Genomic DNA, 72,089 nt, shown 5'->3' with positions numbered 1-72,089 from the left:
ATTTATTAAGCTGCCAAAATAACTGCAGCGGCCCTAGCTTCTGCAGAATACAAATGCTGGTGAATTAAAATGAAGGAACTGGGAAAATGGATAGTAAATATAATGATTTATTATTATTTTGTATTTACTATATATAGACTCGACATCTTCCGCAGTGCTTTACAGTCTTGTCACTAGATATCCTGACTATGGTCAGTGGAGGGATAGTGCACTGGTTAAGGGCTCTGCCTCTGACACAGGTGACCTAGGTTCAAATCTTGGCTTTTGGCAACCCTTGTTAGGGAGCCTTGCCTAAGGTGACCTTGGGCAAGTGTAATGGTCTGCTCTGCTTTCTGCACAGACAGACAGCTTTTTGACCATTTTGTAGGTCTGAGTTCTGCAGGTCCCTGGAAAGGAGACCTGTCTTCACTCTGCAAGTTTCAGAGTTGCTCTGGTGGTGAGGAATTTGCATCTACTTGTCATGCAAATTGCTTAGCTGCTTCCTTTGATGGCTTGCAGTATAAATACCTTTTTCTCCCAGAATTCCCTGCTGGTCATAGAGGTTTGTTCCTGATAACTTACCTGGAGTCTCAGCCTTTGCTAATTGTTTGCTAAGATTATTTTAGAATAATTCCTTGGGAGTGCACTAGCATTCCTTCTAGCGTAGTCAGGTTGTAATTATCTGTATTGCCTTGTCTGTCTATCTGTTGCGATTGTCTTGTCGCCAGCGGCGGTCGACAGGAAATCGTTCTGTCTTAGGGGTGCAAGCCAGAGCAGCGGTTGCTACTGGTTGCTCCGTCTGTCTGTCTGGATCGCATCCGCCCTAGCGGTAGTGGCGGTGGTTCCTTCTGTACTCTGTCTGGGAGTGTAGGCCAGAGCTGCGGTTGCTACTGGTTACTCCTTCTGTCTGTCTTGTCTGGAACGAACGCTTGCTGTAGGCTCAGTGAGGTAACCGTTTAGCAAGCGTTCGTGTTCTCTATTCATTTTCGTGTTTCATTGGCTAGTTAGGGTTGACTTGCATTTTGTCTCTGTTGCGCTTTTTGTGTGGAGACCGCGCCATTAGCGTGCTTTGTCGCTGTTGCACTTTTTGTGTTTTTCTTGGTGTTCTGATCATTGTTGTTTGCTGTGTCTTTCTCGCTACACTTGTGCTCTGTCTCTACTCGGTCTTGTGTCACTGTTGGCAATCGCCACTCTTGCGATTGCATTCCCACTTGGTTTCCGCTGTTGTGTGTTCACCGTCGCCGGGTGGCGACTAGATTGGTGGACACACATACATTCTGTCTCTGTGCTCACTATCTCTCTACAGGTGCATTGCACCAAAGCTGGGTTCTGTCGTTTTATACGCTTGTGGAGGACTTCCGCAGTGTCAGCGCACATCTTATGCGATGACCACGGAGATAATTCCACAATCGTTACAGCAATGCTCCCTAATACGGCTACTGCCTGCTGAGCGCGTCCTAGTGGCTGCAGCTCTGGCGCTATGAGTCTCCTAGGAGAAAAGCACTATATAAATTCTGCTCTGTGTCTTGTCGTATGTTCATTACAGTCTAGGGCCATTTTAGAGGGAAGCCAATTTACTTATCTGTATGTTTTGGGTAAATGTGAAGTCATCCTGGGTAATAAATAAGATTAGAGCAGTAGACTGGTCAGGTTTGATTGGCTGAATAATTGCACGGACTTAATGATCATTATTAATGTATATAACTTAATGAATACAATTGATTATCTTTACAATATTCATCTACAGTATAAATTATTTATTTAGTATTTTCCTATTGTAAATTTTTACCTCACCCTGATTTACATTCTTAAATTTATCAGAGTTGCCTGCATTTTTACTGCTGGCAAAGTTGATCACTGTGTAATGTTTTTTCCCTTCTCTGTGAAGTGAATAAAAATATCACATGATCTCCCAGAGTGCTCTGGGGGAGAAGGCTGCATGACACCACAGCCTAGGCTAAACATCATTGGGAGGATGAGGTTACATACCAATATACAGAAATATATATATATATATATATATATATATATATATATATATATATATATATATATATATATATATATATATATGAAGGATTTCTGTTGTTGAAGCTAGGATAATTAAGGTAAATGGGTATCTTGCGTAATTTATTATATTTTAGAGTAACTAAGCAGCTCAGGGTGACCCAAACTACTAGGAATGTATAGGGGGATAAAGGGATCAAAAAGCCCTCCTACTAAAAAAAGCAAAGCTTGGTGTATTTGCCTTCTTAAAACAGAAGGAAATCTGCAATAATTCAGCTATAAGTGAACATTTGTGGTTACCCACAATGCACTACTACTGAATATGCAAATTATCCCCTTTCACCCTTGTTAAGCAAAGCAAGCATCCAGAACCGCTGGTGTATAGCAAGCCTATAGCTTTAAATTTTACGCAGCCATATCAAACCCAATAACCCAAAGGGATAATTTGCATATTTAGTAGTAGTGCATTGTGGGTAACCACAAATGTTCACTTATAGCTGAATTATTGCAGATTTCCTTCTGTTTTAAGAAGGCAAATACACCAAGCCTTATTATATTTTACTATATGCCATTACAGTTCCTTTTTATTTTTTACTAGTGTATTACATGCTGCTCTTGTGTAATGTATAATGATGATGCACAGTATTTGCTTTATACATAGTAAGGATTTTCTGTTTTAAGAAAAAAACAAATATTTAATGTAAGCTATCAACGACCCATTTGTTGTGCAACCTGGTGTGAAGTAAAATCCCTCTGGTTATTTGTATTTCCTCACACAGCAATGCATGATGTGAATATGTGATGCATGCTGGAAGAAGTACAGATGTAACCACAGCAATGAGAACTAAGGACTTTAAGGACCAGCGCCTTTTTTTTAACTTTTTGATTGTGATCTCAAGTGATTGGCTCACAGTAATCAAATTGACAGGAGCCATTTTCCTGTCAATGTGACTGGCACATGGAGGTCAGCTGTCGTAAGATAGTCGAGTTTAGCGGCAACAGAGCAGCAATAATGGCAGGAGCTTGTTGCAATTGCCAATGGCAGATTGAGGCTAGGTACCCACTTAGCATAAACGTTAGCGATGCAGAAAATGCCGCATCAAAAAAGGCATATAAAAAACACAAATGCGTTTTGTATGCATTTTCAAACATGTGTTTTTAAAAATGCTGGTTTTGTTGCATAATTTTCAAAAATGCACATAATGAAAATCAATGGTAAAGCATTTTGTCTGTGCTTTTCTATGCGTTTTTTAAATTTATTTTTGATATATTTCTGCTTCCTGTTGTCTTCTTAGTGATTTGCATAAAATGCAATTGAAAAACGCATAGAAAACGCATATGTGTTTTGTATATGTGAACTGTAAACGAGTAAAAATGCAAGCAAACAATAGTAAAACGCATATGTGGCAAAAAACGTAACCGCACAAAAACATGCACTAAACACACACACACACACACAAAAATGCACGTGACAGAAAACTCAACTCACAGCCATGTGTGCACCCAGCTTCAAGTCTACACCCTGGTAGGGATTAGTGATGGTCATGTCTAGGACAACTCATAGAGAAGCATGTGATTTGTTTGATCAGCTGATAGTTTTGCAAAGCTGGCCACATTGCCTGCGCAGTACGCCTTGGACAACGTGGCCATGATTGACAGCGGTGCTTCATACAGGCGCAGTAAGGACGAGCTCGGGGTCCGCTTCTGCACCATGCGCGGAGACTGGGACGGCGGCAGAGAATGGAGCGGTCAGCGTGGGACAGTCAGCTGCAAGGGGCTGGAAAAAGCCCCAGGTGAGTAAAGTTTTTTTTTTTTTGCCTAATAACTCCTTTAACATTAAATTACAAAAACAAGTTGTGTTTTGTAAGTTGTATGTTTGGAAAGTGGAATTTGCCATTCAAATCTGCTGAGAATAACATTCATTAAATGTTTTATCCTGTAAAAGCAAATATTCAATTTTCCAACTCAAACAAACACAAACAAAAAAAAAAGTGAAAAACAATGATTATTCGCCAGAGGCAATCTTTAGTTTCTCATCTTTTATTTCAATAACGTTACGGTCATATGTCTAGCAGGGTGTCTGCAGAGCCCAATGTGATGGAAAGGGTTTTTGAGAGAGATTTGTGTGTTCTAGTGGATCCCAGCCCTAAGGAAAGCTGCAGAAGATCAAATTTTTTCAAGGTTTTTCTACATTCCTTAAGATTTTTCAAGATGTAACCGAATGCCCCATGAGGTGCATGATATGAGGCTTCTCAAGACGAGAGGAAAGTTGCTAAAAGATCAATGTAACCTGCTAGCTATAGCTAATCAATAGTGAATGCCAAAGAATTTTGATTTGCTAAAAGCAGCTTACGTTCCCTAAACTAGTCTAAAACTGTAAATAAATTATAATGGTAGACTTTTACTGTGATTGTTTTCCCACTTATAAAAGAATAGTTCTCAACAGTATCGGTAAATGATGTCTGAGTGGTTAGCACACACTAACTTCCACTGACTTCCAATGAGGGCCATTTCTGAAACAATTGGTGCCCCACAGACACACACCAACACATACTATGTCGTTGATAAAGAACAATTGTTTATTTATTAATTATTATTATTATTTATTTATGAAAACTGAACTTTTATAGTGTAAACTGACTACAATAGAGGTAGTTTTCTCTGTAGAAAGCAGTGCTGGGCGGAAATTACGCATGAGCGTAATAACGCATCGTAATTCAATGCAAATTTACGCGTAAGCGCTACGCATAACTTATGGTCTTACGCGTAATTATTTACGCGTAAGCAGTTAAGTGGTATCGTAATTTCGCTGTCTACCGTAATTGCTAGGTATGCGCAATTTTACGAAGACTTACGCGTAATTACGCGTAATTACTAACGTAAAAACTCCCCTTTTCTATGAGTAGCCAATCAGTCAACATCCTAAGCAACCAATAGTATCTTCTCCCGCCCTTCAGTATATAAGCATACGTTTTGCCGCATACGAATGATGTGTACGCAATAGCTGTCACATTGTCCGTATGCGTCAAAAAGCACGCATTAATAGGTTTTACGGCACTACGCGTAACATCGTAGCGTAAGCGCCTACATTGCGGTATCCTTACGCGTAACTGCGTAAGTTAGCGCGTAATTACAGTGATGAACCGTAGATAGTTTCCTACGCCGTAACCGTAATTGCGTAATGCGTAATAGCGTAAAATTACGCGTAATGATCCATAAGCGTAGATTTTTCCATTACGACCAGCACTGGTAGAAACCTGTGACACAGAAGGCCAATTAGACATTAGACATAATCAAGTTGTGACATAGCTGGGGGGCTGTGTAGCTGGATGGGTGCAGCCCTGGAGACCAGATGGGCACATCTGGAGGTGACTGCTGAGTGCAGCTTGATAGTCCGATGCAAGGTACAGGTACAACAGACCGAAGAGGTCAGAGATAAGTCAGGAGTTCATTATTAGGAAATAAGTCTGACCCAGGTGAGGTACAGGAACTAAGGACAAATGGATAGTCAGACTATTGCTAAGATCAAAGCCAGGATATCAGTTTAGAATGGTTAAGTCTCTCGGGAAACTAGGACACAGGACACCTGTTGTTCAGGCAGTTTGCAACAGGTACAGAAGCACTTTTAAAACCTAATCCAGGAAGTGAGCTCACAGGTGCAAACAGGGATGCTTAGCACACCCCGGACACTAGATGGCTCATGAATGTCTAAAATTTCTAGAAGGGAAAACAGTTCTGTAGGAAGAGTCCTGAGCTGATGGGTTGCCGTGGGCAACCACTTGTTGAGGCATGATACTAGTTAAAAGCAGGAAGGGCACTGTACACACACGTTTATCTCATCATGTCACACGTCAGTTCAGGTACCCTTTAAGGATCCAATCTGCCAAATTCCCTACTACTACCATTGCCTACCTCTAATTTTGCTCCTTCCTTTGGGTCTGCCTAAAAAAGTACAACATTTTCATAAGTATTGCATTGAATGTACTTGAAAAATAGGCCACCAAATATATATTTTTTTAACAACAGAAAGCAAGACATGTGGCAGTGGGTGGAGTTTCCTTTCAACTTTTGGCTGGTGATGATGTCTTATTCTCATGGATGTTGCCATCTTGGATTTTCAGAAATTCTGAAAAAAAATTCTCAGTGCTGATGTTCCTGATTGGGGAGTGAAGGCTGCTCCGGACACTACTTTGTTTACACTTGATGGGAACAATTCCTGTTTAGTCTGTTTGTCCAAAGTCCCATAGAGTTTTGACAGGACAATCTTTGTTCTTCCTGTTCAGTAAGTCAGCACTTATTCAGTAGAGTACTTGGGCAAGACTCGCTAACACTGCTGCCTGCTGAGCATGCCCTAGTGGCTGCAACTCTGGCGCTTTGAGTTCACTAGGAGAAAAGCGCAATATAAATTCTGTTTTGTGTCTTATCTTGTCATATGTTCATTATAGTCTAGGGCCATTTAAGGGGCAGAAAATGTACTTATCTGTATGTTTTAGGTAAATATGAAGTCAGTCTGGATAATTAATAAGATTAGAGGAGTAGATTGGTCAGGTTTGATTCAAAAAGGTAGTGTTGCCTCACACTCACAACTGGACCAAACCTTAAAGAGGAGCTGCCAGCCATACTATCTCAGAAAAAAAAACACATATATAAGTTGATAAATACTTGCTCTACTTTCATAACAGATGTATTGCACTTGCCACGTTATGGTTCCTGTGAATTTTATAAAGGAAAAGCAATGAATCCTATTCTAGACAGTTTCCATATTAACTGTGGATATTTTGAAGCCAATCCTGATGTAATTTCTTCCCTCACTCTGCTCTGCCTGATTTGCCTGCCCTTCACTATAGAAATTGCATTGTCTCAGCATGAGAAATATTGGCCAATCAGAGAGGAACAGAGGTGTGGGAAGGGAAAACAGGAGGGAAAGAGGCTTCAGCCAATCAGGCTGTATTAGTTAACTCTGAGGGGAAGTAGAGCAGCAAAAAAGGACAACCCAGCATGCCCTGCAACTTCCTTTTTGGGTACCAAATTTTGGGCTTGATTCACTAAGACAAATAGCACGCCTTATCAAAGTTAACATTCCTTATCAAAGCTAACACGCCTTAGCAAAGTAACAAAGTGAGCACTATGAACCCGCAGGAGCTCAGGACAGGACGAGCGGAGCTCTAGTAATTGCCATGAGTTTGTAGCGCTTGCTATGCTACTCTGATAAGGCGTGTTGACTTTGAAAAGGCGTGTTAACTTTGAAAGGCGTGCTATTTGTCTTAGTGAATCAAGCCCTTTGTGTGTTCCAAATAAGAGTCAGGTAAACTGGGGAATAATCATTTATCAACAAGAAAAGTAATAGTGATTTTAACTATTGGATTGCCTGGTTAGCATCCTTATTACTTGTTTACCAGATAAAAATAAATAATTTATTTTTTATTTGATACCCGACCGTTACACTTTAAGGGGAAGTGCTACAGCTGAAAAAGAGGGATGGGGCTCTCTGCAAATATTCAAATAAAGTAGGAAGTTGGCACATCCTATATGTATCTTTAATCATTTCGGAGCCACATAGGACCCCTTTATCAAGGCAACACTTCCTCGTAGGCAATCATCTATCTGCCGCGATGTTTAAATCAATCTGATGAATATTGAATTGAAGAGAATGGGAGTCAGAGCTCCTCTCAGCACTCACAGGACACAGTGATTCAGACAGGCAGCAGCAGGTTTGATTGGCTGAATAATTGCAGGGGCTTAATGAGCATTATTAACCACTTCCCCACCACAGGTTTTTTCCACTTCAAGACCAGAGCAATTTTCACATAACACTCCTCCCATTCATTCACCAATACCTTTATGACTACTTACCACACTGAAACAATCTATATATCTTTTGCGGGACAAGCTAGGCTTTCTTTGGGCAGTACATTTTGCTACGAATTATTTTATTATATATGCATTTTACAGGGGAGAAGAAGAAAAAAAATGCAAAAATTCATAATTTCTCAGTTTTAGCCACTGGAGTTTAAAAATAAAATGTGCTATTGTAGGTAAAACAGACACATACTATTTGCCCATTTGTCCCGATTATTATAACGTTTAAATTCGGTCCCTAGTACAATGTATGGCGATAATATTTTATTTGGAGACAAAGGTGTATTTTTTCAGTTTAGTGTTTTTTTTATACTATAAAAATAATTACAAGCTTTTATTTACAAAAGCAACATTAATATACTCACATAACATACATATTTAAAAAGTCCCTAAGGTAACTATTTATGTAGTTTTTCTTTTAATGTTTTAATTTTTTTTCTTTTTACAAGTTTTATTTTGGTAACTATGGGTTAGGGGTGGAAGGGGTTAAATTGATAGTAAATATTTAATAAATGCTAGAATGTAAAAAGGTCTTATGGTATATTGTGGTGTATTTGGTTGTATTTTACTTTTTGGCCACAAGATGACACTACACTTAGTTCACTGTTTGCGGTTTACAGCAGTTAGGAACAAAACTGTTTGTAACTGTTTCCTTGGGGAAATGAATGAGAGATGCTCTCTCTCCCATTCATAACGGCACAGGGATCAGGGCTGAGGGCTGAGAATGGATGATTCTCATTCCCTGATAACTGAAGAACAGGGATGTGATGATGGTGAATGGAAATGGTGTGGGAATCGTGATTGGCGGCGGTAAGTAAACAGTGCGCCCCTGATCTGCTAGTGGTAAACACAGGGGTGTATATATAGGTAGCAGAAATCCGGAACTGGTTAATATAATATAGCATTGTGACAAAGAGTGTCTCTGGTGTTCCCACTCCGGTAGCAAGACACTTTAGAGCGAAACAGGGATGCAGCCATGATCGACTACGCTTCATTGGTTTGGACCATATTCATAAAACAATCAGAGGCAGTAATTTTGATCGCCTCTTACTGCAGAAGGAACAGCGATGGATATTTGATCTACGGGCAACAGACCCACCAGGTCTTAATGAATCCATTAGCTATAGTCCCTTTTTACCCTTATAGGTTGGTGTGTGTCTTGTGGGGCAGGGGGGTGGGAGCGGTCGCTCCCTGCCTGTGTACTTATACCATGGGGGTCCCTGGTGCGGCGTCCCACCACTTGAGATCCCGCTATAGCTAATTATGATTTAACATAGGATGACCATACCTGGTGTATCCAGTTGTTTATGGTGGCACAGTGGTGACATCATGTGATTTTTTTCATTGTCATCACCTATTTTTCTTTCATTTCTCCTGTAATGGAGATTTGTATCTTGAACCTCTTCTATATGATACACATGTTATGTTTGATGTGTGCAGTAGCATTATTATCTGCTGGGCAGTGCTCGCACCTGCCCCTCCCCCTTGCTTTGACGCCTCCTGGATGAGGTCTCTTTGACCTCTCCCCTGGTGGGGCGTTGCGGGGGGGGGGGGGCGGTTCGGGGCGCCGCCTCCGTGGACGTCCGGGCGGCAAACTGTAGTTGTGGATGGTTGCGCCCTCCTGGTTGCGTGGGCTGCTGTGCCCGCCCTCCTCCGCCCCGGGTTGAAGGGATGATGCATTTTCTCTCCTCTGTCCCTCCTTGTGGGGGCCGGGCCGGGGGTGGGCGGATTCCGCGCGCTGTGACTGGTTGGGCGCCTCTACATACTGTGTGTGAGGAAGCTGTAGGAAGTTGTGCGTTTTGAACCACGCCCACCTGAGGAAACCGGAAGTGTCCGGTGAAACATGTTGTGGGCTAGCGTGGTTTGCCCGGCGTGTTTGTGATCGCTGCCCCGCCGCTCCACACCATTCTTTCCAAGCCGGACTACTTATATCATCCTCACTCATCCAAACTGTGATCATCCGCCTGCCATACGGATTGCTGCATGGTGAAAAGCGGACTACTCCACGATGCTATATCACATGGATGCACTCGTAGGATTTCTGGAAGCTGGACACCAATGACCTGGTACTGTATGTCATAGACTTTGATGTTATGCGAATTTATGCAGCTATGATCTTCAATTACATACAGTGTCACTTGCTCTGCTGGATGACTCTGAGGCATCTTTGGTGCATCTGTGGCTTAGCTAACCTGCTATGCTATCTTGCTACTAACATTGCTAGTCTCTAATGCTGTGATGCATGATCTGTCATGATTCAATGCTTCTTCCATCTGCTTGACTTGGAACAAATAGCAGACTCTGATTGAACCAATTGAACTTCCAAAGTGTGATCTGCTTCTACACAGAAGAAAATTGATTCTAAGCGGGAGGATTGATTACCGGTATATGCATTCCGTTGTTGTGCAATAACTTCAGCAGAACTACTATAATCCACTAACAATTGATTTGTTGGAGTAATAGTGTCCAAATCACTGGTACCAGTAACTGTGAGCATAATTACATATATGGGGTGAGAGTCTGGAGTGTGATTGGCGTTTGTATGATGCAATCAATAAAATTATGATATTTTAATAGATAAACTGAGGCTTTTGGTGATGTTTTTGGGATATACTCCCCCCTTATCGCTCCTCTAAAAGTTTTGTGTGGTTAATATAACTTAATGAATAAAATTGTTTATGTTTACAATTTTCATCTTATTTAGTCAGCATTTTCCTATTCTAAAATTTTCCTCACCCTAATTTACCTTTTTTTTAATTTATTAGCGATGCCAGCATTTTTACTGCTGGCGAAGTTGATCACTGTGTAACTGTAACGATCGGTGGGCGCAGAGAGTATCTGATTACCGGTGATCTGCAGTGTCACCGGAAATACAGATATATACCAGATTATAAGTGATCTGCAGTCTCACCGATAATCTGATATACAAACTAACCTCTGTTCACCTGAGTAGAGTGTAGTGTTTGGTGTAACAGTATCACTTTGAGGACTAGGCCTCAGTGCAGCAAGGAGTACTGCACAGATTCCTTCCGCAGACCTGAGCTCTCCAAGACGGGAGGAGTCAGACTGACAGTAGGAAGGATGTCTGAAAGTGACCCTCAGGAGAAGGGTCGCTAACAGAGCGAGGAACCGCCTCCAACGGTAAGGTCGGTTCTCGAGGTCGGATAAGCCAGGTCGTACACACACGGACAGATAAAGTACAAGATCAGGAGGCAAAGGCGGAGTCAAAGTACAGGCAGGGTTCAGCAACGGGGTATCAGATATATCGGGGTACAAAATCAGGAGGCAGAAGCAGAGTCAAGGAACGAGCCGGGGTTCGGCAACAGAGTATCAGAAATATCGAGGTACAAGATCAGAGTTCAGAAGGGTAGTCAAGGCAGGCAAAAGTCATAACAGATAATCACAATCAAACTAGTACTTTAGCTATCAACAGAATCTAGCTAAGTGTAGGATTACAGCTCCAGCTGGTCCCGGCACACTTGCGGATCTGACTACGGATCTGGGTGCTCCCACATGTGTGATCGCACGCCAGACAAAGAGCAAGTGAACAACCAGCAGTATATATACTCTAGGACCTTTCCAGGACCTCCCTAATTGCTGGTCCAATGAGAGCAGTGGAATTTGTCAGCTGACCCAGCTGGTCAGCCGACACCCTTCTAACTGCTATTTAAACTCTGCCTTTCTGCTCGCGCGCGTGTAAGTCTGAATCTTGGTGGACTATCAGTCCCAGCCACACCAGTACTGTCATGCAATGTATCTAGTGCGGGGGCCGCCTCTGATGCGGATTCCGCCGCACTGCCTATGCGGCATGCAGCGTTTTTTCCGCGTTGTGACGCCATGCTGGACGCGGAAACAGCCGCCTCACCTTGAGAGACGGCGGCATTTCCGCGTTTCCTTACAGTACCCCCCCCCCCCGAGGAGTGGACTCCGGACAACTCCTACCAGGTTTCTCGGGATGTAAGGCATGAAACTCCCTTCTTAACTCGTCTGCATGCATGCGTGAACCCGGTACCCATTGTCTCTCCTCAATGCCGTACCCTTTCCAATGTACGAGGTACTGAACCGAGTTTTGAACCGTGCGGGAATCTAAAATCTTTTCCACTTCATATTCAGGTTGGGCATCTACTAACACAGGAGGAGGAGGAGTGGGACCCACCTGGACTGCGGGTTTAAGAAGTGATACGTGGAAGGACCTCACTCCCCGCATGCTGGTGGGAAGATCAACGGTATATGTGACCTCGTTGATCTTCCTAGCAACCGGGAATGGACCCACGAACCTGGGACCAAGTTTGTCAGAAGGTTGTCTCAGGGTCAAGTGACGTGTAGATACCCAGACCAAGTCCCCTGGTCTGAACCTCCACTCCACTGAGCGTTTTTTGTCAGCTTGACCCTTCTGACTCAAAAACGCCTTTTGTAAACTATCTCTCACCGTGCGCCAAATGTCTTTAAAAGACCTCTGCCAGGCCTCCAGAGCTGGAAACGGGGTGGAGGCCACTGGAAATGGTGAGAACTTGGGCAATTTTCCAGACACAACCTGGAACGGAGAGAATCCGGTGGAAGAGCTTTTCAAATTATTTTGTGCGAACTCCGCGAAGGGCAGAAATTTAACCCAGTCGCTCTGCGTCTCCGCAACGTAGCACCTCAGAAATTGCTCCAATGACTGGTTGATTCTCTCCGTTTGCCCATTGGTCTGTGGGTGGTAGCCCGATGAAAATGACAGCTTCATGCCCATCTGTTGGCAGAATGCCCTCCAGAATCTAGAAACGAACTGGACTCCCCGATCCGACACTATGTTCTCCGGAATGCCGTGCAGCCGGAAGACATGTGTAATAAACAAGTCGGCCAATTCCTGGGCTGAGGGGAGTCCTTTCAAGGGCACGAAATGGGCCATTTTACTGAAGCGGTCGACTACCACCCAAATGACCGACATACCTTCTGACTTGGGAAGTTCGCCCACAAAATCCATGGACAAATGAGTCCATGGCTCACTCGGGGTGGGTAAAGGCTGCAAGGTACCCACAGGTGCCAGCCGGGAGGGTTTACTCTTAGCGCAAACTGCACACTCCCTAACGAACTCCTTGCAGTCTGCTGCTAAAGAAGGCCACCAAGCACACCTGGATACTAGATCCTGAGTTCTAGATGCCCCAGGGTGTCCCGCATTCTTGTGAGAATGAAACATCTGCAAAGTGCGGAGACGAAAGGGTAGGGGTACAAACATCACCCCTTCAGGTTTCCCTTCGGGGACATCCTGCTGAAAAGGCCTCAGGGTCTCTGTCCAGTCCTCCCAAGTCTCAGCTGCCGCTAACACTAGCCTCTGTGGGATAATGGACTCTGGGGCAGGAGGCTCGGCTGTCTCTGGCTCAAAGCATCTGGACAGAGCATCTGCCTTAACGTTCTTGCTGCCCGGGGTGTATGTAATCAGGAACCTGAACCTCGAAAAAAATAACGACCATCGAGCCTGACGGGGACTTAACCTCTTAGCCCCCTCGATGTATTCCAGGTTTTTGTGATCGGTGTATACCGTAATCATATGCTCTGCTCCTTCCAGCCAATGACGCCACTCCTCAAAGGCAAGTTTAATGGCAAGGAGCTCTCTGTTGCCTATATCGTAGTTTCTCTCTGCCGGAGAGAACCTACGAGAGAAATAGGCACAGGGATGTAATCTTCCCTGCAACCCTGATCGCTGAGACAGCACAGCCCCTACCCCGACCTCTGAGGCGTCCACCTCAACAATAAAGGGGTAAGAAGTGTCAACGTGCCTCAGAATGGGTGCTGAGCAAAACAAGTCTTTCAGAGTGGAGAATGCTCGTAGAGCTTCTGGAGTCCAGTGGTTAGTATCTGCCCCTTTTTTTGTAAGACTGGTGAGGGGTGAAATGACCGTGGAATACCCCTTTATGAACCTTCTGTAATAGTTCGCAAAGCCTAAGAACCGCTGTAAAGATTTTAACCCCACGGGTTGGGGCCACTCTAACACAGCAGAGACTTTGGCGGGATCCATACACAGGCCCGTGGTGGAAATAATGTAACCCAGAAAGGCGACAGATGTTACTTCGAAAATACATTTCTCAAGTTTAGCGTATAACGAGTTTTGTCTTAGTTTGCTGAGTACAAATTTCACATGCGTTCTGTGCTCAGAGAGGTTGTTGGAGAAAACAAGTATATCGTCTAGATAGACCAGCACGAATCTCCCCAACACCTCTCTGAAGACCTCGTTGATGAGTTCCTGGAAAACGGCCGGGGCATTACATAACCCAAAGGGCATCACTAGGTACTCGTAATGCCCGTCTGGCGTGTTAAAGGCCGTTTTCCACTCATCACCCTTTCTTATGCGTACCAGGTTGTACGCGCCCCGTAAATCCAGTTTTGAGAAGATCTTGGCGTCTGTGACCTGCGTAAATAAATCGTCTATCAGGGGTAACGGATATCGGTTCTTTACCGTGATTTTATTCAGTCCCCGGTAATCGATACAGGGCCGCAGGCCCCCGTCTTTCTTTTTAACGAAAAAGAAACCTGCTCCAGCAGGCGATCGGGACGGACGAATGAAACCCTTGGCTAAATTCTCACGGATATATTCTTGCATGGCCAACTTTTCTGGCCCAGTTAAATTGTACAGATGACCCCGAGGAGGCATACAACCAGAACGGATATCAATGGGGCAATCAAAAGAGCGATGTGGGGGTAATTTGTCTGCTGCCTTGGGACAGAACACATCAGAATATTCTAAATATTGCTCAGGTACCCCTTGTACATGAACCCTGGTTTGGCCCAGTGTCACCTTCCCTAAACATTGCTGAAAGCAGCGTGCTGACCAAGAAACCAGTTGGCCGGTGGCCCAATCGATGTGCGGAGAATGAAGGTGCAACCATGGCATGCCGAGTATAATGGTGGAAGTAGACATATGCAACACAAAGAATTGTAATTTTTCCCAGTGCAGAACCCCTATGGTGACTCCCACCTCTGGTGTCTGAGACAGTGGGTGACTCCCTTGCAGAGGAGAGTCATCCACTGCCGTAACCTGGATGGGTGGTTGTACAGGTGTGAGTGGGATACCCAATTTCTTAGCAAACTCAAAATCCATAAAATTTGCCGCGGAGCCTGAATCGATAAAGGCTTCCGTGACCTCGGTTTTATCTTCCCACGTAATGGTGCAGGGAAGAAGCAACCGTTTTTCTTCTAAGGGTAAAAGTCGGACGCCCAGGGTGTTACCCCCTACCACTCCCAGGCGGTAGCGTTTTCCCGGCTTATTAGGGCAGTTTCGTACTATATGCCCCCCTTCAGCGCAATACAGACACAGCTGTTCGGTCATTCTCCGTCTTCGCTCCACCTGGGTCAATTTTGACCGACCAATCTGTATTGGCTCGGATGGAAGCAAGACCTCAGAAGACGAAACAGTAGGAGGTGGAATCACTGGGGCTGTGGCGTAAGACACCCCTCTGACACGGGAACTACCCCTGGTCTGCCTTTGGTAGCCCAGCCTGCGGTCGATCCGGATGGCCGCTGAGATGGCCTCATCGACTGTTCTGGGTTCGGGCTGACTTAACATCATGTCAGAGACCTCATCGGACAGCCCCGACAAGAAACAATCTAACAGGGCATGAGTGTCCCACCTGGCCGTAACTGACCACCTCCTAAACTCGGCCGCGTAATCTTCGACCGGACCTTCGCCTTGACGCAATAGCTTGAGCTTCCGCTCAGAAGTCGAGGCAAGGTCTGGATCGTCGTAAATTACCGCCATAGCCTTAAAGAATTCCTCTACAGAGGTAAGCGCTTTGTCTCCGGTGGGCAGGCTATATGCCCATGACTGGGAGTCGCCGGACAACAAAGTTTTAATAAACGTGACCCTCTGGGTCTCAGTACCCGAAGATTGGGGTCTCAACTCAAAATAGGAAAATACTCTACTCCTAAAATTCCGGAAGTCAGATCTGTGGCCGGAAAAGCTTTCAGGGACAGGCATACGTATGTCAGAGCTAGGAGAGGATCGCACATGATTCACTGATGTCTGGAGGGTTTGTACAGACCCTGATAGGGCATCAATAAGAGTTATGTGGGTGCCCAGTACTTGATTGATGTTGTCCACCGAAGCGGCAAGTACACCCAGACAATCAGTGTTTGCGTCCATTTTGTATTTGGGTCTGGCGTTCTGTAACGATCGGTGGGCGCAGAGAGTATCTGATTACCGGTGATCTGCAGTGTCACCGGAAATACAGATATATACCAGATTATAAGTGATCTGCAGTCTCACCGATAATCTGATATACAAACTAACCTCTGTTCACCTGAGTAGAGTGTAGTGTTTGGTGTAACAGTATCACTTTGAGGACTAGGCCTCAGTGCAGCAAGGAGTACTGCACAGATTCCTTCCGCAGACCTGAGCTCTCCAAGACGGGAGGAGTCAGACTGACAGTAGGAAGGATGTCTAAAAGTGACCCTCAGGAGAAGGGTCGCTAACAGAGCGAGGAACCGCCTCCAACGGTAAGGTCGGTTCTCGAGGTCGGATAAGCCAGGTCGTACACACACGGACAGATAAAGTACAAGATCAGGAGGCAAAGGCGGAGTCAAAGTACAGGCAGGGTTCAGCAACGGGGTATCAGATATATCGGGGTACAAAATCAGGAGGCAGAAGCAGAGTCAAGGAACGAGCCGGGGTTCGGCAACAGAGTATCAGAAATATCGAGGTACAAGATCAGAGTTCAGAAGGGTAGTCAAGGCAGGCAAAAGTCATAACAGATAATCACAATCAAACTAGTACTTTAGCTATCAACAGAATCTAGCTAAGTGTAGGATTACAGCTCCAGCTGGTCCCGGCACACTTGCGGATCTGACTACGGATCTGGGTGCTCCCACATGTGTGATCGCACGCCAGACAAAGAGCAAGTGAACAACCAGCAGTATATATACTCTAGGACCTTTCCAGGACCTCCCTAATTGCTGGTCCAATGAGAGCAGTGGAATTTGTCAGCTGACCCAGCTGGTCAGCCGACACCCTTCTAACTGCTATTTAAACTCTGCCTTTCTGCTCGCGCGCGTGTAAGTCTGAATCTTGGTGGACTATCAGTCCCAGCCACACCAGTACTGTCATGCAATGTATCTAGTGCGGGGGCCGCCTCTGATGCGGATTCCGCCGCACTGCCTATGCGGCATGCAGCGTTTTTTCCGCGTTGTGACGCCATGCTGGACGCGGAAACAGCCGCCTCACCTTGAGAGACGGCGGCATTTCCGCGTTTCCTTACAGTAACGTTTTTCCCCTTCTCTGTGAAGTGAATGGAAATATCACATGATCTCCCAGAGTGCTCTGGGGAAGAAGGCTGCATGACATAATAGCCTAGGTTAAACTTTATTGGGAGGGTGGGGTTACATACCAATATATAATATAATATATTTATATATAGCAAAATATAAATCTAAGAAACATTCCTGTTGTTGAAACTTGGATAATTAAGGTAAATGGGTATCCTGAGTAATTTACATTTTCTTAGTGTGTTGCATGCCGTACTTATGTAATACATAATGAAGCATAGTAAATTCTTGACCAAATAGAAAGGATTTTCTGTTTTAAGAAAAAAAACAAATGTACTGTAAGCTATCGAAGACCCATTTACCTGTGCAACCTGGTGTGATGTAAAATTCTAGTCTGGCTTCATTTTGCCTTTTGTTTTGTAATGCTATCTGTTCTATTTTAATTGTTTAGCATTTACATATAATTTTTATTTCACAGCTTACATTTAAATTCCTTTTCTCAAAATGTGTTGGATGTAAAAAGCATTCTTGGAAGATCAGTGAAACCAGCACATTTGCAGTCAGCTCACTGTTTTCCTTTCCACCTTCCGATCCCTTTGTCTTTCTTATACACAACCGAGTCCAGAAAGCTTTCAGTGCTCATCTGGTTGCATGCGAGCAACAATTCCTGCTGAACTTCTGCTCCTGCCACAGGCTGCTTACACCATCACTGGAACTTGCTGAGCCTGGTGGAAGACAGGTTTTCATGCTGCACTAATGGAACATGATATTTATTTCAGTCTGCTGTGGATCCAAAGCATAGAGTTCTGCAGAAATCTACATCAGGGCTGACCTTTTGGAGTATATTTGTGATCTCTCCTGCAATGAAGCTCAAGTTAAGTTTCCTGTCTATGTTTGTGGCTTTTGTGGGAATTTTGAGCTTTGTGTTTTTGGTGGTGGCTATCGGAACAGATTTCTGGTATATTATTGATGCCTCTAAACTGGAAATGAAGAAGAATTTTTCAGAGAGCCTAAGCTCACACTCAGGACTTTGGAGGATGTGTAAATGTAAGTAATAGTGCAAGAAGCATCTACTTTGCAATTCAGCAATGTATTTGAATTTGTGGCATGTCACTTATACTTCCATTCTTTTGCCTTCTAGTTAAAGACAAGTGTTCTCCTTTGGTGAATCCATTTTGGTATGGTAACCTAAACTTTACCGATTCAGAAAAGCAACTTCTAAGTGAGTTTGAGTTGTTCTTCTATTTTAACTTACCGTATATTGTACCTTCAACTGGTTATGTATGTTTAAATAATTGCATTATGATATGATTGTATATGGTTTTAACAGGCTATCCAATTTAATTTCCACACCACCACACTATAAACATCACTCTTTGCGTACCATCAACTTTTCATGCGCCTTACATGTAGTTCATCTGCAGGATGTGAATAGTTACATTTAATAAATATTAGTAGTGTAATCTAAGGCATTACAATATATTGTAAAGCAGTGGCTGGATAGAGTACTGGTTAAAGGCTTGGCCTTTGACACAGGAGACCAGGGTTTAAATCCCCTGTTCAGTAAGCCACCAACATCTGTTCAGTGAGGAGACCTTGGGCAAGACTACCTAACACTGCTGCCTACTGAGTGTGTCCTGGTGGCTGCAGCTCTGGCACTTTGAGTCCACCAGGAGAAAAGGGTGATATAAATATTTAATTTGTTTGTGCTGTAAATGAATTGCTTAAATGAAAATAAAGATGTGTAAGATTTGAAGAGAACATTATCATCTAAAATATAAGCTACCAAACTGCAATCTAAAAAAAAAAATACATAAATGTTGGTCACGTGTTTAGAGTATTGCTGCATTTTTAAACATTGTTATGGTTTTTACGTCTTAATTGTAGAAGTTCTTACATTATCTACTGTGATTTATGTAAATCAGTGGTAGATGCTGCTTCTGAAATATATAGTATTGACCTGCTAGTGCAGCACTGCCCCTTGCAGGATCTATTTAGTATCACAACAAAGAAACAAAACTACAAGGTATTTTCACCTCTGAAAGTAATTGGTTTTCTTGATGAGATGTCTGTGTTTTTATTATGACATACTGCAGTATGAGGACAATACTAAAAATGGAATGTGATTTCTTTTTGTTTTCTGCATATAGTACTATATGTTTTGAATGTGCAGCGGACTTACATCAGCTATACATATTGAAGTTGAGAGCATGATTATATACAACCAGCATAAACAAGTTATTTGAAATTAGGGGGGTCTTCAAACCAAACTCATTGATACAGTGAAAAGGAGTTTAAACCAGATAGTATGTGTCACATTGGAGAGACTCACCAGGAAAATAGGGAAAATCTTCCCAAAGGCAAAGAATATCACTCTTGTCACATTTATCAGTAGTTTGGATGTGCCTTTTGGAAAATCATAGCAAAAGCAGCGCTGGGTCCTTGGTTTGAATCACAGCCAGGTCAACATCTGCAAGGAGTTTGTATGTTCTCCCCTTGTCTGTGTGGGTTTCCTCCGGGCACTCTGGTTTCCTCCCACATCCCAAAACATACAGATAAGGTAATTGGCTTCCCCCTAAATTGGCCCCTGATTACGATACATACACTACACGATACATACGTAGACATATGACTACAGGGAGTGCAGAATTATTAGGCAAATGAGTATTTTGACCACATCATCCTCTTTATGCATGTTGTCTTACTCCAAGCTGTATATGCTCGAAAGCCTACTACCAATTAAGCAGATTAGGTGATGTGCATCTCTGTAATGAGAAGGGGTGTGGTCTAATGACATCAACACCCTATATCAGGTGTGCATAATTATTAGGCAACTTCCTTTCCTTTAGCAAAATGGGTCAAAAGAAGGACTTGACAGGCTCAGAAAAGTAAAAAATAGTGAGATATCTTGCAGAGGGATGCAGCACTCTTAAAATTGCAAAGCTTCTGAAGCGTGATCATCGAACAATCAAGCGTTTCATTCAAAATAGTCAACAGGGTTGCAAGAAGCGTGTGGAAAAACCAAGGCGCAAAATAACTGCCTATTAACTGAGAAAAGTCAAGCGTGCAGCTGCCAAGATGCCACTTGCCACCAGTTTGGCCATATTTCAGAACTGCAACATCACTGGAGTGCCCAAAAGCACAAGGTGTGCAATACTCAGAGACATGGCCAAGGTAAGAAAGGCTGAAAGACAACCACCACTGAACAAGACACACAAGCTGAAACGTCAAGACTGGGCCAAGAAATATCTCAAGACTGATTTTTCTAAGGTTTTATGGACTGATGAAATGAGAGTGAGTCTTGATGGGCCAGATGGATGGGCCCGTGGCTGGATTGGTAAAGGGCAGAGAGCTCCAGTCCGACTGAGACGCCAGCAAGGTGGAGGTGGAGTACTGCTTTGGGCTAGTATCATCAAAGATGAGCTTGTGGGGCCTTTTTGGGTTGAGGATGGAGTCAAGCTCAACTCCCATTCCTACTGCCAGTTTCTGGAAGACACCTTCTTCAAGCAGTGGTACAGGAAGAAGTCTGCATCCTTCAAGAAAAACATCATTTTCATGCAGGACAATGCTCCATCACACGCGTCCAAGTACTCCCCAGCGTGGCTTGCAAGAAAGGGTGTAAAAGAAGTAAAACTAATGACATGACCTCCTTGTTCACCAGATCTGAACCCCATTGAGAACCTGTGATCCATCATAAAATGTAAGATTTACAAGGAGGGAAAACAGTACACCTCTCTGAACAGTGTCTGGGAGGCTGTGGTTTCTGCTGCACGCAATGTTGAGGGTGAACAGATCAAAACACTGACAGAATCCATGGATGGCAGGCTTTTGAGTGTCCTGGCAAAGAAAGGTGGCTATATTGGTTACTGATTTGTTTTTGTTTTGTTTTTGAATGTCAGAAATGTATATTTGTGAATGTTAAGATGTTATATTGGTTTCACTGGTAAAAATAAATAATTGAAATGGGTATATATTTGTTTTTTGTTAAGTTGCCAAATAATTATGCACAGTAATAGTCACCTGCACACACAGATATCCTCCTAAAATGGCTAAAACTAAAAACAAACTAAAAACTACTTTCAAAAATATTAAGCTTTGATATTAATGAGTTTTTTGGGTTAATTGAGAACATGGTTGTTGTTCAATAATAAAATCATTCCTCAAAAATACAACTTGCCTAATAATTCTGCACCCCTTGTATAGTAGGAAATAGATTGTAAGTCCCTCTGAGCGACAGCTAGTGACAAGACAATATACTCTGTACAATATTTCGACGCTATATAAATACTTACATTTAAAAAAAAAGGCATTTTGATTCTGCAGTGAATCGCAACACATGGATGGAAACATTAGACAGTGCAGTCTATGTACTGCTGATATCCATGTGGATTGCAGTACTGTGCATTGCTGAAAATGCAATCATTAATGAAATGGGCCTTAGGGATAATCTCCTCAACAGCCCCAATAGTAACATGAAGTACTGTAACTGTGAAAGTCTAAGACATGTTCTAAACTTCCCCTGCATAACAAAACCCTTTGGCTGGAGTTCTTTCTTAATATAGAGGAAAATGCACAGCAGGCACGGAGCTAAAACTCGATATTCACTAAAGATACCAAAGATATTTTTGCTGGGCAAAGCAAAAGAAGATACTACTTATCTTGACATGTAAAGTTAACCTGTGACCAAATCTTATTGAGTAAAGCAGGCTTGTACAAGCATTATACATACTTCTAACTTCTAACTGCTCAATGTCTGCCATTTTTTTTGCCTCTCAAATAGTTTTTTGTTATGTGTATATGAATTGATATTTTAGCCTGAGTTTAAATTGTGTTTGCCCTTTCCTTCTTTAGTACTACTACTCTCAATGGACAACTATCACCACCACTACCAGTAGTCATATTTCTGTTCACATGTATATTTACTGTAGAAGTAATTTATTCTTTGATAAGACATTCAGAAGAAAAAAACAAATGCTTAACCTAGATTTTTCATCTAGTTGCTTGGCCTTTACCTGAATACCAGTTAATTCAAACATCAAGATCCCCTGATGACGGCATAGCGCCAAAACCTGGTAGGGAAGGAGAGACGGGCTATCTCTATTGGAACTACTGCTGTGTGTAATAAGGTGCACTTAGACGCTTGTCAGTGCAGAAACCTTATAAGCTCTTTTATGCAGTGAGGGTCCAGTATGCATGGACCCACAATGTAAGTGATTTGTTTTATATTTTTTATGCAATAAAAAGTGTAACTCCCTGCTGTTAAATATACTGAGCCTGGCCTGTGGTTTGTCCCTTGGTAGTGGCCACTGTGTACCAATGAGCACTGATTGCAGGCTACAGCAGTGGGATTAACAGTTATTACAGCGCAGGGGCGTAACAATAGACCCTGCAAATGATGCAGCAGCAGGGGGGCCCAGAAACAACAGGGGGCCCCGTCCTGGGAGAGTGACAACTAAGGGCAAGGAGAGAGAAAACTTTCTGCTCTGCACAATTGTTCTAATGACTGCATCTGCTCAGCCACTGATAAGGAATCATACAAAGTTTTGCAAAGATTTGTAGACAGTCCCTATTCAGTGCTCAGCAAGCTCTTCTGTACAACGTCTAGCCCCCAACCTCTCTACCCCTAACCGAGTGCTCTGTTCTGGCTGGAGGGGGCCCCATCCAAAGCTTCGCAGGGGGGCCCAGTGATTTCTAGTTACGACCCTGTTACTGCGCTGAGGATTAAAGAAACATCAAAATAGCTTCTACAAAGGAAACCATGGCTAAAACTTTGAGGTTACCAGTGTGTATCAGTTATAGCACTGCAAGTAAAAATGGCTATGAAATAACAGTAATGGAATATTAGTAATTTTACTGATATTCTATTATCCACTATAGTAGAATAATGGTAACTTTACCTACTGTATATTTTACTATGTTCTAACCTAACCCTATTCTCACACAAAACCCACCCTCTTGATGCCTAACGCTAACCAATCCCCCACTAAGGACCCCACCCCAGTGGTGCCTAACAGTAAAACTCCCCTGGTGGGAGCCTAACATTAACCTCCCCTTGCCTTACCCTAGGTGGATGACTAACTTTAACCTCCCCATGGCTAACTCTAGGTGGGCACCTAACCTTAACCCCCCACCTAAACCTAGGTGGGTGCATAACCTTACCCCCCCCACAGCTAACCCTAGGTGGGTGCCTAGCCTAACCTTAACCACTTGCCGACCGCCTACTTCATATTGGCGGTGGCAAAGTGGCAGCCCCAGGACCACGTAAGGCAGAATGGCGTCAGGTCCTGGGGCACTGTTTTGCCGGGGATCGCGCGCTGGGATGCGCGCGCATCCGCCGGCAATAGGCTCCGCCCACCCGCGACGTCAACCCGCCGGCCAATCGGAAGCGCCGGCGGGTTGTTAACCCGACGATCGCCGGATAGGAAGCGTATGATACGCTTTGTAATGTTTACTAAGTGTATTATACAGGCTGCCTCCTGCCCTGGTGGTTCCAGTGTCCGAGGGACCACCAGGGCAGGCTGCAGCCACCCGAGTCTGCACCCAAACACACTGATCTGCCCCCTCCTGCCCCCTGATCGCCCACAGCACCCCTCAGACCCCCCCCCTGCCCACCCCCCAGACCACTGTTTGCACACAATCACCCCCCTAATCACCCATTAATCACTCCCTGACACTATCTATCAACGCTATTTTTTTTTTAGTCCCTAAACTGCCCCCTGGGTACTCCTGATCACCCCCCACCCCTCAGATTCTCCCAGACCCCCCCCCCCCTGTGTACTGTATGCATCTATCCCCCCGATCACCTGTCAATCACCTGTCAATCACCCATCAATCACCCCCTGTCACTGCCACCCATCAATCAGCCCCTAATCTGCCCCTTGCGGGCAATCTGATCACCCACCCACACCAATAGATCGCCCGCAGATCCGACATCAGATCACCTCCCAAGTGCAGTGTTTACATCTGTTCTCTACTCTAAACACCCACTAATTACCCATCAATCACCCATCAATCACTCCCTATCACCACCCATCAGATTAGACCCTAATCTGCCCCTTGCGGGCACCCAATCACCCGCCCACACGCTCAGATTGCCCTCAGACCCCCCCTTATCAATTCGCCAGTGCATTATTTACATCCGTTCTTCCCTGTAATAACCCACTGATCACCTGTCAATCACCCCCTGTCACTGCCACCCATCAATCACCCCCTGTCACTGCCACCCATCAATCAGCTCCTAACCTGCCCCTTGCGGGCAATCTGATCACCCACCCACACCAATAGATCGCCCGCAGATCCGACGTCAGATCACCTCCCAAGTGCAGTGTTTACATCTATTCTCTCCTGTAAACACCCACTAATTACCCATCAATCACCCCCTATCACCACCTGTCACTGTTACCCATCAGAATAGACCCTAATCTGCCCCTTGCGGGCACCAAATCACCCGCCCCACACGCTCAGATTGCCCTCAGACACCCCCCCCCCTTATCAATTCGCCAGTGCAATATTTACATCTGTTCTTCCCTGTAATAACCCACTGATCACCTGTCAATCACCTGTCAATCACCTATCAATCACCCATCAATCAACCCCTGTCACTGCCACCCATCAATCACCCCCTGTCACTGCCACCCATCAATCAGCCCCTAACCTGCCCCTTGCGGGCAATCTGATCACCCACCCACACCATCAGATTGCCCCAAACCTACCCTCAGATCACCTCCAAAGTGCATTGTTTACATCTGTTCTGCCATCTAATCACCCACTGATTACCCATCAATCAGCCCCTGTCACTGCTACCCATCAGATTAGACCCCTATCTGCCCCTAGGGCACCCAATCACCCGCCCACACCCTCAGAACGCCCTCAGACCCCAGCCCTGATCACCTCGCCAGTGCATTGCTTGCATCTATTCCCCCCACTAATCACACCTTGAGACACCCATCAATCACCTCCTGTCACCACCTGTCACCCCCTAACACACCTACCCATCAAATCAGGCCCTAATTTGCCCCGTGTGGGCTCCTGATCACTCGGCCAAACCCTCAGATCCCCCTCAGACCCCCTTCCGATCACCTCCCCAGTGCATTGATTGCATCTATTTTCCCCTCTAACCACCCCCTGAGACACCCATCAATCACCTCCTGTCACCCCCCTAGCACTCCTATCCATCAGATCAGGCCCAATACAACCTGTCATGTAAGAGGCCACCCTGCTTATGACCGGTTCCACAAAATTCGCCCCCTCATAGACCACCTGCCATCAAAATTTGCAGATGCTTATACCCCTGAACAGTCATTTTGAGACATTTGGTTTCCAGACTACTCACGGTTTTGGGCCCGTAAAATGCCAGGGCAGTATAGGAACTCCACAAATGACCCCTTTTTAGAAAAAAGACACCCCAAGGTATTCTGTTAGGTGTATGAAGCGTTCATAGAAGATTTTTATTTTTTGTCAAAAGTTAGCGGAAATTGATTTTTATTGTTTTTTCACAAAGTTTCATTTTTCACTAACTTGTGACAAAAAATAAGATCTTCTATGAACTCACCATACACCTAACGGAATACCATGGGGTGTCTTCTTTCTAAAATGGGGTCACTTGTGGCGTTCCTATACTGCCCTGGCATTTTAGGGTCCCTAAACCGTGAGGAGTAGTCTAGAAAACAAATGCCTCAAAATGACCTGTGAATAGGACGTTGGGCCGCTTAGAGCACCTAGGCTGCAAAAAAAGTGTCACACATGTCATATCGCAGTACTCAGGAGAAATAGTATAATGTGTTTTGGGGTGTATTTTTACACATACCCATGCTGGGTGGGAGAAATCTCTCTGTAAATGGACAATTGTGTGTAAAAAAAATCTAATATATGTCATTTACAGAGATATTTCTCCCACCCAGCATGGGTATATGTAAAAATACACCACAAAACACATTATACTACTTCTTCTGAGCACGGCAGTACCATATGTGTGGCACTTTTTTGCAGCCAAAACTGCGCTAAAGGGCCCAAAGTCCAATGAGTACCTTTAGGATTTCACAGGTCATTTTGCGACATTTGGGTTCAAGACTACTCCTCACGGTTTAGGGCCCCTAAAATGCCAGGGCAGTATAGGAACCCCACAAGTGACCCCATTTTAGAAAGAAGACACCCCAAGGTATTCCGTTAGGAGTATAGTGAGTTCATAGAAGATTTTATTTTTTGTCACAAGTTAGCGGAACTTGATTTATATTGGTTTTTTTTCCACAAAGTGTCAATTTCCGCTAACTTGTGACAAAAAAAAAATCTTCTATGAACTCACCATACTCCTAACAGAATACCTTGGGGTGTCTTCTTTCTAAAATGGGGTCACTTGTGGGGTTCCTATACTGCCCTGGCATTTTAGGGGCCCTAAACCGTGAGGAGTAGTCTAGAATCCAAATGTCTCAAAATGACCTGTGAAATCCTAAAGGTACTCATTGGACTTTGGGCCCCTTAGCGCAGTTAGGGTGCAAAAAAGATTTTATTTACGTGAGCTAAGAACGGACAGAAAGGCTTTCACCTGGGGCTTCTTTCAGCCTGTAGAAGTCTATCTGTTCTGTGCTGAAGTTCTGCTGTGCTTGAGACTGCTGCTGTCCTCTCTGTAAGATGTCTGCTGTCCCCTCTGTGACCCTTGGCTGAATCGTGGTCTTGGACAGGCCTCTCGTGATTGTAGCTCCCATGGCCATGAGCACTCTGCGATTGTGCTTGTTTTTTTTTTCCGCTTGTTTACAAAGACTAGCTTTATTGGCTAACTTTAAGAAAGAGTAAGCTTTCAGCTAATAAACCTGTCAACAGGAATAGAGCCTGAAGGAGGCTTATTAGCCAAAAGCTTACTTTTTCTGTAAATTAGCCAATAAATGGTATCATCCTAATTCAAAACTTCCTGTCATTATCTCTGTGAGACAGACTCTATTTTGTCAGAGATTGCTTCAAATGGATGAAAGTTTAGCTCGGATTTGTCTTGGTATACTTTACCAGTATGGTTACATGGTACCAAATATGTTACCAGTTTTACCAGGTTGATGATCTGTAAAAGGCTATAGCTAAACCTATTTTAATTACATTAAAGAATGTTTTCTGTTAAAGCTTTTAGACATGAGCAGATCCCTAGTAATCAATAATTCTTATTGGTTATCAGTAGGACTGGAGTACGTAGTCAAAGGACATATGTGTATGACGGCACATACATTTGATCTAGTGTTTCTCAAAAGAGGTATTGAGTGAGACTCTCTGTTTGCAGGGCTGGTTCTATATGCCCCCCCCCCCTTCCCAATCTGGAACAAATGCACAACACCCAGCAATTTGCACCACACGTTATAGCTACGAGGCAACCCCCCAAAAAAACACCCCCAGTATAGGTAGGTAAGTGACCAGGTATAGGTGCTACCTGAATAGGTCGCCAGCATAGTTGGCCCTAGTATAGGTAGCCAGTATAGTTCCCCCAGTATAGGTAGCCAGTATACTTGCCACCACTATAGGTTAGCCAGGTAGGTGCCACCGATAAGTAGCCAGCTCATTTACCTTCTGAGCGGAGATCACTATCTCCAGGACAGTCCCAGTATCCCACACTACTAATAGACCTCAGATCAGCAGTGACCCGCAGCACCACAGTGAAGGGAGGAGAGCAGTTCTCCTGGCAGTAAATATTCCCTGTATATGCGCCGCTATGGGAGCTGCTCTCCTCCCTTCACTGCGGCGCTGTTTGTCGCTGCTGAACTGAGGTCTATTTGTAGCAACTGGGGCAGGGACTTTCCTGGAGAAGGAGGCCACCGCTCAGAAGGCAAATGAGTGGAGGCTGGTGAGGGGGGCAGGACCGCCCCTGTCTGTTTGAGAACATTTTGAAAGAGAAAGAGGTGGCCATAGACATCTGGGGACACTTGTACAGACTTTAGATTTCCAGACAAAATGATCAGGTACAATCACATGGGCCAAGGAAAAATTAAAGTGTGAATTTAACTTATACCAAATCTGGGACATAGACATACTGTATATTTGCTCTCTGCACCGAAGTGCATAATGAAGCAAGACCGCGCAACATGGTTCTCGTTATAATAGTAGCCCCGGCGCCCTTTTCAAAAGGATGTTGAGGGTTAAGATTAGTTGTCCACCAGGGGAGATTTAAGGTTAGGGCCCCCGGGGGGGGGGGGGGGGGAGGGAGGTTAAGGTTAGGAACCACTGGGGAGGGGCGTGTCTTTGTGAAAGAAAGGAGAAGTTAGGTCAAACATTGGGCAGGATTTAATCTTGTTTATTAACAGTGCCTACCTAAACTACTCCTTACACATGCTGTTTTTCATATAGAACGGCCATCCAGAAAGTAACAGCCATTTACTTTTTATGTATCACTCAAGGTATTTTTTTTAGTATAATTTAACTTGCATCTATCAGGCTAATCTTTTCTCTCCCTACATCTCCAATCCCTCTAACTCAATGGTGAGGAGTGTGATGATACCAAAAAAGAAGAAATTTAAAATCTTACAAAATGGTATGATAAATGTGTAAATAAAAGAGGTACCGTCATTATGTGATGAAATAGAAGATGCACTGGCCCATATTTCATTAACATTTTCTCCTAAGTTTTCTCCTAAGAGATAATTTTTCATCTTTTGTCTAAAATTACTTTTCAGCACCCTGCAAATAAAAAAGTAACAAAAAGTGGGTAAGAAAGGATTTTCAAAATTATTATAGTATTTTCTTGTTGTTGACTCAAAAGGGCTTTTGTTGATAATGTGTGAAAATAATCATCTAGCAGAAAATGTAGGAGAAAAGTTGAATTGAATAAGGCCACTGTGTCTAAAATTAAATCTTTCCATAATTGATTAAATGAAAAGAGCTGTGACTTTCCACCTGACCCTTGCATTTATTCGTTTTACTTATCCTTTTTTATCCCCCTGCTCCATAGAGTGTAAAATAACCACATTTATGATTTTATTCAGACTCAGTACCTTCTTTCAGTAATAGGTTTCATTTGTCAGCTCTGTGTTTTCTCTATTAAAAAATATTTTAATGTTGGCAGCCCTATTAGCATGGATAAACACTTTAAAAAAATGAATTCTCAGAGATGTCATGTTGCCAATTAGCACATCTTTCTTGATGTTTAATTAATGCTGGTAGCAAAGCAATCTGCACAACACTGTTATCAAGTCAGTTTTGCCTCCTTAGGAAGTGACAATTATTTATAAACTGCTGGTCCATGGTATGCGTGAAAACAGAAAACAAGCAGGAAGATGGTAGGGGCATAGGGGATCCAGCCATGGCAAGGCAGATGTGATGTATTTGATGGTGATACAGCTCGTACCGTCTTGCCCAGAATATAAGACACTGTCTTATATTCTTTTGGGGGGGTGGGGTGGGGAATACGTGCTAGGGCTTATTATCGGGGGGGGGGGGGGAGGGGGAAGGAGGGACTTACTCTCAGGAGCGGGGTAGACGCTTTTATTGTATGGGGAGGAGTGTGGACTCTTATTGCACCTCCCTTGTGGCTGCGTCCCCTTCCGTTCCTTGTAACTGCTTCAGTGACCGGCATAGTATTGAAGCTGTACAGGGCCCCTTTCACCCTCATGCTGACGCTCTACGCAAGGTTGCCTCTGTGCCCGCGCTCCCCTCTCATCATAATCAATGTGCGCCTGGGGCACAGAGGGGAGCGCGGGCGCAGAGGCAACCTTGCGTACAGCGTCAGCGTGAGGGTGAAAGGGGCCTCGTACAGCTTCAATACTATGCCGGTCATCGGAGCAGTTATAAAGTACGGAGGGGACCGCAGCCACAAGGGAGGTGCAGTAAGGGACCACACACCTCCCCATACACTAAAAGCATCCCATTTATGTGAGGTCTTATTTATTGGGGATGGCTTATATTACAAACATGCTTTTCTGGGTAGGTCTTATTTTAGGGGAAACACTGTATTCCTTACCAGCAGCACACACTGATTTAATGAATGTAATTTATGGCTAGTGTTATATGAATTTATCCAGCAGTGTATTTGTCCTTTTTGTGTTTTTGTGTGTTTCTGTATGGTTACTTAATGTTGCTTTAGCTACAGTCATGGCCGAATTTGTTGTCCAGAAAATCAAGTATTTCTCACAGAAAAGTATTGCAGTAACACATGGTTTGCTGTACACGTGCTTATTCCCTTTGTGTGTAATGGAACAAATTAAAAAAGGGAGGAAAAAAAGAAAATTGGACATAATGTCACACAAAACTCCAAAAATAGGCTGGAGAAAATTATTGGCACCTTTAACTTAATATTTGGTTGCACACCAATATTATTTGGAAAAAATAAACGGAAACTAGTCACTTCCTATAACCATCACTAAGCTTCTTTCACCTCTCACCAGGAATTTTGGACCACTCTTCCTTTGCAAACTGTTCCAGGTCTCTCTTATTGGAAGGGCGCCTTTTCCCAACAGCAATTTTAAGACCTTTCCACAGGTATTCAATGGCATTGACAGTGGGTTGCAAAAGTATTCGGCCCCCTTGAAGTTTTCCACATTTTGTCATATTACTGCCACAAACATAAATCAATTTTATTGGAATTCCACCTGAAAGACCAACACAAAGTGGTGTACACATGAGAAGTGGAACGAAAATCATACATGATTCCAAACATTTTTTTCAAAGTAATAACTGCAAAGTGGTGTGTGCATAATTATTCGGCCCCCTTTGATCTGAGTGCAGTCAGTTGCCTATAGACATTGCCTGATGAGCGTTAATGACTAAATAGAGTGCACCTGTGTGTAATCTAATGTCAGTACTAATACAGCTGCTCTGTGAGGGCCTCAGAGGTTGTCTAAGAGAATATTGGGAGCAACACACAAGACAGGTCAGGGATCAAGTTATTGAGAAATTTAAAGCAGGCTTAGGCTACAAAAAGATTTCCAAAGCCTTGACCATCCCACGGAGCACTGTGCAAGCAATCATTCAGAAATGGAAGGAGTATGGCACAACTGTAAACCTACCAAGACAAGGCCATCCACCTAAACTCACAGGCCAAACAAGGAGAGCACTGATCAGAAATGCAGTCAAGAGGCCCATGGTGACTCTGGACAAGCTGCAGAGATCTACAGCTCAGGTGGGAAACTCTGTCCATAGGACAACTATTAGTCATGCACTGTACAAAGTTGGCCTTTATGAAAGAGTGGCAATAAGAAAGACATTGTTAACAGAAAGCATAAGAAGTCCCATTTGCAGTTTGCCACAAGCCATTTCGGGGACACAGCAACCATGTGGAAAAAGGTGCTCTGGTCAGATGAGACCAAAATGGAACTTTTTGGCCAAAATGCAAAACGCTATGTGTGGCAGAAAACTAACACTGCACATCACTCTGAACACACCATCCCCACTGTCAAATATGGTGGTGGTGGCAGCATCATGCTCGGGGGTTGCATTTCTTCAGCAGGGACAGGGAAGCTGGTCAGAGTTGATGGGAAGATGGATGGAGCCAAATACAGGGCAAACTTGGAAGAAAACGTCTTGGAGACTGCAAAAGACTTGAGACTGGGGCGGAGGTTCACGTTCCAGCAAGACAATGACCCTAAACATAAAGCCAGGGCAACAATGGAATGGTTTAAAACAAAACATATCTATGTGTTAAAATGGCCCAGTCAAAGTCCAGATCTAAATCCAATCGAGAATCTGTGGCAAGATCTGAAAACTGCTGTTCACAAACGCTGTCCATCTATTCTGACTGAGCTGGAGCTGTTTTGCAAAGAAGAATGGGCAAGGATTTCAGTCTCTAGATGTGCAAAGCTGGTAGAGACATACCCTAAAAGACTGGCAGCTGTAATTGCAGCAAAAGGTGGTTCTACAAAGTATTGACTTAGGGGGTCTAATAATTACGCACACCCCACTTTGCAGTTATTTATTTGTAAAAAATGTTGTGGAATGATGTAGGATTTTCGATCCACTTCTCAAATGTACACCACTTTGTATTGGTCTTTCATGTTGAATTCCAATAAAATTGATGCATGTTTGTGGCAGTAATGTGACAAAATGTGGAAAACTTCAAGGGGGCCGAATACTTTTGCAATCCACTGTAGATCTGGATTAATTGCTGGCCACTTCAGAACTCTCCAGTGCTTTGTTGCCATCCATTTCTGGGTGATTTTTGACATATTTTTGGGTAGGGGCTTTGCTAGGTTCCTGGGAGATCCAGGGGACCCCTGGGAACCAAGAGGGAATGATTGGAAAACATGGGTGTGGTCAAGTCACGGGAAAGTGACACTACTGCTATGTTCATATAGGTAGTATTATATTCAATAGTCAGTATTTCACATAAATAAGGCCCTCACCTGGCTTCTGTCTCATCTTCGGCTGGTTGACCTGTGTGCTGTACTCGGCTGGCATTTATACTGGGCCTGCTGGTGGTGATGCTATACTATGCTATGCTGTGCTGGCTTGGCTGGGGGTGATGCTGTGGCCTGGCTGGTGGTGATGCTGTGCTGGCATTGCTAACGGTGATGCTGGGGCACGGATGATGCTGTGCTGGCCTGGCTGGTGATGATGCTGAGCCCGTCTGGATTTGCTGAGTGCTGGACCTGTGGCTTTACTGGGTTGGGCAATTTGCTGGGGTGAGGGTTTTGCTGGGCTTGGGGCATTTTTGGGTGCTTTGCTTGGCTGTACGCTTTGCTGGGCTGGGGCCCAGAGGCTTTGCTTTGCTGGGGGCTTTGCTAGGCTGGGGGCTCTGCTTTGCTGGGGGCTGTACTTTGCTGGTCTGGGGGCTTTGCTTTGCTGGGCTAGGGCACGGGGGCTTTGCTTTGTTGGGGAAATTGCTTTTCTGAGCTGGGGCTTTGCTGAGCTGAGGCCCTTTGCTTTGCTGGGCCCGGGGGCTTTGCTGGGCTGGTGCTTTGCTTTGCTGGGGCCCGGGGGCTTTGCTTTTCTGGGGCTTTGCTTTGCTGGGACATGGGGGCTTTGCTTTGCTGGGGGCTTTGCTAGGCTGGGGTCCGGGGTCTTCTTTGCTGGGCTGGGGTCTGCTTTGCTGGGGCTTCACTGGGCTGGGGACCGGGGTCTTCTTTTCTGGGGGCTTTGCTAGGCTGGGGCCCAGGGGGCTTGCTGGGGGCTTTGCTAGGCTGGGGCCCGGGTCTGCTTTCTAGGCTGGGGTCTGCTTTGCTAGGGGTCTTTGCTGGGCTGGGGACCGGGGTCTGCTTTGCTGGAGGCTTCGCTAGGCTGGGGTCCAGGGTCTGCTTTGCTTGGGGCTTTGCTAGACTGTGGCCCGAGGCCTGCTTTGCTGGGGGCTTCGCTAGGCTGGTGCCTGGGGTCTGCTTTGCTCGGGGCTTTGCTAGGCTGGGGCGGGGATCGCTAGGCTGGGGTCCGGGGTTTTCTTTGCTGGGGGCTTTGCTCTGCTTTGATGGGTGGGAGTACTAAGGCAGTGCTACAGACCTCAGAACAGGGAAGGCAGAGCAGGACACACATTACCCGGGTACACATGCAGGAAGTGACATCACTTCCGCATGTGTGTGTCCTGCTCTGCCTTCCCAGTCGCTGCTATCTGAGGTCTGATCATAGCGGGAGCTGGCACACTGCAGGGGGAGGGAGGCTCACGGGGCACCTGACTACAATGGATCTGGGGCACCATTGCAACAGGTTCATGGGTGGTGCCCAGGATCAAACCCCCTAGCGACACGCCTGTCTTTGGGGTAATTTTTCTAATGGAAGACCCAAGATCTCAGGTGCAAACCCAGCTTTCTGACACTGGTCTCTACAGTACAACCCAAAATCCTTTAGTAATTCTCAGATTTCATGATGTCTTGCACACATTCCAGGCACCCAGTGCCAGAGGCAGCAAAACAACCCAAAACATCATTGAACCTCCACCATATTTCACTGTACTGTGTTCTTTTCTTTGTAGGCCTCATTCCATTTTTGGTAAACAGTGGAATGATATGCTTTACCAGAAAAGCTCTATCTTGGTCTCATCTGCCCACAGTACATTTTCCCAGAAGGATTTTGGCTTACTCAAGTACATTGTGGCAAACTGCAGTGCTGCTTTTTATGTCTCTGTGTCAGCAGTGGGTCCTCCTGGGCAGGGCCGAGCCTGGGCGGGTGCTGCGGGTGCAAGGCACCCAGGCGCCTGCCTCTGAGAGGCGCCGCCCGGCCGCCGCTCTCCCCCTGTGGCCGCCGCTCGCTCGCTCCCTCTTTCCCTCTAGCCGCCGGCGCCGCGTCAGACCTCGATCAGGCGGGCGGGCGCTAGGACCTAGCACGCCGCACTGATATGCGGAAGTGACATCACTTCCGCATATAGAGCGGGTGCGCCTGGCGCCTTCTTACTGGTCGGGTCGCCCGCTGATTGAGGTCTGAAGCTGCTGCAAGGTGAGGGGGGAGCGGCGGCGGCAGAGGCAGCAGCGGCGGGAGGGGAGGGTTGGGTGCGCTCCTGTCACTACCTAAACGGGGACCCTATACCCCCTGGCTACCTATCCTGGGCACATATTACCCCCTGGCTACCTATCCTGGGCACATATTACCCTCTGGCTACCTATCCTGGGCACATATTACCCCCTGGCTACCTATCCTGGGCACATATTACCCCCTGGCTACCTATCCTGGGCACATATTACCCCCTGGCTACCTATCCTGGGCACATTTTACCCCCTGGCTACCTATCCTGGGCACATATTACCCCCTGGCTACCTATCCTGGGCACATATTACCCTCTGGCTACCTATCATGGGCACATATTACCCTCTGGCTACCTATCCTGGGCACATATTATCCTCTGGCTACCTAACCTGGGCACATATTACCCTCTGGCTACCTATCCTGGGCACATAATACCCTCTGGCTACCTATCCTGGGCACATATTACCCCCTGGCTACCTATCCTGGGCACATGATACCCCCTGGCTACCTATCCTGGGCACATAATACCCCCTGGCTACCTATCCTGGGCACATAATACCCCCTGGCTACCTATCCTGGGCACATAATACCCCCTGGCTACCTATCCTGGGCACATATACCCCCTGGCTACCTATCCTGGGCACATATACCCCCTGGCTACCTATCCTGGGCACATATACCCCCTGGCTACCTATCCTGGGCACATATACCCCCTGGCTACCTATCCTGGGCACATATACCCCCTGGCTACCTATCCTGGGCACATATACCCCCTGGCTACCTATCCTGGGCACATATACCCCCTGGCTACCTATCCTGGGCACATATACCCCCTGGCTACCTATCCTGGGCACATATACCCCCTGGCTACCTATCCTGGGCACATATACCCCCTGGCTACCTATCCTGGGCACATATACCCCCTGGCTACCTATCCTGGGCACATATACCCCCTGGCTACCTATCCTGGGCACATATACCCCCTGGCTACCTATCCTGGGCACATATACCCCCTGGCTACCTATCCTGGGCACATATACCCCCTGGCTACCTATCCTGGGCACATATACCCCCTGGCTACCTATCCTGGGCACATATACCCCCTGGCTACAAATCCTGGGCACATATACCCCCTGGCTACCTTCCCTGGGCACATATACCCCCTGGCTACCTATCCTGGGCACATATACCCCCTGGCTACCTTTCCTGGGCACATATACCCCCTGGCTACCTTTCCTGGGCACATATACCCCCTGGCTACCTATCCCGGGCACATATACCCCCTGGCTACCTATCCCGGGCACATATACCCCCTGGCTACCTATCCCGGGCACATATACCCCCTGGCTACCTATCCCGGGCACATATACCCCCTGGCTACCTATCCCGGGCACATATACCCCCTGGCTACCTATCCCGGGCACATATACCCCCTGGCTACCTATCCCGGGCACATATACCCCCTGGCTACCTATCCCGGGCACATATACCCCCTGGCTACCTATCCCGGGCACATATACCCCCTGGCTACCTATCCCGGGCACATATACCCCCTGGCTACCTATCCCGGGCACATATACCCCCTGGCTACCTATCCCGGGCACATATACCCCCTGGCTACCTATCCCGGGCACATATACCCCCTGGCTACCTATCCCGGGCACATATACCCCCTGGCTACATATCCCGGGGACACTGGCTGTTTGTCGTTATGTGCATTTGCTGGTGAAAAGCAGTCTCTTGTTATGTGCATTTGCTGGTGAAAAGCAGTCTCTTGTTATGTGCATTTGCTGGTGAAAAGCAGTCTCTTGTTATGTGCATTTGCTGGTGAAAAGCAGTCTCTTGTTATGTGCATTTGCTGGTGAAAAGCAGTCTCTTGTTATGTGCATTTGCTGGTGAAAAGCAGTCTCTCGTTATGTGCATTTGCTGGTGAAAAGCAGTCTCTCGTTATGTGCATTTGCTGGTGAAAAGCAGTCTCTCGTTATGTGCATTTGCTGGGGAAAAGCAGTCTCTCGTTATGTGCATTTACATGGGGAAAAGCTGTCTCTCGTTATGTGCATTTACATGGGGAAAAGCTGTCTCTCGTTATGTGCATTTACATGGGGAAAAGCTGTCTCTCGTTATGTGCATTTACATGGGGAAAAGCTGTCTCTCGTTATGTGCATTTACATGGGGAAAAGCTGTCTCTCGTTATGTGCATTTACATGGGGAAAAGCTGTCTCTTATGTGCATTTAGTGGGGAATTTTTGTCAGTAAAAATCTTTTGTCAGTAAATTTTTAGGTATTTGTCAGTAAAAAATAACGTGAAAGGTTGGCAACACTGGCAGGCTGTGTGGCGCAACGGAAAAGATACAGGCAGCCCACCTTGGGCTTGGCAGGGGGGAGGAGCCGACGTCAGCGAGTGAGAGTAGGGTGGCCGCAGGCAGCCATAAATACGCAGTGTGTGACTGCGTCGCACTCGCAGAGCCTCTCAGCCTGAGTCAGTCCAGAGACTAGCAGACTCGCAGGAAGCCAAAGCCAGCCAGGAGCAAGCCCATGGAAGAGGGGTAGGAATGGGGTATCACATGCATGCGTAAAGAGGTGGAAGGTGTGGGTGTGATTAGGAAGGACATGGGTGTGGTTATGTGGTTGGGCGCGGTTAATTTAACCACTCCCATAGGCGCCAGAGAAAATCTTGCACCCAGGTGCCAGGCACCCCAGGCTCACCCCTGCTCCTGGGTCTCCTGCCATAGTGTTTCATTTCATTTAAATGTCGACGGATAATTCGGGCTGACACTGATGCTCCCTGAGCCTGCAGGACAGCTTAAATTTCTTTGGAACTTGTTTGGGGCTGCTTATCCACCATCCGGACTATCCTGCATTGCAACTTTTCATCAATTTTTCTCTACTGTCCACGACCAGGGAGATTAGCTACAGTGCCATGGGTTGCAAACTTCTTGATAATGTTGCACACTGTGGACACAGGCACATATAGATCTCTGGAGATGGATCAATCTTGAGATTGTTGATATTGTTCCACAATTTTGGTTCTCAAGTCAGGTCTTTTCTTTTCTCCGCTTTCCGTTGTCCATGCTTAGTGTGGCACACACAGACACACAATGCAAAGACTAAGTGAACTTCTCTCCTTTTTATCTGCTTTCAGTCGTGATTTTTAAATTACCCACACCTGTTACTTTATTATTATTATTATTATTATTTATTGTATTTATAAAGCGCCAACATATTACGCAGCGCTGAACATTAATTTAGGTTACAGACAATATTTAGGGGTGACATACAGCAATATGACAATACAGGAATATATGACAATACAGGAATATATGACAATACTTGCCCCAGATGAGTTTAAAGGGGCATCACATAGCTATTAGAAACCAAAAGGAACTGCAGGAAAAAATGGTGCTTGCTTCACTTTAAAGGGACTTTGACCAGTACTGCAAAGTACTTAAAGATGCATACCATTCTTTAGCTTGTGCTCTCCTCTTTCATGCCTGATTCTGAATCACCGTTCTACACCAAATAGTTTTCATTCAATTTCAATTTAAAAATCACAGCTGCCATCTTGGCTATGTTATAATTTCTGGGTCAACCTTGTCTTCTCTGTTAAAGAGGTGCATCACTGAATGAAGCAGGAAGAGAAAGTTACATGCATGGCCATTGCAAGAGGCTCCTCCAGAGGGGTCATAGCACGACTTTGTTGGAAGTCGTCTGGCCCCATGCATTTTATAGCAGCAATACCAGGGGGAGTTTGGATAAAACGAGTGGCTGGTAAGTGTGCTGACACACTCAATTGTTCATGGGTATGCTTAAAGGCATACCCATGAGAGGTGCTAGGAGTCCCTTTAAAGAGGAACTGAAGAGAGAGGTATATGGAGGCTGCCATGTTTATTTCCTTTTAAGCAATACCAGTTGCCTGGCAGCCCTGCTGATCCTCTGCCTCTAATACTGTTAGCCATAGCCCCTGAACAAGCATGCAGCAGATCAGGTGTTTCAGACTTTAAAGTCAGATCTGACAAGACTAGCTGAATGCTTGTTTCTGGTGTTATTCAGATACTACTGCAGAGAAATAGACCAGCAGGGCTGCCAGGCAACTGGTATTGATTAAAAGGAAATAAATATGGCAGCCTCCGTATACCTCTTACTTCAGGTCCCCTTTAAGGACCACTTCAGTTCCAGATAAACTTTTGGTATCCCTGTTGCCCAAGAAAGAGGTTCATGTACAATTAATGATGAACCATGGCTTACAACGAAAAACAAAAATTGCTGTACAGTGAACCCAGACCACAGAATACATTATTGGAATTGGCACCCTAGCTGTAATAAAACATTGTATGGAGCATCTTAAACAATCCTTCTATGAATAATAGACCTTTTTGTTCATAGAGATTCAACTATATATACACAACTAGAAAAATGTAGGTACTCCAAACCCATCAGATACATAATATCAAGGGCTCAGTTCCTCCAGTAAGAGGTATCCTATTGTGTGTGAAAATGGCCCCACACAAGATTTATATGATACAGACAGCTAAAGAAGACTATATCAGTGGAGAAACTCTTACCTATTCTAATATTTATTAATACAGAACTATCCTGACCATAGCACAGAAGAATGACAGTATAGAGGACCTTAGTATACCCATCCTAATGGGGAATTTTTGCAAGCAATGTAGCCATAAACATTTTTATACTGTCCACAGTAGGGTGTTTCATTTTTATAGGCTAAAATAGGCTAAAAAATAAAATGTATGTAGACTTTGCTCATGTTCTGGATCCTATTGATATATCAATTACCGTATTTTTTTGGCATATAAGGCTATAATAAAACTGGGGGAAAAGTGGTTGTGTCTTGTATTCCAAAGATTAAGTAACTAGTGGTGCAGAGTGTGCAGGGAGGCACTTACCACATCCGGCGCCGCGCTCCTCCCCCCTTGCTCATGTCCTGCAGCTACTGGCGATATAGTGGGACACTGCAGCTGCCTGCCACTATACATCTCTAGGTCCTCCATACCTCCTGCTTCTGTACTTCTGCATTAGTGGTTGCAGGTGGTCGCAGTATTCTGCTATATCACCAGCAGCTGCAGGAGGAGAAGGGAAGAAACGTGTCTACATGAACAGGGCTGGAGCGAGGAGGAGAGGAGTGCAGCGACAGGATCTGGTGCAGTATTGAAGTGTTAGTGTAGTGCATTATAGTGTAGTGTTGCTGCAGTGTAGCTTAGCGGGTGGGGAAGCCGGGGTTAGTGTAGTGTAGTGTAGTATGTAGTGTAGTGTAACTGGCGGGTGCAACAGGGATTAGTGCAGTGTAGCTTAGATAGAGTAGCTTAGAGACAGCTTGGAGTTGGGGGAAGGGGCCATAAGACACTATTGAGGCACCAGGTTTAGAGTTTTTTTTCCCTGATTTTTTGGCCTCTAAACCTAGGTGCATCTTAAAGTCCGAAAAATGCGGTATGTATGATGAATTCTAGGCAAATTGGATGAAATATAAAGGTTGCACACTTTGAACAGTTATATAATATAGGGTTGCATCGTACATTTACCATGTAATTGTTTCAAACCTTTATTATTTTCTGTCTTATTTAACCTCCCTGGCATTATGATTATTTCCAGATTTAGGGTCTAAAAACCGTGCAATTTTTTCACAAGTTTTTAGACCCTAAAAACAAGGAAAGAGGAAAAAAAAAACATACCGCAGAGTGATCTGCAGCAGCTCCTGCATATAAATCATTCAGGCTCGGGATTACCACACCGAGCTGCGGATTTCCGCCTCGAGCATGACTCGGGATTACCACTAAGGAGGTTAAAATTTCATACATCTTTTCCTTCTCAGCCTGAATAATACATTCCTCCAGGGAAGCCAATCCAAAATTGTCTCTTAACCCCTTTCTATTATGGCCCTTTCACACTGAAAATCGTGATCACAATTGTGGTGCGCTGCAAGTGCAATTTTCGTATATTTTCAACTATTTCAGGGTGCGATTGGCGGGCACAATTTCATTTCCTGAAGGTGAAAAAAAAGCAGCTGTAAGTTTTTATCAAAATAAGCTTGCATAGCAAAATGCATAGCACTGCATTGTGTCTGCCATGGAATTTGATGCGCTTCTTTACATATAACCCAATCACCAATGCCAGCAAACTGCAGCATGCACTGGGATTGTGATTGGACCAAAGATGGATTCTACCACTCTGTACAGGGCACTGCGATTACTATGGTAATCATGGTGCCTTTGGGATCAGCAAAATGCTTGGGCTTCCAAAATCTGCTTGGAGCACATGCACTGTGGAAGGGCCCTTATCCACTTTTAGCGCACTTTCCTTGAGATTTCTATCTGGGTAAAAGTTCAAAGATGTATCAAATCAAAATAATGGGAGGTTTTAAGACGCCTCATCAACAATACCTGCTGGCTGTGTGAAAGAGTTTTGTGAAATCTTGAGTAACAATCCCGGCAACCAATGTGAAAGAATCTACTGTGGTAAGAGTTACTGATAACAGTGATCAAAATGTGCAGCCCTTAAAGGACAACTGAAGAGAGAGAGGGATATGGAGGCTGCCTAAAAGCAATACCATCTGCCTGGCTATCCTGCTGATCCTCTGCCTCTGATACTTTTAGTCATAGACCCTGAACAAGCATGCAGATCAGATGTCTCTGACAACATTGTCAGGTCTGACAAGATTAGCCGCATGCTTGCTTTTTGTGTTATTCAGATACTTCTGCAGCCAAATAAATCAACAGGGCTGCCAAGCAACTGGTATTGTTTAAAAGAAAATAAATATGGCATCCTCCATATTATTCTTACTTCAGTTGTCCTTTAAATATTACTCAATTTGTCTACCACATTGCATATATTTTAGATAAATGAAAGCCAGGATTTTAGCAAAGTGACAAGAATATGAAAAACTTTGGAAAATAAAAACACCCCAATCTGCAGACAAAGGAAAAAAACTAAATTCTAAAATTCAGAGCAGGCAGACTTCTTTTCATCAAACATCCATGAAGCAAGGCAATCTTTTTCATAACCTATTAATACATGGTAACAAAGTAAAATAATATTAAAGTGGTATAAAACTCTGACATAACATTCAATAAAAATGTGTTTTCCTACTTTGTATTACCCATACAGATACCATATTTGCTTTTGTGCACAAGTAATATTGTCTGTTTAAAAGTGACAAGTTCCCAAAGTACAGTTTATCTGCTCTGAATGCTGCCATTGCATTTTATTCATAGATTTTAATATATAAATACAGCAGCTATTTAGTGATAATTTATCATGTCTCTGCTTGTCAGCTCCGTACAGTTTCATTTCAGCAGGTGGCTGGCTGTAAATAAATGTAACATTAGAGGAATGTAAACAAAATATAATGTTATCACCTCTTCGGATATGGATCATAAGCTTAAGGAGCTTTCCATTGTAAATCAAAATGCTGTATGCTGTTTTGCTACAATTTTTTTGTGGTAGTAGGTTTAAGGTGGTAAATAATCTTTTAGAACAAAGAGGAAATGCTTCACACCACTTTAACATTCCATTTTATGACTTACAAAGTACCAGCACTTTCATTAAAGTTGGTAACAAGATGCAAATAGATGGATAATGTAATTACAGAAGGTACTAGGCTACAAAACATTGAAAGCATTAACTTGCTTAAAGAATAATTTGTTCTGGAACATGCTTAGTTTTATAGTCATTGACCCAGTTGTGCAGTTTCAGACATATGTAAATGAGAAAGCAATTCATGGTGTTAATACATTTTCTAATTTTTATTCATCAGAGTTGTATTTCAGAATAACAAGAAATATATTTTCTCCTGCAGGCATGCATGGGACGTTCGTCATTCTGCTGCCTCTTAGTCTGATCCTGATGATTTTTGGAGGAATGACGGGTTTTGTTAGCATACTAGCAAGGGCATACCTGCTGCTGCTCTTAACTGGGATGCTTTTTCTGCTTGGAGGTAATGTATGCAATTTCAGGCACAGAAAAATATAGTGTTATTTCTATTTTTATTGACCATATATTATTAATAGGATTTATCTTTTACATTTTGTTAAATATCAAAAATACAGGATAATTTAAAGCATTGCTTAAAGGAATACTGAGGTGGCATGTGACATAATGAGACAGACGTGTATATACAATATACATAATGGGGCAGTGTTTCCCCAGAAAATATATTTATGGCAGCAGCGTTTCCCCAGAAAATACAGATAATGTAGCAGCGTTTTCCCAGAAAATGCACATAATGGCACAGCTTTTCCCCATAAAATACACATAATGGTGCAACTTTTCCCCATAAAATACACATAATGGTGCAGCGTTTCACCAGAAAATACACATAATGGCACAGCATTTCCCCATAAAATACATATAATGGTGCAGCGGTTCACCAGAAAATACACATAATTGCGCAGCGTTTCCCCAGAAAATACAGATAATGGGGCAGCGTTCCCCCAGAAAATACAGATAATTCGGCAGTGTTTCACCAGAAAATACACATAATGGCAGCGCTTCACCGGAAAATACAGATAATGCAGCAATGTTTCCGAAGAAAACGTACATAATGGTGCAGCTTTTCCCCAGAAAATACAGATAATGTGGCAGAGTTTCCCTAGAAAATACAGTTAATGGCACAGTGTTTCCCCAGAAAATGCACATAATGGTGCAGCTTTTCCCCAGAAAATACAGATAAAGTGGCAGAGTTTCCCCAGAAAATACAGATAATGCGGCAGTGTTTCCCCAGAAAATACACATAATGGCAGTGTCCCACCAGAAAATACAGATAATGCGGCAGTGTTTCTGCAGAAAATGCACATAATGGTGCAGCTTTTACCAAGAAAATGCACATAATGGTGCAGCTTTTCCCCAGAAAATACAGATAAAGTGGCAGAATTTTCCCAGAAAATACACTTAATGGTGCTGTAAGGAATCGCTCCTCTCGGTAGCAGTATGGTCTGAGGCAGAGACAGAGGTAGAGTCAGCTGACACTCAGGTGGGGGTTTATGTAAATAATATAAAATATTGGTTGTTTACCCTGCCTGGAATTGAACCCTGGTCTCCCACGTCGAAGGTGGTGCGCCTGACCACTGTGCTATGGCTGATACTGTCAGGAAGTTTTGCTGGTCAGTACTGGGTGGGTCAGCTGACCTGTTGTGGTCAACTGGGTCAGCTGATCACGCTGTCAGCTGATTGATGCCTGCGTGTGATTGGCTGTTGTGTGCGTGTGGCCGGCCACTGATTGGTCGCATGTAGTATTTAAACCTGCTGAACGCTTTCTGTCATTGCCCGTGATAGCTTCTTGCTCTTGTTTGCTGGCTGCTCTGTTTACCTGTTCTTATTATCTGGATTTCGACCTCTGCTTGCTTATTGGACTTCCCTTGTCTGCTGCCTGCACCGACCAATTGCCTGGATTACCGTTGCGACTGTATGCTGCCTGCCTTGATCTTGGCCTGTCTGACTATGCATCTGTATTGACATTCTGCACCTTGATTACATCAGCTCTATATCTGTATTTTCTGATGAAACACTGCACCTGTCAGGCTTGCCAGGTACTAGCTATAGGTCAGATCGTATGCCCATATGACTGGCATCTAATCCAGCCCTAACACCTGCGCAAAGCTCCTTCCTAACAACAGCTCCTTCACCTGGCAGAAGACTCTTCTTTAGGTCTCCAGCGTAGCACCCAATCAGCTTACTGCTGTCATGATCGCTGCTGCAGCAGGTTTTGCTGGAAGTAGTAGTGCTGCAGCTCAGGCAGTTCTGATCTCTTTCCATGCAAGCTGCATAGCTTTGTCTGCCTTTCCCTGCTGTCAGCTTGTGACTGATTATCATTCACCTGTGTGGGAATCTGCATGTCTGCTCCCATTGGATGACCTCAGTATAAAGATCTGCTTCCTGCAGGACTCCTCGGGTTATCATAGCTTCAGTTTAAGCCTGTCTTGCTGTTGCTTTAGCCCTCGATCGTGTTTCTTGTTCTAAAGATACTTTGCTGGTCTTGCATCATATATTGGTTCATTGCCAATATATATGCATACCAGCACCTTTATTATTTTCCTTGTATTCGTGTTACGTTGATACATCAGTGTCGCTGATGTATACGTACACGAACTGTTTATATCCTGTGTTCAGTTAGTCAGCTTTCCAGCACGTTTTGGTAGTTTGCGCGTATCGTGATCACCCGTGCTGAGTTAGTTATCCTGCTCCTGGTTCTGTTTGTGGATTGCGTTCATCTCTGCGAAGAGATAACGAATCCTTCTGAATCCTGTTCTGTTACCGTTTGTGGATTGCGTTCATCTCTGCGAAGAGATTGCGAATCCTTCTGAGTCCTGTTCCCTGTATTGCTCCAGTCCTAGTCAGTGTTCCTGCTTATGTCATATATCGGTTTATTGCCGATATATACATATGTTAGTCAGACGTTACAAATAGTTTCATTGATAGCTGTAATTGTAATACGCTAGGAAAACATACTTATTGTATTTTTGTCTGTGTTATTGTCATCTATCTTGATCCTGCTATTTCCTGACTATCCTGTCCTGTCTTTGTGAGGCACGCCATCGCTGCAACGCATTGCTGCCTCATTCCAGTCTGTCTTGTTGTGGACGCTTGCTGTCACTAAGTAGCGGCTAGCTAGCAAGCGTTCATTCTGTCTACCTGTCCTGATCTCCTCCGTTCTGGTTTATGCGCTCAGCGCTACCTTGCGCTGAGACGTTATTGCAAAAGTATTGTTTGTGGCTGTCGGATCTGCACCGGCTCTGTGCGCCACAATCTCGTATTGGAGTCAGTCCTCCCCTCCACTATACTAGGGATAGCCTGTTTCCTTGTGCTAGTGTGTGTACCTCCTTAACGTCAGCTCATGCGTTGCATGCTGACTGTGGAGAATACACCACCAAGCCTAACAACTGCAGTGGCTCCCCGTTCATATTCCTTCAGCAAGACAGGCTGCAAACCTCCTGCGCTGACAGGCAGAGCAGGGCTACAGGAAAATGGTGCCCAAAGCTCTGCACTGGAAACACAAATAGTCTCCAGTTCTTGGCTTTGGGCTCCATTTTCCCTTCATCCTGCTCTGCCTGGGTACACACACCATCTGGTCCTGCATCGGCGAGCCGGAAGAAATGGCCACGCGGGCCGTAGTTTGCCCCAGTCCTCTGCCCTAGTCCCCTGGACCCTTCATTCATCTTATAAAACATTAGGCTTCTCAAACCTAGCCCTAGCGAGGCTACCTGGGATCAAGAGATCCCTGGTGGCCATTTTGAGGATGTCACTGTTCATATACTGTATGGGCATAGGCTGCTGGGAATCTCCCATTGTAGGGAGGATTCCAGTAGTTCACAGCAAGAGAGCAGTGAGTGTGGACTCTTGTCAGGGGACTCTTCAATCAAGGTCTAGAGGATATTGTCGTGGGCTCATTAAACGTAAGTATTTCTTTTTTTTTTTTAATAATAAAGCATTTTTTCTGTAATTGGTATCTTTTTAAAATTTTTCTTTGTAGAAAAGCTACATAGGAATCAGTTTGAGAGGGAGGGCTAGAGTTCGGATAAGGTTAGGTTATAGTAACATATCAGTAAAGATTACAGGTATTTTACTATCAGAATTAACTAGTAGAATATCAGTAATTGTACCCATATTATACTAGCAGCTACCTCCTGGGGCCCTTTTTTATTGTGGGCATTTTTACATGCATGCTGTTCAAAAACCTGTTTGTCAGTTTGCTTTGTTTGTTACCTTCAAAAAACAGAGCACTCCTTTATGAATAGGGTGATCTGCAAGGGGCAATTTCATTTTTTAAAATTGAAGAATGAGAAATTGCCACTCATTTTATTGATTCTGTACTTGAAATGTTATTGCGACAGTAAAGAAACACACCCTCTGCTTACAAAACATCACAAAGTAGGGGTGGATTGCAAAAAAAAAATAAAAATAATAATAATGAATACATCTTTGGTGCTACACACAATAAACCTCATAGATGTTGTCTTTTAAATTATCTAGCTGCAGCTGATTAAAATTGTAATCCTACACTGCGCTTTATCATTTTTATCGAACTGCAGCTGAATACATTGGGTTTTTTTTGCTAGTCAGCGGTCGTATTTTCAAGTAGTACATTTCTGGCATAGTCAGTACCTCTTGTTTTCCACTTAAAGGTGAAGATGGAACTCATCATAACCTCGGTTTCCGCATCAACCCCCATGCACTCCGATTAGTCATGATTTCTCTCTATTCAGAAAGGCTCTCTTCTGCTGTGATAATGCCTTTTAGTACTAACATTTATTCTGTAATTAGCCGCTCAAACAAGTAAATCATATAGCCGCATGAATCTAGACTGTTTTGAAGTAAAACACTGTTACAGTTGCAATTTGCAACTGTATTTTTTTGCCTTTTCATTTAGTGTATGCGATCTCCTATGATGTGCCAAGGCAAAATGCATAATACCTTATTTAAAGGACCACAATCACAAAGGGAACCTTACCTGAGAGGGATAAGGATGTGTCCTTATGAACAATACCAGTTGCTTGTCAGCCCTGCTGATCTCATTGACCAAAGTAGTGGCTGAATCACAGACCTGAAACAAGCATGCAGCTAATCCAGTCTGACATCAGTCAGAGCACCTGATCTGCATGCTTGTTGAGGGGCTGTGGCTAAACGTATTAGTGACACAGGGTCAGCAGGAGAGTCAGGCAACTGGTATTATTTTAAAAGGAAAAATCCATATCCTTCTCAGTTTAGGTTCCCTTCAGGCAGGGAACACACTTGACTGTTTTCATATGCGTTTTCTGCACAGAAAAATCGAGAACTCATGTTAATCAATGGGCTAGTGCACACTTAATATTTTGTTCGCGCGCAGAAAAAAAACTGACATTCTGCATGATGACTCTGCACATTTTTTCAGTTTTTTTGTATCAATTACATCAGCTGCTATGAAAAAACGCACGCGTTTTCCTGCATAGAGACACACTTGGTGTGCAGAAAAAGTATGCAGGAAAACGCACGCAGAAAACTGAAAGACAAGTGTGTTCCCTGCCTCAATATTTGAACCACCTACGCTCACAACAATTGTTTATTGCTTGTTTCTTTTCATATCTACTACTAAATTCTGATGATTGCAGTGCCGACTTTCTCCTCTTTCCTCCAGTGAATACTGCCACAAAAGTGTGCAGCGAGAACGGAGGCTGGTCAGCATCTTTGTATAAATCTTTTTCTTTATAAAGAATCAAGGCTATGCTTAGAATCCCCTATAGATTTTACTCTGGAAGAAACATGCGTCTTATTTTTATGTATTTACATATATTTTAAATGTTAAGAGTTTCGCAACAGTAGTCCTTTAATAAAGAAAGCAGACATGTACAAGAACGATGACAACAACTAAACAGTAGTAAAGTGCTTTTCTCCCGTAACACCCAAAGTGCATAAGCTTGTCTCAGATATGTACATGGTGATGTTTACAGGGGAAAAAGTTATGTGATCATAAATGCCATATTAAGGGCCCATTCACACTAGTGATTGCAAAACGCTAGCACTTAGCGGTAAAATCGCTAGTGATGAGCACGGTAAAATCAGTGTGCAATCTCGCGATTGCTAGTGAAGCACGGTATCGCAAACAATTGTGGAAAAATGCTACAAGCAACACATTTTTGCAATGGCAGCTAAACGCGAATCACCTGCGATGGGCTGCAATCGCTGCAATGAGATTACTGCCATATAGTTAATGTCACGCTAGTGCTTTAAAAGCGCTAGCAGTTCGGCGATTAGTGGTAAACGGCCGCTAATCACCTAAGTGAGAACAAGCTCTAAACAGATAGTTTTTCAGTTTTGATTTAAATGTGTCCATGGTTGGAGCTATCTTGATTAAGTTTGGCAGAGCATTCCACATGGTAGGGGCAGCATGATAGAAAGAACTGGCTTCAAAGGTTTGTAGTTGGACTCTGGGGGAGGTCAAGTTGTTGGATCCTTTTCATCTGAGGTTGTAGGAGGTGTGACACAGTTGCAACAAATCCTTCAGGTATCCAGGCCCTAGTTTGTGTCAGGATTTGAATGTTAGCATACCAATTTTGAAAAAGATTGTCTATTTTATGGGTAGCCAGTGTAGTGAGCAAAGGATTGGTATTATGCGGCAATGGTCAGGTTGGCTTGTTAAAGTTAATGTTACCCGACCTATAAAAACAAAAGTCAGATACTCACCTAAGGAGAGGGAAGGCTCTGAATCCTAATGAGACTTCCTTCTCCTCTCCCTGTGCCCGGTCCTGCTCAGGATCCCCCATAGCAATATTTGACCAGTTCGGTCAAATACTGCCACTTCCGCCGCCAAAGGGAGGTTCCGAAAGTCTTCGGGAGCACTCGGGCTCCCGAAGACAGGACGCTCCGTACTGCACATGCGCGAGCGCCCTCTATGACGCACTCGCGCGTGTGCAGTATGCAGCCGTCTGTCTACGGGAGGACTCGGCTTCCGAAGACTTCCGAAGTCCCCCACGGCGGGGGCTTTGAATGGAGCATCTTGAGGGCACCGTGAGAGGAGAGAGAAGGCTCATTAGGACTCAGAGCCTTCCCTCTCCTTAGGTGAGTATGTGACTTTTGTTTTTATATGTCGGGTAACACTGGCTTTTCACAAGCTTGCGGTAGCACCTGTTTCTTTTATTTCCTGTAGTTATGTAATATATCTGCTGTTATACCTTTTTTTATTTCTTTCTCTGCAGCACTTGTGACTCTCACTGGAATTTGTATCTACATTGCCTATTCTGCCGCAGCATTCAACTATGCACTTTATTCGTTAAGCAACGCAATACTTTATGAAATCGACATACGATTTGGATGGTCATTGGCTTTGGCATGGATATCTTTTATCTCTGAAATATTGACTGGAATGGCCTTCCTCCTTGCTGCCAGGGTTACTGGCCTTAGACAAACTAGAGATCAGGTGATATAAGTGATGAAGAGGACCCGATATGCTTCCTGTTACATCTTGTGGCATTGTCTGTAGCGATGACAAGAAGATCAGATCCAAAATGCCTTGTGAAATTCATTACACTGTGTTTTTAAAGAACTCTGGCCAACATTCATTTTTTATTGCGTTTTTTATGATGGAACATGAACTATGTTTTTTGAAGTCATCAAAGCTTAAGATTCATCCTTGTATTTATTATGGAGACATTAAAGACAGCAGTTTTGCCGGCAATGATCTGGTGATGAAGTGGGACATGTATGTTCTTATCCTTGCCGTTATGAAGACATTATATCAGGAGAATCAACAGACTGCAAATGAGTTGCCTATAGGACATGAACCTCCTCACAAGACTTGTGAAATGCTTTAGTAATTGATCTACTTTATGCAGAGCTATGAGAGGGGCTTTGTGTGTGTTATTCAAGGGATGCAAGCATATGGATACAAGTATTGTAAAGGAAAAAATACTAAAAATTAAGTTGAGATTTTTTAATGAACATTTGTAAACAGTTATGATCATGAGATCATTTATCTACCCATAACTTACCACGTAAAGCTGTCAACACTGCTAAATACCTTTTTGGCTTATAAAATTCTAAATAATAATATCAAGGTTTCACCAATGTGTTAAGTTACATATCCAATTATCAGGGTGTGGAATATATTGCAGGGGTTGCAGATTTTCTTTTGCTACATTGAAAAGCATGATGGAAAGTATCTGGTCCGCAGTGGATCGTTGCTTATGAGCCAGAACTCAGCAGCTCTACCCAGCGACCAGTGCTATGATTGCAATAAGTAGCAGTCTATATTTGCAGCTCCATCCTCAGCCTGGTGCAGATGCAGGGCCAGGTCATTAACTGCACACACAGTTTTACCTCCCAGATGGCATTATTTGATTTAAAAGAGAGTATCCGATCACATGACCAGACTTATCAGTAGGTCTATGGCTCCTTTATTACTGTATAACTGAAATGCGTTGCTGTACATCACAAGACTCTAAAATGGTTTTCTTACTAACATGAATTTAATTTTTAAATAATTGCAACTATATTTTGTTAAAGCAGCAGGGTCAGCCATACTATTCCAGGAAAAAAACCACATATATAAGTAGATACATGCTTGTTCTACTTAACCTCTTGAGGACCACAGGTTTATTCCCCCTAGTGGCCCAGTGATCTTTTACAATTGAGCACTTTACAACTTTAACCCTCCTGGCGGTTTGCTAAAAGGGGGCAGCAAATGCGGTTTTTAAAAAAAAAAAATTCTTTTTCATGTAGCGAGACAAAGTCTCGCTACATGATAGCCGCTGCTCAGCGGCATCCCCCCAGCCCCTCCGATCGCCTCCGGAGATCAGGAGATACCGTGGCGACGGGGTGGGATGACTTCACCGACGTCATCGACGTCGTGACGTCAAGGGGGACTCCGATCCACCCCACAGCGCTGCCTGGCACTGATTGGCCAGGCAGCGCACGGGGTCAGGGAGGCGGCTGCGGCGCGTCGGATAGCGGTGGATCGGCGGGTAGCGGTGGCGATCGGGCACTGCACGCAGCTAGCAAAGTGCTAGCTGCGTGCAGCAAAAAAAAATTATGCAAACCTGAGCGGTGCCTTCCGGCGGCATAGCCCGTGCTCAGCACGGGCTTACCACCAGGGAGGTTAAAGGTTTATTGCTTGGCCATTAACTTAGCACCCAAATGAATTTTACCTCCTTTTCTTCCCACTAATAGAGATTTCTTTTGGTGGTCTCTGATTGCTGCTGCAATGCTTTTTTTTCTCTCTGGCTTACAATCTCACTTTAAGGAAAATAAGAATTGGATATTCTTCAGATAATTTTTGTTCAGCTCCAGGCCAGGCCTCAGAATATTTTATAGATAAATAAATAATTTAAGTGACACATAAACTAAACCAGAGTTCTTCAAACCAGTCCTCAAAGCCCACCAACAGTACATGTGGGAAACCAAAAACATGCACAGGTGAGGTAATTGGTGTGTCAGCAAAGCTAATTAACCACTTGCCGACCGCGCACTCATACCGTGCGTCGGCAAAGTGGCAGCTGCAGGACCAGGCTGCAGGCTAATTAATCAGGAAGCAGCCGCTCGCGCGATCGGCTGCTTCCTGTCAATTCACGGCGGGGGGCTCCGTGAATAGCCTGCGGGCCGCCAATCGCGGCTCGCAGGCTAAATGTAAACACAAGCGGAAATAATCTGCTTTGTTTACATTTTTACAACGCTGCTAACAGTAACAGTGGGGAAATTTGACTGCTGGAAATAGCCATTAGTAGAATATTGGATAAATTGATCAATATTCTACACTTGTACAGTGATAATTCTGATAGTAAAATATCACTAAACCTAACCCGATTTTTAAACACGGAGCCCTCACTCTACTGATACCTAACCTTAGCCGATTCTGTCCCACTAATGCCTAATTCAAGCTGATCCACCAATGATGCCTAACCCTAACTGACCCCCACGGATGCCTATACCTACCCCCCCCCCTCATGATGCCTAACCTTAACTGTCCCACTGCCACAAACCCGCTAGTTACCGCACTCATTGCTATTTGTAGTCACAGTTTGCACAGCGGGAAGCCCCGGTGCCTGCTATTTTATCGGTGCCTTGTGCGAACAAATTTCTCTTCTGTACCAATATTAACATGGATGCCCAAACTTCTGCCTCTGGAGACCAAATTTCCTGCTTCCCCTTTTAAGCCCCCAATTATAAAGAAAACTTACATTTTCCTTCTTATTAGTACTTGTTTAATTCAAGGGTCCTAAAAGTTTATTTTGTAGATAAAATGAAAATGTATCTCTTGAGAGAAAATGTCGAAAAAAAGTTAACTGAATAGGCGCCCTAAAATATGTTTTGTTACCATTTTTAGCTCTATGCTTATTGTAGTCACGTATTTCTTAATCAGTACTGTGAGCAAATGTTACTGTTATACCCAGACTGCAGCTGTGTTGGGTTCGTATAAGCTTTGTTGTCTGATTCCTATTTTTCAAGGAAAAGTCTTCATGTGGAACTCTTCAATTTACCCACAGAGTAGCAATTTATGGTCTTTCATTTTACATATTAAAGTGTAACTCCTGTACCAAACCTTATTTTTCCTAGCTGTACTTTTCAGGAGAATGGTGAAAGTTAAGAACATCTGTCAGATTATTACTGCTGTACATTGGATAGATCTCTGCTATCTCTGAAACAGGAATTCTCCAAATCAGATTTATTTGTGTAAAGGATCTACCAACTGTCTACACCAACTGTCTTCTCTGCATGTCTCTAGATAGGGCAGAACAGGAACCAACAACCCACCACAATATAGATCATCTTATGCAGTAAACAACTAGAACAGTCACATCTACAGGCCTGAGGTGTGAAAACCACAACTTCTTGCTCCAGGGACAGAGTCGCAGGGAACAGACAGTGCGGTGAAAACGCTCCTGTGGGTACTGTAGACATTTTTTTTATTTCAGTAGACTAGGACGATTATAGGAATACGCTATATCCCGGTTATGGAGATTTGTAACACATCCGCTGCTGGTGCCAGGGCCACAGAGGTCAGGATGTCAGAGTAAATCTCTTCAGACATTACAAAGACTAGGAAAAAAACTGACAGTAACTAAAATTCAATCTCTAATTCATGGTAAAAATGAAAAAAGGAAACATTGTACATATTATTGTTTTCCCCTCTTTATGCAGTGCTACACTGTGCAGATAAATGGTTATTACATAAAATGTACTGTATGTTTTTCCCCCTATGTAGTAAGATTTTCCTTTTGAAAATATTGGTTTCTTGTTTCTAGGTTAATCTTGCAGCCATAGAAAAACCCCACTAAATGTTTTTCCCACACTCCTAGCAGTGTCTGATACTTTTTATGAATGCACCTCCTGATCTTGGAGTAGAAAGTATAATTACCTAAACAGGAAGTGATATACATGATCTATGGTGTCAGTCATTAGCTGAGAACAAAAGACAGACACAATTCTGTGCTACTTTTACAGGACATCAGTACATGAAAAGCCGACAATGGAGCTGAAGATGGGAAAACTTTGAAAAATAACCAGTGTCACTGATTCAATAAAGGTTGATATTTTTGTGGGCCATCGAACAGAATCCCACTTTGTCGATATCTACTGTCCCATGAGGCAAAAAGTATTGGCTACCTATCCATCCTACCTAATAAAACCCCTGTTTCTCTGCGTCCCATGTCCGTGTGTGTGTCCCTGCATCTGCGCTACTGCACATGTGCCGCAGGGACAGCCATTGTTGGGACGGGAGAAGGACAGCCAGGGGGCCGGGTGGGAGTGAGCGCACATGCACACTGACAGGTCGCGGCAGTGACAGACCTAGAGCCTGTTATTAAACGGGCTACGTTCCCTAGTTTGTGTTATAAAGTATGTAGTGGCAAAGTATGGACCAAGTTGTAGATGACATGAGGCTGACAACTATCAACAACCAAGTGTTATACAACTACAATGTACAAATAATGTCTAGGTAGCATGTCATCCTAGCTAATGCATGTAAACATTTTCCTACTTTTCATGTCAAAAAATTCTACTTCACATTGTGTCAGTTTTGCATTGATTTGGAGAGGTAGGTCTGTTTTTAATGTGAACATTGACAACACAGACAGTGCTGGTCTTCTTAGAAAAGTACAGAGTATTTTTATTTTACAATGAAAGACCTGTAGTTTGAAAATCCATACTTGGTATTAAGTTCCACGCACAGCAGAGAACTATTAGATAAGAGGTAAATAACTTTTCTTCGGCTTAGCATGGCATTCTCCTCAGACTCATCAGATGCAGTCACCCCTGAGAACCGATAGCTTATCTGGACAGCTAATTCAGAGAGATGAAATCTCTGAAAACAATTCCCCCCCCCCCCCCCCAAAAAAATAACCTGAAAACCAACAGCTGCGGAAAGATGAAGTTAACATCTTATGCGGGTCTCACAAGCTAACGTACACAAAAAGTTATCAGATGAAGGGAGAGAGATATTAGACACCCCCCCCCCCCCCATGCAAATGAAGGTATCACTCAGTGAATGAAAGTAAGAGATAAGAAGGGGAACATTTCCATAAGGTATATTTTTGGGAATGGCTAAGTTTTTGATAAACAACATAGATAGGGAATGACTGTACACAATATTATACCACTGGTATAGGACACCTAGTAAATTATATGAATGGAAGATCATGATAGATTAATTGTGCTTTCGGGGCTGTAGTTCCCTTGCAGACCAGTTGCAGTGCAGATGTATCTAAGGCTAATAATGCATTTATATCTAATGTTTGCAATGCCTCTGCAACCCTTCTGGCAAGTCCTGAAGATCTCTACTGCCTACACAAACATAATTAGTTAGGAAGATACATAATACCTACCTGATGGAGAAAATCACTTCAGAATGGTCAAACAACTCGAGAAAATGCCTCCAAGTGTGGGATAACTGGTCAACCTCTTAATCCTGTTAGGTAATTCATATATTTTATGCTATGCTAGTGCCCTGCAGACCCCTTTGACCTGGCTAGATGTATTTCTTTAAATGTACAACATGTCAATTGGAGATGTGTTACTCTATTATAAGTTATCCTTTTTTTCTGATGGTCTTGTTATAGCTATCAATATCTAAAGATTGAAGTTGAAAAAAGAACATTTACAAAAGTACTTATGAAACACCTAGACAAACTATTCCCATCCTAGTTTAACCACTTCCCAACTGAGGGGTTTTACCCCCTGACCACCAGAGCAATTTTCACCTTTCAGCGCTCCTTCCATTCATTCGTCTATAATTTTATCATTACTTATCGCAATGAAATGAACTATATCTTGTTTTTTTCGCCACCAATTAGGCTTTCTTTAGGTGGGACATTATGCCAAGAATAATTTTATTCTAAATGTGTTTTAATGCGAAAATAGGAAAAAATGTGGGAAAAATTTATTATTTTTCAGTTTTCGGCCTTTATAGTTTTTAAATAATGCATGCTACTATAATTAAAACCCATTAAATGTATATGCCTATTTATCCCGGTTATAAAACCGTTTAAATTATGTCCCTATCACAATGTTTGCTGCCAATATTTTAATTGGAAATAAAGGTGCATTTTTTCAGTTTTGCGTCCATCCCTAATTACAAGCCCATAGTTTATAAAGTAACAGTGTTATACCCTCTTGACATAAATATTTGAAAAGTTCAGTCTCTAAGGTAACTATTTATGTATTTTTTTTAAATTGTAAATTTTTTATTTTTTTTTTATTACAAAAAAAAAAAATTGGGGAGTGTAGGAGGTAAGGAGTTAATTTTTTGTGTAAAACGAGTTTATTTGTGTCTAAAAAATGCTTAGGGTGTAGTTTTACTATTTGGCCACAAGATGGCAACAGTAACTTTTTGTTTCATGCGACCTGCAAGCGTCCTTCTGGACACTTGCAGGAAGTAGAAAGAGGCTGGGAGTTTGTTATTGCTCACAATGATCGCGCTGCTCAGCCGAGCGGCAGCGGATCATTGCTGGGCTTAGATCAACGAACGGGAATGGATTTTCCCATTCGTTGATCTCTGGGCGAGCGGGCAGCGGCGTGTTTACTAGCGGCGGGCGGCGTGTTTACGAGCGGGAGCGCGGGCAGCGGCGGGAGTGCGCAAAGTACGGATTTCTCCGTCCCTGGGGGTTAAAGGATGGAAAAAGGGACGGAGAAATCCGCACGGGCGGGGGTAAAGTGATTAAAAAACATGTTTATTAATAGTTGTAACACAAGAAATGTAGACTTGGAGACTTTGATGATTACCTAGATGAGAGTAGATGGTCTAAGACTTTAAGTACATTTGGCTACTTAAAAATAGATGACTTCAACTAATCCAGTAAAAGATAATCTCAAGGCCGTACCTGTGTTCCATAACTATGACCAGAATAAATAATTGAAACCCTGCAGAATGCTGTAGATATCACCCAGGGAGAAGTAGTTATTTACACATCTGGTGTCAATGCCCAATCATACAGAAGCTTTAAACACAATTAACAAAGCGCTGCAGTGCTAATAACTATAAAAATCATCAGTGATCAGGGAGCATCCCCACTTCACTACAAAAGAGAGTGCGCTAAATTTATGGATGGCAGTCCGCAAGCAATTAGTAAAATATGGTGATTGAAGCTCACATCAGGGCCTCCGTGCTCCTGATGAGTCAAGAGGGAGTGACGAAACATGTCGGGCAGAGCCTAGGAAGACCAGGAAGTGTTTGCATGTGAGCGGCCAGAGGGTGAGAGACGCTAGGACTGCGCAAAGGGAAAGATTGGAGTGGCGGCTGTGCCTGACTGATAGGCAGCGGGGTAGAGCCCATCATTAAACTCTATATATCTTATGACTCAAGGAACATGTGAGTGGATTTTAAAAATAAAATGTTATGGTTTTAAAGGGTATCAAGCTATGGGAGTGTTCACTTTTATTTGAGGCACGCTGAATAGTTGCGGAGAGTTGGCTGTGAGCCCGGAACCTGATGCACTCACTGCATGCAGTGAGTTTGTTCCCTGACCGGTGCCCTGGTGCTGGACTAGAATTCCCTTGTTTGAAGTATTAGGACTGTGCAATGAAGATCTAAGGCTATTGTTCTTATGTGGATGTACTGTATATCAGGCTGATGTGCGCTTCAATCAACATGTTACACAGAAATTTTAGAATGAGATTGAATATTTTTTTGGGGACAACTTGAAGCTACAGATTAGACTAGACCCTCTCATAGGTATGATGGAACCTGCTGGCCGTTAAAGAGAACCCGAGGTGGGGTTCTGACAATGAAATCCGCATACAGAGGCTGGGTCTGCCTATACAGCCCAGCCTCTGTTGCTATCCAAATCCCCCCCTAAGCCCCCCCATGCACTCTGTGATCACCCATAAATCACAGCCACGCTGCCGACACGCAGCATGTCACCGCGGGCTGTGTTTACCTCTGTACTGTCAGGCTGCTGCTCCCTCCACCTCCTGCATAGCTCCGATCCCTGCCTGTGTCCCTTCCCTCCCCGCTGATTGGAGCTATGGGACCAGAGCTATGCAGGAGGCGGGGGGAGAGCCGAGACTGACAACACAGAGGTAAACACAGCCCGCACAGCGCGGCTGTGATTTATGGGTGATAGCAGGGGGAACTTAGGGGGGATCTGGATAGCAACAGAGGCTGGGCTGTATAGGCAAACCCAGCCTCTGTATGCAGATTTCATTGTCAGAACCCAACCTCGGGTTCTCTTTAAGTGGAGGTCAGATTACTTACATTTGGGTGTCCTGCTGCCAGAAAACTGATTGCAAAAACAAGCAAAAAAAAATAGACAGTAAAATTCTTTATGCTAGATACACACGTTACGTTTTTCCGCTCGATAGATGCATTAGATTGATACATTCTGTCATGTCTGATATTACTCTAGGCCGTTTTACCGCTCGGTTTCTCATAGAAGTGAATGGAAAAAGATAAGAAAAACGAGTCGAAGAGAATCGAGCGGAGAATCAAGTGGAAAAAACGATCGCAGAATCAAAAAACGTACTGTGTGTACCCAGAATTAGACTTATAGAGTTGAAGGCTGAGACAACATTGGAAGAGGGGGGTTGAGCAATGGCTATCACACTTTTGTGCAGATGGTGTAGTCTGTTTTTGATCCAGTTAGGGGAAAGAGGATGAAAATACATCTCAGAGAGAACAGGAGAGAAATCATTATTTCGATTTTTCTTCTATGCGATGTTATTTGGTCAGCTGCAGCTTTTAATAAGTCTATCAGGAAGTTATCTTGCTAATTTGTATGATTGTATCTCAAAAGCTCTGGATTGTGGGAGCTGCTGAGTGGTCTAGCTGGGAGCCAATGTAGCACTGTATTTGAATAAGGGCTGGGAGCACTTTTGCAGCACTTGCTGATTGCCGGCGATAGGTGAAGCCCTGCAATGGTAGTGTCCTGTGGCGGTAGTTCCACTTGCAGAATTAAGTGCAGCATTTTGGGGGTGATCCTGAAATGATTGCATTAATGGCTGCAGAGACAAATTGTGATCGCTCTGTGAATTGCGTTTAAAATCACGGGAGCATTTGTGCTTTGACCGAAAACACTGCCAGTGGGTTCCACTGATAGAACTGTGCAGGGCCTCCCATATCTGTTCAATTTTGAAGCAGAATTTCTAGTGTGTGTGTTTGGGGGGAGGGGGGGCACAGTGGATATGTGTCCTGGAGTTTACAGCCAGTTTTGCATTCAAAATCCGGAATTACCATGGCAAGGGATTACAAATGGCAGTCCACTGAAAAGTTGCAACCAGCTTGGATGCTTTAAAGAATTGGAAGGGGGGCCAATACAAAAGTGGGAGGGTAAGAAAAGTTAGTATTCTCTCTCAGAGCTTACAATGTGGTTATTTTGTAGAGAAGGAATGGGTAGAAGCACACAGCAGAAGAGGATAAAGCACTTTTACAACAGTGTCTTAAAGGAGTACTGCGAGCCCCCCAAAAGAGTTTAATTTACCTAGGGCTTCTCCCGGTCCCCCGCAGATGTCCTGTGCCCGCTTCGGGACAGACCGATCCTCCGGTCCCCCGGCGTGTCTCACTTCCGGATTCTGCGACTTTAATGTCAGAGGCCACTGCGCCTGTGCGGCCCTGGCTGCTTGCCGCTGCTCACATCGCAGGACACATGCTGCACAGGCACAGCTGCTACACATATGCTCCTGGCGCCATGAACGGGAGCAAGGACGCGCGTGGCAAATTCTGGAAGTGAGCTGCGGAGGATCGTTTTGTCCCGGCGTGGGTACAAGACGTCTAAGGGGGAACGGTAGAAGCCCCAGGTAAGTTAAACTTTTTTTTGGGGGGGGGAGGGGGGGCGGCTTACAGTACTCCTTTAACTAGAACATCTCTTCCTGGCAGACAGATAGAGCTGCAGTACGGGGACTCCTTGGTGCTCATGGCAACCAATTATTTTTCTTATTTAATTTGCAAATCAGCTCTGTAAAATGACAATTAGAAACAGGGCAAGCATTTCAGGGAACCTAGCATACATCTAGGAAGGCACATGCAAGGCTTCAGAGTATTGAAATATCTACAGTACAGACCACAGGAAGACAGATTTCTGGTACGTCCAAATAATAAACCATTATGTCTTTATTCAGCTTATTAAACACATTTTTAACATATTTTTGTTCTCAGATTAAAATCCAGCTAATCTTTTTCATCAGTTCAGATTTGCTTTATGAGGTTCATAATCTTTTTAACCAGCTGGGCGGTATGGACGAGCTCAGCTCGTCCAGTACCGCCGGAGCCTGCCGCTCAGGCCCTGCTGGGCCGATTTGCGCCAAATAAAGTGCAGCACACGCAGCCGGCACTTTGCCAGCCGCGTGTGCTGCCCGATCGCCGCCGCTCTGCGGCGATTCGCCGCGAGCAGCGGCGAAAGAGGGTCCCCCCAGCCGCCTGAGCCCTGCGCAGCCGGAACAAAAAGTTCCGGCCAGCGCTAAGGGCTGGATCTGAGGCGTCTGACGTCAGGACGTCGGCTGACGTCCATGACGTCACTCCGCTCGTCGCTATGGCGACGGTGTAAGCAAAACAAGGAAGGCCGCTCATTGCGGCCTTCCTTGTTTATTCTGGGCGCCGGAGGCGATCGGAAGAACGCCTCCGGAGCGCCCTCTAGTGGGCTTTCATGCAGCCAACTTTCAGTTGGCTGCATGAAATAGTTTTTTTTTAATTTTAAAAAAACCCTCCCGCAGCCTCCCTGGCGATCTTATCAGAACGCCAGGGTGGTTAAAAAGCCTTCTGCTGGTTTAATTTAAAACGTATATAAATGAAAGCATGCAGTATCTGTTTAAAGTGGACCTGACCCCGGAACTCCTCTCTGCTCTAAAAGATACACAACAGCATAGTAACCCTTAAATAAAAAAGATTTCTTTGTTACAGCTGATACAAATCCTAAACTAAATCTGCACAGTTTCTACTTCCTGATTCATGGAAGCAGACATATTGTTTACAGCCTGTACTTTCAAATTGGCTTATCTGCATATCTGCCATAGGCAGTCATATGACACTGGGGGAGATCAAATTACAACTAGTGATTAGACACAAATGAGGGGGGATTACACAGGCTAAACTCTTTAAATACATACAGGGCGCATTCCTGTTATGTTTTCATTGTGTCTTGTGCAAGGGTTCAGGTCCACTTGTATGTTTGTTATGCACTTGTATATTAGTCCTTATGAAATTGTCATATTGTGTTTCTCATGAAAACCTATCCATGGTGATCTGGGGACGGGGTCAATGGATGGTTTTTGTAACACAAAAACACCCAAAGAAGGCTCACTGCTTACCCCAGTCTCACTACTTCAGAACAATGTCTTGAATGAATGAAAATAAATGCACCTTCACTGAAAGGTTTTGCTGCTCATGCTCAGTACAGTGCATCTCTTCCATAGCCATTGGGAATTATTAGAAATGTAGCTCTCTAATCACAACCATAACACATTGGGCCTGATTTACAAAATTGCACTAATACTGCAATGCACAGGCAAATCACGGCAATATTACCTTTACTTCCTCTACCGCGAGTTACGCTATTAGCGCGGCCTGCAACTGTTGCTATGTAATATGCATTACTAACACCGCACCAAGGGTCGCACTACTTGAGAACCAAGGGTCATGCTTATAGCGGAACTCATAGTACTCTGTGCTCTGTCTGTGCATGGCAGTATTACCACAACTTTGTGTGTTTGGCCCATGGATGTTTCCATATCTAGTGCAGAGAGAAAATACAGTCTACACTGGGCTGCAAAATTATACTTAGCAGTTCTGCTACTAGGAATATCCTTACAGGGATTATGTCCGTCTCTACCTGTGGACATGCTAGTAATTTTGCCTTGCTGCATACAGTTGAAATGTAAAAGAATTAAATATATTGTGCAAAAGTTAATTTGTTTCAGTAATTCAATTTAAAAGGTTAAACTAATATATGAAATAGGGACCATTTGAAGGACTTTTGGATTAATTAGCTGATTAGAGTCTGACATGTTGAGCCTGGAATATTGAACATTGCCACAACATTCTAATGATCTGAGATTAGGGGTTTTCATAAAATTTAAACCATCATCAATCATCAAAATGATAACAAATAAAGGCTTGAAATATCTTGCTTTGCATGTAATGAGTCGATTTCATATACTAGTTTCACCTTTCACATCCGTGGTGAAAATAAACTGAGATAAACAATTGTTTCTATTCTCCTTCTTCTAAAAATGACTTTTTTTTAAATAATCTCACTGTTTTATATTTAAATCTAATTTTTATGTTTTTACTGTCTCATGACCTCTTCTCAATGACACATGCATTGAGGTATGTCAGAGCTAAAATCTATGGACTTTTAACTCTCTAAGAGGCCACACATGACGAGCCGCTCTGAGGGACAGCCGCGTGTCCCTCGTACAACGCTGTACAAATGGAAACAAATTGGAATTTTTTCCCTTTCGGCTCTTAATAGTCCGCTAGCCATGAACAGGGCTAGCAGAACCAGCAGGGAACGATCGTTCCCTGCTAAACTGCAGCTCTGTGACTTGATGCCAATCGGCGTTAGGCAGTTCCTGGGGTGGCCGCCGCGGTCACGCCTGTTGGCATGACGCGGTTGTTAGGTAGTTAAATAAATGGACTTTTGCACAATATTCTAATTTTTCAAGTTTCACCTGTATTTTATTTTAATTTCATGAAAATGTTTGCAGTTTGCAACTGAACCAATTATATGCAGTATCTAATGATTTTGATTGGTCCACTTCAAGCTCCATACATTAACATAAACTTTGCATCAATTCAAAATTGTGTACTTTTGATTGGCCATTTTTTGTTAACCTCTTGAGACCATAGGCTTACACCCCTTAGTGACCAGGCCATTTTTTACAATTTCAGCACTCTGCAGCTTTAACAGTCCACTGCACGGCCGTACAACTTAGCACACAAATGATTCTTGCCTCCTTTTCTTGCCACCAACAGAGCTTTCTGTTGATGGCATCTGATTGCTGCTGCAATTTGTATTTTTTTTTTATTAATTTTAATGTTTTTTTTTTATAAAGATTTTTTTTCCCTCTTCACCCCTCCCCCCCCGAGAGCCAATCAGTATGATCGCCTCTCATAGGCATCAGCCTATGAGAGGGATCTATTTTTGTGCTACACCAGGGGACAGGCAAGTGCTAGGACTGTCTCCAGTACAGCGCTGCAAGAGATTGCAGCGCTATACAAAGTAAATACCGACTTTTTTCTTTCTTAACAGCTTGCCAGCCGCGATCACGGGCTGGCAGGCTGATCACGGAGCTCTGCTTCATGTCTCAGCAGGGAACGATCGCACATGCACGTGAGCGTTCCCTGCTAATCTCCGCCCCCAGGACATGACGCCAATCGGCATTAGGCAGTCCTGGGGCAGAAACTCTGTGGCTGCCAATTGGCGTGAGGCGGTCGTAGAACACGTCAGGATAAAGAAGGGTACTAGAGGCTAGCTGGGATATAAATAGTACTCTTAGTGACTGCAAGGATGAAGAGGGTTTAGAAAGGTTACAAGGGAAATGGTTACATTAATGCCAGAGTGAAGACTATTAAGTATGTCTCATCAAGGGTAGAGAGAGTTAATAGAGGCAGTCCCGACAGGATGGGGAGAGTTAAAATCCCACAAAAATGTACTTATTTTGCTTTTGAAAAGGCTAAAATAAGATTTAAAACTTTTAAGGGGTTTTATTGCCGTCTTTGTTTTCACTGGCAACATTTTAATCTCAGTAACCTGACGAAATATGTCAGACAAAGCTTGCATATGTGTGTGGTTGGCGTCTCATGGTGCATGGAGGACGGCAGGATAAAAGGCTATGAGGAGGGGAGTGGCTAAACCTAGGACGTGCCATTGTCTTCTTACAAGTTTAATATTGAACTGGCAGATTGCCTGACTTGTTGAAAAGTTGAAAGTAACGGGACCCAGACGGCCTTGAAATAGCCATTCACCAAAGTGAGTGTGGGGCATATAGGGAGGTCTGGCCCAGCACTGGTGTTTCAGCTGTGAAGGTGGAGGGTTTAGTATGGTACAGGGATGAAATAGTGGTTCGAGTATAATAATACGGTACTACCCTATGTGCAGCTGTCTCCTTTGAGGTGCGACCTGTGGAACTGGAGTTTCGTGACACACAGGTTGGACAGAGAGAGCCACATATCGGGGACAGTGGCCACTCTTATCTGAGAGCCGTTGTGCCACAAGCCTTCTACTACCCAGGAACTCTATGAGTGTGGTGACCTTTTAACTCTTTTTATTCCAACAGAAATAGGCTTTATTTTAAAAAAATAAAGACCAGAACTAGTCCTAAAGCCATTAAGCTGTAAATACCAGGTATGCACAGGTTTTAAAGGGATTCTACAGATTTTATGTCCCCTAGACATACTTTAATACACACTTGCAGACTCTAATATGACCTAAGAATGGCCTCTTCAGCCAGAAGGTGTGTAAGAAAATTCATATCTTCTCAGGAACATAACATAGCACGGTAGTCATGTTTTGTTTCTGTGAAAACAGTGTTACTAGAAGAGGTTACGCATCTCCAATATCAAGATTCACTCTGCAAAATATGGTGTTAAAGAGAAACCGTAACCAAGAATTGAACCTTATCCCAATCAGTAGCTGATACCCCCTTTCCCATGAGAAATCTTTTCCTTTTCACAAACGCATCATCAGGGTGCTCTGTATGGCTGATATTGTGATGAAACCCCTCCCACAATGTGATGTCAGGACCATGGTTCTGACATCACACTGGGGGAACCTTGGTGCATTGTGGGAAATAACAGAAGTTTACAGCTGTTTCCAACTGCCAAAAAGGCAAGCAGCAGCTCCTTCCACTGACATCACCTGCCAGCAGTAAAAATTTCACCATGTGATAAATGTCAGAATGTAAATCAGGGAGAAGAAACATTTTACAATGGGCAAACACTGACGAAATAATTTATACATAATTATTATAAAAAGGAAGCACTTTTATTATTATATTATTTTCACTGGAGTTCCTCTTTAATAGTACAAAAAAATGGTGTAGTTACAGAGCGCTCCAGTAAAATGTTTTATTCCCCACTACTTTACTCTGCATGTAGAATGATCACATGATAAAGACCACTAAAACTGTATCTGTGCGAGAGATACAAGAAGAGGAAAAGGAATGGTTAGTTAATGATTACTACTCTTAAAGTACATATCGGGTTGACTGTTACCAATAAAGCAACTGGAGGAGGGCACCATGCTGCAATTGCAACTTCTGCATTCCCTAATTCTACACCACTGATAAGAACTAAATCATCTTCATATGTTTAGGCCAAAGAGGGTAATAAAGAAAGTCTTTTTGCCTATAGCTACGGTGACCATACGTCCCGCTTTACCCGGGACGCGTCCCGCCTTCGGGGGGCACTGTCCCAGGCTGCATGAGGTCCCGGGAAACGTCCCGCTTTTAGCAGCGGGACGTCCCGGCCTCGGGACTCTGGCCACCGTACAGTGAACTAGCCGCAGCGTCTACTAGACGCTGCGCTAGTTCATTCCCCGCAGCCCCGCTCCAGCCTGCAATGTTCTCCTCCGGCAGGCACAGGCAGAGCAGGGCTACGGGAAGATGGCGTCCGGAGACGGAGCCCTGTATTGGAGACTATTTGTCTCCAGTACAGGGCTCTGCCTCCGGACGCCATCTTGCCGTAGCCCTGCTCTGCCTGTGAGAGGCTGAGCGGGAGATTGAACATCGTCCAGGCCAGAGGGAGCTGCACCTGAGGCACCAGAGGCCGGCTGCGTGAGGGGACGTCTTCTGCCAGGTGAGTAAATGCCTTTTCTTGCAGGTGAAGTGTTTGGCCGCATTGCGTGTATTTTGTACTGACATGTTTGCCCGCAGTGCGTTTATCTTGTACTGACATGTTTGGCCGCATTGCGTGTATTTTGTACTGACATGTTTGCCCGCAGTGCGTTTATCTTGTACTGACATGTTTGGCCGCATTGCGTGTATTTTGTACTGACATGTTTGCCCGCAGTGCGTTTATCTTGTACTGACATGTTTGCCCGCAGTGCGTTTATCTTGTACTGACATGTTTGCCCGCAGTGCGTTTATCTTGTACTGACATGTGTGCCCGCAGTGCGTTTATCTTGTACTGACATGTTTGGCCGCATTGCGTGTATTTTGTACTGACATGTTTGCCCGCAGTGCGTTTATCTTGTACTGACATGTTTGGCCGCATTGCGTGTATTTTGTACTGACATGTTTGCCCGCAGTGCGTTTATCTTGTACTGACATGTTTGGCCGCATTGCGTGTATTTTGTACTGACATGTTTGCCCGCAGTGCGTTTATCTTGTACTGACATGTTTGGCCGCATTGCGTGTATTTTGTACTGACATGTTTGCCCGCAGTGCGTTTATCTTGTACTGACATGTTTGGCCGCATTGCGTGTATTTTGTACTGACATGTTTGCCCGCAGTGCGTTTATCTTGTACTGACATGTTTGCCTGCACTGCAGTGCGTTTATCTTGTACTGACATGTTTGCCCGCAGTGCGTTTATCTTGTACTGACATGTTTGCCCGCAGTGCGTTTATCTTGTACTGACATGTTTGCCCGCAGTGCGTCTATCTTGTACTGACATGTTTGCCCGCAGTGCGTTTATTTTGTACTGACATGTTTGCCCGCAGTGCGTTTATTTTGTACTGACATGTTTGCCCGCAGTGCGTTTATTTTGTACTGACATGTTTGCCCGCAGTGCGTTCATTTTGTACTGACATGTTTGCCCCCATTGCGTTTATTTTGTACTGACATGTTTGCCCCCATTGCGTTTATTTTATGCTGACATGTTGCCCGCAATGCGATTATTTTGTGCTGAAATGTTGCCCATTGCGTTTATTTTGTGGTGTCTGGGGTAACTGTTGCTGCATTTATTATTTAATGGTCATAGTTGGCTGTGTTTGCTGCTTTGGGGTTATGGCATACTATTAAATAGCATCACACAGTTTCTGCACACCTATGATGTGAATCCACGTTTGACCACATCACGGCGTAAACACTGCTTTCTTATGCCTCGCTGTTGCATCATTCTGTTAGCTCCGCCCATAGAATGTGATGACCACGCCCATTTTTCGCGCGCGCTGCAGACACCAAATTTTTCGGCGCGGCGCGCCCCCCCCCCCCCCTCCAATTCACCCCGTCCCAGGTTGAGCCTACAAAAATCTGGTCACTCTACTATAGCCAGCCTTATCATTTTTAGCCTTTAACCCATTAGCAACTTCAATACAGTTCTCTTGTTTGAGATAAGTGCACCTCAGTCCCTGCTAACTGAAAATATAGAAACTGAAAGCAGAAGTCCTCTATTATTGTCTCATACTGCCCCCTAGTGACAGGTGGCCATAAAGTCACATTACAGCAGTACTATGTAGTAGCAAATGTAACAAATACGAAAAAAAAAATGTGCTAAAATAAATTGGCCTGGAGCACTTACAAGCCTCTAAATAAATTGGCTGCTAAAGAGTTAATGATTTAAGAGAAACTGACTGCAACAGAAATGGATAAGACCAACACAAATTTAAGCATCACTTTTATTTTACTGTGCGCTGTACTGTGAGAAACCAGCCTTCATGGCTTTATTTGATCTTTATGTTTATATGTTTTTTTACATGTCATCTTTAGAGTTTATAGTTCATTGGCCATATCCTATTGCTGAACTCCCCAGTGCTAAGCATTGGTGAGTTCTTAAATTAGGCGATGGGAGCATCTTCTAAGCCTATTACTTCTATCACCTCCCCTTTTGAAATTCTTTACACTCAGCCCAGTTACATTTTGCATGCAGCTGAGAAGCGATGCTTCCGGTCAGACATGAGGGTCACCTTAGACCAGCTCACGCATGTCATCACCACGGTCTGCATCCGAGGGTCTGCTTTAATAAGGAGAACCCAGAGCTCCCCATTGGGTAACTGCACATGGCCGAAGCACTTCCCCCCGCAGCTGCGCAGTTACCTCTGTTCAATTTACATGCTGGACACACATACACCTGCGTTGTAATTACAGTGTATCTGTCACTGTAATTACTGTCTACCTGAGCCGCGGCTCTATACTTAACATTGAAACGCTACTCGCTCAGAATCGCTCAGAAAATGCTGCAGGCAACGCATTTGCAATTCAGCAAATCGCTTAAATGAGAACACTTCCATACACTTTTATTGTACACGCGTTTTTCAAACCGCTAGTGATTTTCCGCAATGCTGAAATCACTCTGAAAATGCACAAGTGTGAATGGACCCTGTTTGAATTTCAGCTGCATACTTTTTGTGATATTGCAATACTATCCACTTTTCGCTAAATTAAGGCACACTCTGACATCTAGTAAGAAATTGAACCGCTGGCAACTTATTGTATACCAAGATCTACATAGGTGCAAAATAAATCACCTTCAGTTTGTAAACCTCGCAGCATGTTTGGTTTTGTTTGTAGAAGTGCAAAGAGAAATGTCTATAACAATTGTTTATTTGTTTTAGTTATTTATTTGATTTTTGTGTATTTATCAAGGCACCATTTTTTTTTCTTCAATAAATTATATAAATTAATTTAGCCTAGCTCCATGTTTGGAGTATTTACAGCATTAACATTTTCTGTATGCATGGAATCTTGGCCCTGATTCACAAAACAACAGTAAAATTAACACAGCTGACATCAGTTTTATAAGCATTAATACAAGCGATGTAACATGTGTTGCGCAAATAGCACAACTCACGTTATATGCAGAACATGAGTGTTTTAAAACATGTGTTATGATATTTGCCTAATAAACTGTAACGATCGGTGTAACACAGAGAGGATCTGATCATCGGTGATCTGCAGTATCACCAAAAATACAGATATATAACCGATTATTGATGATCTGCAGTATCACTGATAATCAGATATATTTCTAACCTCTGGACACCTGAGTAATATGAGTGTTTGTGCAACAGTAATACTTTGAGGAGAGCACCCGCATAGAGGGTGCCAGGCAGTAAGAGATACTGCTCAGAGAACAGGTTCCTTCCAATGGTCTGATGCTCCCCAAGGGGCGGAGCCAGGCTGAGAGTGGGAAGGACCAGCGAGTGAGTGACACCAATGGTGAAGTGTCACTGACAGATCAGTGAACTATCTCCAAACAGGGAAGATAGTTCTCGAGGTCGGACAGGTCAGGTCGGCAACAGACAGACAGATCAGATACAGAGACAGGAGACAGACTCGGAATCTAAAGACAAGCAGGGTTCAGCAACAGAGTATCAGATATAGTGAAGTACCAAATCAGAGATCAAGAGTGGTCAGGAAAGCAGAAAGTCATAACAGATAATAACAATGCCTAGTCTCCGGTGTGAGCTCCGTGATCATCAACACCCTGGAACTAGTCTGATATATAACAGAGTGATAATACAGTTCCCTAGTCTTGGGTGTGAGTTCATTGATCATCAACACCCTGGAACTAGTCTGAAGTATAACAGAATGGTAATACAGTTCCCTAGTCTTGGGTGTGAGTTCCTTGATCGTCAACACCCTGGAACTAGTCTGAAGTATAACAGAATGGTAATACAGTTCCCTAGTCTTGGGTGTGAGTTCCTTGATCATCAACACCCTGGAACTAGTCTGAAGTAATAACACAGAAAATATCACAGATACTGACAAGGTCTGAGTGCTACCATGTAGTGATCGCAACGCCAGACACCAGAGAAATTACCAGCACCCAGTATATATACACAAGAGCTCTCCGGCGCCTCCCCTAAGTGCTGGACCAATGAAACCTGATAGAATTGTCAGCTGATGAGCTGGATCGGCTGACACCCTTCTGACTGTCATAAAGGCTCTGCCTCTCAACGCGCGCGCGCGTCTTTCTGCACCTGTGTGGACTATCAGTCCCAGCCACACCAGACATGTGTTGTAATGTATCTGCTGGTTTGAACGCGGGGCCAGCCGCACCGCTGTCAGAGCATGCGGCGGTTTCCCCACGCCCAGCCATACTGCTAGTGGTAGGCCCATGTGTGCAAACCGCCGCGTCGGACGCGGAATCCGCCGCCTTGTTCACTGGGCATGCGGCGGTTTCTCCGCGCTCCGTCAGGCTAGTGAATGCCATGTTGGACGCGGAATTAGCCGCCTTACTCTGAGTACTCGCGGCGGCTTTTCCGCGTTTTCTCACATAAACGCTATACAAGCAACACACTCTAGTACTAAATGCGACTGCGAGTTGTGCTATTTGCACAGTGCATGTTATGTTACTTATTTAAATGCTGATAAAATTGACGTGCAGTGTTTGAGTACTTCAGATTTACATTGTTTTGTGAATCAGGGCCATTGTGTGTTTGCAGCCCTGCATCATTCTGCAGGAATACAGCAGAAGTTGACATAGCTTTCTTATGGAAAAGTATTGTATACGATAGGAAAAGAGGTGCCAAAAAGGATAATATATATATATATATATATATATATCATATATATATATATATACAGTATATTACAACGGTAAAATCAAGAGGAAGTAACACACTTACCTCCCCATTGAAGAGTCAGGAAGATAATGTCATAACAAAATGTTTATATACTCTAAAAATTGCAATGTGTTTCGTGGGTCACAGCCCACTTCATCAAGCAATATAAACAGGAGCAGCTGTTTACTAACTTGTAGCAAGCACCACAATTTTTAGAGTACATAATAAACTTTTTTTTTTATGACAGTATCTAGTTTACTCTTCAATGGGGAGGTAAATGTTATTTTCTCTTGTCTCTGATATATATATAAATATATATATATATAATATATATACGCACAAATAATGTTTTATCCATTTTGGAGCCTCTGTTTCGACCTTATACAATACATCAAGTCCACCGTTATTGGAGTTGGAGGGGTCTACCACCCTTTCTACTTTCTATGTCTACAGAAGGAGACATCTTAACCACATCAGGACCATTGCGATTCCGGAAGAAGCCGCTCTCTGCGGCGAATCGCGACGGCTTCAGCACACACGCCCTCCTGTCCTGCTCCACCGGTAAGCGTCTCTTCTCCGTGCACTCACCCACACGGATCTCCGTGACTTTGGGTCTACAGCCCTTCCCACTACGCTTCTCCACACTTTCGGAGTCAGATTTGGCTCCTGCATGCACGCTGTCTTCTCTTGCTTCATTGGAAGCTCCTCTTCCTTGTGCACACACGCCATCTGGTACCTCTACACTTTGGGCATAAGCCTCTCACTTTCCCCACCATTTGCTAGATAGACTTGGCTTGGCACAGGGGATAGATACTATTATCCCCATTCTACACTTGTTTCTCACCCAGTTCATTCCTTACAGGGTGTCTTGCTGTACTTCAGTTTCAATTCTGGCTTCTCTCCTCACTCCTTTATTTACAGTTTGCCGGTGTGGTTTGCTGTACAGTTCATAATATTTATGTGTACTTACATGTTCATGATTGACATTATTGTTCATTGAGGGCCTCATTACCTATATTGTGCTCCTGTTTTTATGGTTTTATCAATTGTATGGTTCAATAAAGGCTAATTTGTACTTTTCTACATATCTTGTGGTGCGGTTTTGTAGGGCCAATTCTTTTTCTCCCTCTTAGTGCAGTACAAGTTTGACAACAATGTTTATCATTATCAGATTTTGTTATCCACTGGTGCCATTTCGTTATCCAGCCGGGCCCTTTTTTCACGGCGCCCTTTTTTCATGCACGCCATTGTCCATGACACACTTCTTTAAGCTTGGTGGTACATAGACTGTGATCTTGACAGGTGGAATATCTGTGTGCACTGAAAGAAATTTGCCACAAAAAATAGTTATAAAGCTTTTAAGATTTCAGAATGTGGATCTGGAACATTGTAAACACAACAGCTGTAGATGTTCAGGGCAACTAAAACTCTGCTGATGTGAGCATGAGGAATGAGTTCAAACACTGCAAGGGGTCATCTGCTGGTGGACACTGGAAGTTCATTATTATACAGGCCCACAATCCTACCTGCAAGAGAAACAAGGCACTAACACTATAGATGGCCACCTTAGTGTTTACTGTATTATAGGCAAACATTGCCACTAGCAGGAAAAACAGAGTATTGCAGTATGGACATTTTCTTGAATAAAGATTAACCTATTCAGGACTGACATGGTTGAAATCTGCATGGTGCTCATGGATGTGAGCCTGTGACACTACAGAGATTTCCCTGACCATGGTCCGCACACTCCCAAGGCTGAAGATTAAGCTGTCAATTGACTCCATCTCCTGCCATTAATCAGGAGCAACACCGATTGGCTTCACTATGATCGCCGGTGATCATTGTGATCATGGAGATATACAAACGCCTCACCTGTACATGTTCTCCTAACGATTGCTGCACATGTTTGTACTTATTGGCAGCCAGCCTGTACTGAAGCATGTACTGGCCTGGCATGATGATGTCATCAAGCCAGATCCCCGGTACATGCTTCAGTACGGGGCTGGCTGCTGTGGTGCCTGTTTGTCGCTGGAGAGTGGGAGTGGTAAGTAATTCTCAACCTGCCGATCTCTGCATGGACACAAGATAACTAGGGATTATTTAAATGGGGGGGGGGCACTTGATCACCAGGGACATGGATCCTCTGGCGAAAAAAAATGGTGTATATGCTGTTATATACTGTAACAATCCAAAATAATTTCTTACCAATTACCATTATCTGTCTAAACCTAAATATCAGTGAGGCTGCATTTCCACTTGTGCGGTGCGAATCGCCGCGGTAAAAATTCGCATACGGATGCGAATTTTGCAT

General features: G+C 44.0%; 1 protein-coding gene across 1 annotated transcript; it reads left to right on the top strand.

The window, feature by feature from the left end:
• Window positions 1–17,596: 17,596 nt before the first annotated feature.
• TMEM114 (transmembrane protein 114) lies at window positions 17,597–52,956 on the top strand. Its single transcript, XM_068244650.1, has 4 exons — window positions 17,597–18,129; window positions 18,224–18,304; window positions 42,242–42,379; window positions 49,110–52,956. The coding sequence occupies exons 1-4, from the start codon at window positions 17,946–17,948 to the stop codon at window positions 49,337–49,339; spliced, it is 633 nt and encodes a 210-aa protein (XP_068100751.1). The 5' UTR covers window positions 17,597–17,945; the 3' UTR covers window positions 49,340–52,956.
• The last annotated feature ends 19,133 nt before the right edge of the window (window positions 52,957–72,089 follow it).

This window comes from Hyperolius riggenbachi, chromosome 7 (genome assembly GCF_040937935.1).
Source record: "Hyperolius riggenbachi isolate aHypRig1 chromosome 7, aHypRig1.pri, whole genome shotgun sequence".
NCBI classification, from domain to species: Eukaryota; Metazoa; Chordata; class Amphibia; order Anura; family Hyperoliidae; genus Hyperolius; species Hyperolius riggenbachi.
This window is presented reverse-complemented; position numbering and strand designations above follow the sequence as displayed.

What these genes read in the sequence shown, in the direction of transcription:
- TMEM114 (XM_068244650.1), top strand. Translation starts at nt 17,946, where the DNA reads ATGAAGCTCAAGTTAAGTTTCCTGTCTATGTTTGTGGCTTTTGTGGGA. An exon ending in ACTTTGGAGGATGTGTAAAT is followed by an intron (nt 18,130 to 18,223) that starts GTAAGTAATAGT and finishes TTTGCCTTCTAG; the next exon opens with TTAAAGACAAGTGTTCTCCT. An exon ending in TTCAGAAAAGCAACTTCTAA is followed by an intron (nt 18,305 to 42,241) that starts GTGAGTTTGAGT and finishes TTTCTCCTGCAG; the next exon opens with GCATGCATGGGACGTTCGTC.